Here is a 70873-nt window from a genome sequence, read left to right as displayed (position 1 = left end):
ATTTGTCATTATGAGATAGATGTTCTAGCAAATTAAAAAGTGGCCCACATCAGCAACTTGTGCTGATGGTGCTGAATCCAACTTGTAGCAAAACATATATAACGTAATATTAACTGGTGCTTTTTAGGCTATAAATGGAGACACTGATGTTCTCCTACTAATCTTTGTCTTTCTCGTCAGAGGTTAACACAAGAGGGAAAAAGTCTGTCGTGTTTACACAGCATCCAGATTGATTTTACCTGATAAAACCTTGTACAACCAGTTTGTCTGCTAGTTAGTTTTCAGTTTCCATCTGGTCATTGATCATCAGTGGTACCCCACCTGATTTTAGGTACTGTGTACAGTTCCACACGTCTGGACGCACCTTCTCATTCAATGTTTTTTTCTTTATTTCTATTTATTTTCTACATTGTAGATTAATGTTGAAGGCATCAACACTATGAAGAACACACATGGAATTATTTAAGACAAAAAAGTGTCCGACAAACCAAAATATATTTTAGATTGAGAGAATGCCAAGAGTGTACAAAGCTGCCATGAAAGCAAAAGTGAGCTACTTTGAACAATCAGCTTCATGAGGTAGTCACCTTGAATGGTTTTCTAACAGTCTTGCAGGAATTTCCAGACATGCTGAGTATTTATTGGCTACTTTTCCTTCACTCTGTGGTCCAGCTCATCCCAAACCATCTCACTTTGGTTTAGGTTGGGTAATTGTGGAGGCCAGGTCATCTTACGCAGCACTCCATCACTTTCCTTCTTGGTCAAATAGCCCTTACATAGCCTTGGGGGGTCATTGTTCTGTTAGTACACATATGATGGTCCCACTAAGCACAAGCCGGATGGGATGGCCTGTCACTGCAGAATGTTGTATTACCCGACACATCACACCTCCACCATCAACTCCATGCTTGATGGTGGGAACCACAGATGTAGAAACCATCTGCTCATCCTTTTCTGCATCTCATAAAGACACTGAACCAAAAATCTCAAATTTGGACTCATCAGATCAAAATACAGATTTCCACTAGTCTAATGTCCATTTCTTGTGTTTCTTGGCCCAAGCTATTTTCTTCTTCTTCTTGTTCTTCCCTAGTTCTTTGTAGCAATTCGACCATTCACGCAGTGAAGGCCTCTGAACAGTTGATGTTGATTTGTGGTTTTTGAGGCTGGTATCCTGGTCTTCCCTTCCTGGGGCCGTCCTCATGATAGCCAGTTTCATGATGGCGTTTGATGGTTTTCACGACTGGACTTGAGGATCTATTCAAAGTTCTTGAAATTTTAAGGACTAACTGACTTTCATGTCTTAAAGTAATGATGAACTGTTGTTTCTGTACTTACTTGAGTGGTTCTCGCCATACTATTGATTCGAACAGTAGTCGAATAGGGCTATTTACTATATAGAATTGTGTACCAACTCTACCTTTGCATAATGCAACTGATGGTCTCAAACACACTAAGAAGGCAAGAAATTCCACAATTAACTCTGGACAAGGCACGCATGTTAATTGAAAAATATTCCAGGTGAAGCTGACTGACAATGACAATGCCAATATAATGGGCTCTCATTATATTTCACTCTGGAGTGGTTGAGTTACTTTCAATACCTAGTGGGATATTTGGTATTACCAGTCTGGTCCAGTCTGGTCCGGTCTTGGGCTTAAAACTTTTACATTGGGCCCTACCGTGTTTAAAAATATTGAATATTGTTCAAGAAAGTGAAGAGCATATCAGTTTCATATAGTAATAGTGGAGTGTTTGTTTTTATTGTGCTATGTTTTTTACATTACATTTTCACCAATGTCTTGTTGTGGATAAGCAAAACACTAATCTACATCTGTGGACTACATCACATCTTTACCACTTTCCATCTATTATAAATACTTAAGTTGTTTTAGCCCCTTACATGTAATGAAAGAGGAAGAATGTTTGGAATGACTGACTTAGTTAAGGCAGTCAATAAAAGTGTTTGGACTAAATAATGCAAACAACATTTTATTCCCATTTTTGTTTTCTCTTTTTTCACCATCGTCGTTTGCCATTAATGCACAGGCATTTTTTGGTGCTTTGCGTGTTCCAACCTGTCAGAAATTTTGTGGACTGTACAGTTTGTTTTGTGTACCATCCAGCAGTTTCAGTTCACCTCAGTACAGTGTGAAAAACGATTTGCAGAGTACTGGCTTTAGTCATGGAGCTGCAGTCAGTGACTGCTTGTTCAAGTGTTTGTGGGAAGCTCATCTGAGCCCTTAGAGTCAGCTGATGAACCTTTTTAATAGAAGAAATGACCATAACCTTCATTTCACAACCTTCCTGTTTGCTCATAGTTTTTTTCCTTTGTGCTGGACAGGAAAACATGCCTAACCCTAAACTGATGCTTCTATGAGAAGAATTTCCAAAAAAGTTCCAGGCAATGACTTCTTTACCATATATTTAAAAAAACGACACAAATTATTGATTACTTTTATCTTTAAGTAAAAGTGAAAATATACAGCTGAACAGGAGGAGTCACTATTCACTTTTTTAACGTGGTTATTTTGCACTAGAATGACGTACAGGAATCAGAAACTTTGGATTTCAGCTTGCTTTATTTTTCCACCCAATGCATGTGATTTAACAGGAGTCCATAATGCGCCTGATGGAGGTGAACCTTGTCATGTGGCTCATCCCCATTTCTCTGAGGTTCCTGTACTCTCCTGGCCTGAGGTACATCATCCTGCCTCTGTAGTTTGGCTGCTCAAACATCAGCCAGTGGCCGTCCATCACATTGCAGGACTGGCAGTCGGAAATGCGGAAACGATCCATCATGTTGTCACAGTCGTCCATCAGCTCATGCATCTGGCCTCCGAAGTTCTCCCTCTCATAGATCTTCATTCTGAAGGGTCCCCTGTGCTGTGGATGAAGAAACATGAAGGAGATGACGCTGGGCTTCTGAACTGAAAATGAACCTACACATTACAACTGTCCTTTTACACTTGTGTAATGAGACTAGCGTACAGAGACAGAGATGGGCAGTTGTTCTGAGATCAGAAATTAATGATCTCATCATCTCAAGAAAACAATATACATATTTTTTTTTTTTTTTTCAAAAACAACCTGTTAACACAAGAAAACAACTGCAGTGTTAATTAACTTGCATTCTGGAGATAGCAGTTGTTAAAATAATATTGCCAACAATTTACATTCTTACGATTTTGTGAAACTGGACCATGTTTAAAACTATCCTAGTCATAAAAACCACATATTGATGTTCCTATCTTATCTTAATCAAAAAGTGGGCTTGCAAATACCATTTAAGACTAATGAACTACTGAGATTTGTGAGAAAATATTCTAAAAACTCAAAGAGCCACTTACTAAATTTCCAGGGGCTTCAGCTGTGTCTAACACCCTTCCTCAGCAAATGTAAGCTGCTGCTCAGGATTTATCAGATAGAGTTTTGCACTAAGGTTATGTAATTCCACCTGAGCAGGTTCCATTTGTTCAAGAAGGCTGAAGGTGTGGTCGAATGCTAGTAAGTGGACCTTGAGTTTAGAATATATAGAATTCTAGAGATTTGTTTTAAAGGTTAGAAAAGAACCTATATGCTAATTTTTCAATTCATGTAAGCCTTTTGCATTAACTCAACTTATATGAGTTTAACATGGAGGAGGGTGTTATTTTAATAATGTCAATACACAATCCCTCTTAGCAGATTAAAGATTTTCTAAGTATTTTTTTGGTGCACCAGTCTTCTAGCATGCCATTGCTGGTGTGACTGCTGCAGCTAAGCGCAAAAAACTCGACCACCTACCATTGGGATCATGCGACTGGACCTGATGCAGTCACTCATACTCATTCCCATCAGGAGCTGGTTGTCTGGATACTCGCCCCTCCTCACCAGCATCTGATGGCCCAAGAAGTTGGGCTTCTCATAGACCATGAAAAGGCCACTCTCCACCCTGCAGGAGTTACACCTGCTCAGGTGGGAGGTGAGCTCCGGGCAGTCATTGCTGGTCTCATAGGAACGACCCTGGAAGTTCCTGTCCTCGTAGAATATGATCTGCAAAGAATAAGGTTAGTATCTTACAAGACTGTCAACTTCAGGCTCTTTTGACTTTTAAAAAAATCTTTTTTATGTTATTGTGCCTGAGATGTTATGAAAGTTTCACTCACCCTCCCCATGGTATATGGCATATGGTGATATTTGTGAGTTAATTTCAGATGTACTCCATCAACATTGGCCCTATCCCTTTTTATACATTACACAGCCGTAGTATTTCCACATGGCTTGTGCTGAAACCTTTGAGTCATCACTCTATATTGTGGCACACTGCAACACTATAGGGTGGCAGATTTTACTGTATGTCAGAATCTGCAATAGTTATTGTGAACTGAATATCGGGCTTTAATGCTTGCTTCCAGCAAATTCAATTAGTTAATTCATGTCTATTCTGTAAAAAACTATGTGTTGCGAATATCATATCTGAAGATGAGACTGAACTTTATGGCAACACTACAGACAGGATGCATTGATGATCCCACAAAACAATGAAGCGTTGGTTTTGTGGCGTATATAAGGTAAAAACTGAAATAATAATGTAATGCTTTTGTTATGACTTGACATAACCTCTCTAAACTACATCCAATATGCAATAATAACTATTGAGGTGTGTTGTAAAAAATGAATGCAAACCCACGTGAACCTTGTGATGAGTCATGATGTTTTACACAAAGGTGTGCAAGGTGGTCTGTGGTCTGATTCTCTATAAATGTGGCGAGGATGCCATCATGTGCAAAAACTAAAACCGTCACCATGGGCAGAGTACGATTTATTATATGTTTGTATAATGTCCAGAAATATGGAGTTTTATGAGTAGTAATAAACTGGTTAATTGTTTATGCACAAATTATTGTGCAAGGGTTCTTAATAGGGTTGGAAATGCATTTTTCCACACTAACAGAAAGTCTTCTCAATCCAAATAATAAACCTAACAGGAATCCTTTTCTTCAGTGTTTGAGTATTTTCATCAATGTTTCCATATGTTTTTTTTTTTGCTGCAGATTATTTTCTATGAGGAGAAGAACTTCCAGGGTCGGACCTATGAGTGCAGCAGCGACTGCTCCGACATCCACATGCACCTGAACCGCTGCAACTCATGCAGGGTGGACAACGGCTGCTTCATGGTATACGATCACCCTAACTTCATGGGGAATCAGGTCTTCTTGAGGAGAGGGGAGTACTCAGATCTTCAGTGCATGGGCAGCATGTTGGGCATGGCAATGATGGATAACATTAGCTCTTGTCGGATGATCCCCATGGTAAGATTTCAGTGGTTGCTCATGCTTTTCAAACTAAGTTGCTCGTGCATGCTCAGATGAACTTATATCATATCTTGTCTTTATCCACAGCATAGGGGACAGTTCAGGATGAGGATCTATGAAGGGGAGAATTACGGAGGCCAGATGCATGAGCTGATGGACGACTGTGACAACATGATGGATCGTTTCCGCATTTCCGACTGCCAGTCCTGCAATGTGATGGACGGCCATTGGCTGATGTTTGAGCAGCCAAACTACAGAGGCAAGATGCTGTACCTCATGCCAGGAGAGTACAAGAACCTCAAAGAGGTGGGGATTAGCAACATAGCAAGGTTCACCTCCATCAGGCGCATCATGGACTCCTGCTAACTCGCATGTTCTGGATGGAAAAATAAAGCAAGCTGAAATCCAAAATTTCTGATTCCTGTATGTCGATCTAGTGCAAAATAACCATTTTAAAAAAAGCAAATAGTGACTCCTCCTGTGCAGCTGTATATTTTCACTTTTACTTAAAGATAAAAGCAATCTATACTTTGTTTAGTCATTTTTTCACTGGCTGTTTGAGCAGTCCAACTACACAGGCAGGATGCTGTACCTCGGGCCAGGAGAGGAGCGAAACCTCAGAGATAGGGATGAGCCACATGACAAGGTTCATCTCCTTGACAATGTATGAAAAGACCCAACACTGTAACAGACTACTTGTAATTTAAGTGAATAAGCAGTTGATCACTGTGAACATGTTCACTTTAGGAATCTTCCACTCTGATAGTGATAGAATATTACATTTGGATGGCATTCAGTGATTATCATAGACATGTTTGGGTTTTGTTTCAATCCCCTGTACCGATACTTAATGCCAGCAAAGATGGATAGCTACAGGAGCCACTACTGATTTCAACACCCACTTAGTGATGAATTTTCAAATTTTGGAGTCTGTCCTGAGGCACTAAAGGAAAGGTCATGCATGAATGTGTTAATTTTATGGCAGCCTGCATGCTATATTATCTGAATGGTGTACTACAAGATTAGTGGATTAACGAGGCATGTTGAGCCTAAAGTTAACATTATTCTGCAAACTTAACCTGGTCCAGAGCAAGTTATACTGCAGGTTTCGGCTCTAACCAGCCATAAAAAGCTCTGCCCACTTTTCCCTGGAATCATTCTCTATGAGCACTACAGATTCTCAAATGAGGTAATATATATATATATATATATATATGAAACTGTATATACAAGTCATGATTTTTTGACCCGTTAATCATGCTACCAAACAAGCTGTGCAGTTGTGCAAACTGCATGCATCATGTTGCTATAGAAACTGCTGGTAAATTAGAAATAAGGGGAGGCATTGAGAGTGCACTGGTAAAATAAACACACTAACTTATTCTGCCAGCATTCCTCATGCCTTATTTGCAAAAACAGTTTTTATATTCTTCATAGCAGTGCACTGTACTGACCTGTTTCTCTTGACTGGAGTAACCTGCAGCAATACGTCCTTTTTTCAGGGTTTATTGACAAAACATTCAGCAATTTGGAAGAATACTTATTGTGTCAATTGCACAATTTTAATGGGAATGCACACCTGAAGCAGAGAGTCTTCGTCATCTCTGATTGTGAAATTAGGGTTAGTCTAGCCAGCTCACGCACAGAGAGCCTGGCTACATTGAACTTGCTTTGTAGTGCACCCCTGTGATCTTGCGTACAAAGCTGACATTTTGCCCTGAGGTGGCTGCTAGAGGGAAACTCATGTAGAGCCCAAAATAGAGAGGTTTCATCCTCTAAGGAGCATGAATGTGCTCAGAAAATTTCACAGTGACCTTTTGAAAAATACATTTTAGCTTCATGATAAAACATGAGGAAGGATAAGCAAATATTGGGATTCTTCTGGAAAATAACGCACTGTAAAGTTTGAGTAGCTTAAAGCACACATTGAGCAAACCATCAATACTGATGTGAAGATGATAATTACAGGATAATGGCACAAACATGTCCCTAGTGAGGAAAGTATGAAACTAGTGATGAAAATATGACAGTGAAATTAACTAATTAAACATACCAGATGCTGTGATGGGGGAAATACTGAATATATTTTACAGTTAATGTAGAATGAAGAAGTATATTTACATGCAAATATTTTACAGTATAGCAAATGCTTTACTACATACTAGTTTGATTTCAAACTTTTTAACTTTTTGAATTAGAAGGCAATCATTTCACATATTGCCTATAGCAGAAAGACACTGATAGGCATTGTAAAATGAAGCATGGGGCATTAGCCTGGCCATACCAGACTGAACTGTAGTTCTTATGAACTCTTAGGAGTACTTCTATTGTTCTGTTCTGTTCTTATTCTTATTGTTGTTATTTCTAATTTTCTTACTGTACATAGAGAGAGAAGTTTCACCTGAGTCAAATTCCTTGTTTGCTTGTACAAACTTGGCCAGTAAAGTTGATTCTGATTCTGATTCTGAACTCAACTTTTCATTTGTACGAGGAGCATTGTATTACTTTTCCTCTTTCAAAGGATACATAATGTAGCTTTAAATGAAAGCATTGGCCCCTATCTTGCATCTGTTAAGCAATGTCTCCTATAATGAAAATGATGGCACAAAAATAAAATAGTAATGCAATAACTAGAGATGCTTGTTATTGTGAAGCCGCATCACTACTGTACAATCTAAGTGATTGCAGTGTTCACAGCTTTGATGTGTAACACAGTAGGGACCTCCATGCTGATAAGCTGACTCATTTATTTTGTACAATTGAGCAGCACATTCTTTTGATGTCACATGACGCATAAAAGGTATTTCTGTTGAGCAGAGCAACAGAAATGAATAGAATGACCATGAGCGGAAAGGGAATGAAGGGTACAGATCACTGCACCAGCCAGTGCAGGAGACAGACACAACCTGCCTCATAATATTATACTGTATATCTACCAAAATGCTCACATATCACAGACAACACTTGAACATTTAGCTCTCAATGTTTTCTACTGGACTCAAACACAATCTGTGTGTCTCTCTCTCTCTAGATTGTCTTCCTTGAGGGGAGAAACTTCCAGGGCCGCTCATATAAGTGCAGCAGCGACTGCTCTGAAATCTCCTCTCCTGTGAGTCGATGCAGCTCGAACTACATGGACCAGCAGTACCTCCTGACCAGGGGAGATTACCCCGAGTATCAGAATGCAATCGGATTCAGTGACTGCATTCAGTCCTGCAGCATTGTCCCTGTGGTAAATATGTGCATGATTTTATCTACCAAGGAGAGACAAGGGCAGCCAGTAATGTAAAGGGACAGTCTGTCTGATGAGAATACAGTGTGCTTGGTTATGCTTTTGTTTTGAATTGCATTGCAGGCTTTATATCTGTATGACAAATGTGCACACTGATTAAGAAAATTAGATGTGGTTTAAAGCTCTGAAAGAAGCCAGCAATTGGTTAAGTTTGTCAAGCTACTGTTTCCAAGAATTTAAAGGATAAACTTGTGCTTTTTTTAAACTATCTTAGTTTAGTTAACACTCAAAGGCTGCGTTTGCATTCACATTCTAAAGAGGATGTCTCTTGAGATGTTGTGGAAAATTATATTTAGCTTTTCATTTGACACAGCAAGCAAACAAACATTAGAGTTAGCTTCTTGTCGCTTCTTATTTCCTAGCAGGAAACTAGCACATACAACTATTACTATAACTACAATTATTATTTTACTTTTTATGTAATTTGACACCTTGTACTAACAGCACAAGTGACCCTGTAAGATGAGAATCTATGAAAGAGTGAACTTTGAGGGGCAAATGCACAAACTGATTATGACTGCGACTCTGTCCTGCAGTGTGGTTGAAGGCTACTGGTTCATGTTTGAACAGCCAAACTCATGAGGGCAAGATGTTTTATCTGATACCAGGAAAATACAGGACCCTCAGAAAAATGAGCTGTATGAGGTTCAGTTCAATCAGACACATAGAAAGTGTCTAATTACTGAGTTTGCAAATGCTTTGTTTTAACAATATTAACAAGTTGTCAAAGCCAGAAGCAAAAAGGAGCCTTGTTTTCCACCCATGATAAACTTACCTCTTTTACTGTGTGATGCGCACAATAAAATGATTTGAAGCATATTTGTGTGAATTAATTTTAAACACCATTTATTGATACACTGGGAATTCAAAATGCCGCCCCTTGCCTCACCATGAGGCAGTAGAACTACGAGATTTCTCCAAGCCAATCAGACAATCAGGCTACATGACAGACCGGCAAGAAACCATAGATGGTGACTTCACTGACCCTGATTTTCACCATGAAATTAGATTTCTTTTTGAAAAACTCTCAAAAGTAAAAAAGTCTTCAATGACCACCACTAATAACTTTGATTTTATTACCTGAGTAAACATTTTCGTAATGAGTTTATGGTCTCAGTTGCTAGCTCAATACAGCATGATGTTCATTTAGTAAATTATGATCCCATTTAGAGTAAAACACACAATAACGCAGGGTATGCCTTAGGATCAATCAGAGATGGGTCATGCTGAACTCTAACCAATCAGACGCAGATTAATCTTTGGACTACCATTGTGAAGACTTGAGTTGACATTTTGGGGCTCGCTACCTCAGTCTCAGAAGACGTGGAATTAACTTCTGAATGGTAGTCCAAAAATTAATGGTCGACTACTCAGTGGCCACGTTTACGTCTTTTATACAGTCTATGCAGTTGCTAAAATAACTATTCTATCGCCGGGATGCCAGCACCCTCTGCTGCACTCTTCAAGCAACCTCAACAGCATGCGCTAGTCGGGGGACTTGGCACGGCGCTGGTCTCCCAGCTTCACCAGCTTCACCAGTCCTGGCAGCTCGTGTCAGTGAGGGCAATTAACATCACAGTCCCAGCAGCTAGCTTTCCTTTGCAGCCTTTGCAAAGACTTGCAATCATCCAGTGCATATGGCAACACTTTGCCCTAACCATGGGTCCTGGTACCACCACAAAAACATACAAAACTGACACACAAACACCTCAAATGCAGACATGTGCACACACACTTACTTACATACAATATGCATACACACTTACACAATCATACGCACAGACACACACACACATACACAAACACAAAGACTCGCAAACTAACAGTGGGCTTCCTTCTGTTCAGAACTGATGCTGATCGGCTGTAACCCTACTCCAAGCACCCATGTGTCTTTTGATAAAAAGGCTTTTTATAGCCTATGATTATAAAATGTGAAGTTGCTCATCTAATTTTATAGTTAACATATAACAACAACAATAATTCACAGGAAGCGCTGACAGTGAGGAAAAGTGGAGCGTCTTCGAACTGAACAAAAAAAAAAGATAGATTTTCAGGATGGAAGGAGAGATCAATTAGTGTCTCGCAACTTGTTGCTGTTGTCATTATTGTCATTATAAATGATAACCATAACATCATATTTCACCCAGCCACAGCAGAATAAGCTTCTTCTCTAAACTCCTTACCAGCAGCCAGGGTGTGGCCTCCAGTCATCCTCCGTTAACTACACTTCTCAAGCATCTTCTATACAAAGAGCCCACACACACGTTCCTCTTACATTTAACGTGTTCGCTCTTCATACAGCAACCCTCACATCGCAAAAACTTCAGAGGCGATTTCTTTTTTAGTTTCCTCGGATGCCTCAAGTTCACTGCCTCAACTCTCCATCATCGCCTCTCTTCGACCCATGCCATTATGTCTGCATTTCAGACACGTCTCATTTCTCAGAGGACACCATGGTAATCTGAACTAAAACCAATCCATCAAGCTATCTTTTACTTCAAAGTACAACAACTTCCAATTCTGGAAATCTCAGAGGTTAACACTGACAGATCCTGTCTTCATCTGAGTCTAGACAAGCGGCTACTCGATTCTTGTTTCAGCAGCACTTCTTTCTTCAACCTCATCTTCTACCCTCAGAATTAGAGCTACTACCTTTGCCTCCCACAGTGGCATCCCAGAACACCTCATTCTAATCATGGGTCTGTTCTTCTCCCAAGTACATCACCACTGTATCTGTTCTAATGGCTACTTGATTTTTGTTCCACTGGCATTTCTACTATGTTTTCTCTTTGTCTGGTACCCATTAATCCTTCAGGATTTGAGCTGCTACCTCCCACAGTGGCAGAACTGAAGCTATCTAGCAGGGTTTCAGGAATAGGACCACACCTCAACCATGTCACGTCCTGCACATCCTATCATTACACGCCTAGCCCCCTCCTCCTGTTCCACACTTTGAACTGAGCAATATTAACCCTTTCATGCATGAATTATGATAATTATTTTTACCAAGTGTTTTTATTCATCTTTAGGCACAAAAAACAAGATTTGAACTGTTTCAACCCATATTCTATAAAGATATATTCACATGTCCAGTAGTTTAAATATAGCTAGTCATGCATGATGTACAATTCAGTGGACATGTGATTAATCACAATTTTCTCCTAATATAAAATCAATACTTGGAAAATTTAGCAATTGCAGGACTCCTTACATGTTACTTGATGTCACCATTTCTTACCTGCAAGGTTTTTTTTTTTATATAAGGTTTTTTTTTCACTTGCAATGGCTTCCCACTGGGTAGCAGTGTATGAGATGATGCAGTAGCATCCACTATGCCATCAAAACTCATGCATATACAAGAAAACAGCTTTTGAATAGCTGTACACTGTAGCGACCTCTATGCATGAAAGGGTTAATGGCTGTTTCTGGTTTAACAAAAGGATCTTACAGGTCCTTCTCTTCTCTTCTTCAGTTCTGTTCCTCTTGGATGGGAGGCCAAATGTCTTCAAATACCTTCAACAAGTCCAGTTGACTTTTGCTCACCTCCTAAGGAATAACTATGACTTGGATGAATGAGAATCTTCACAGACAAGTCAACAACTGTTACTTGATACTTTCACTGTCTTCTTACTGTCTTGGTTTGGCAGCTGGGCAGTAACTTAGCCAACAGAGAATATCACAACATGGTGTACTGAAGGAAAACTGAGCATAACTGAAACCAGTGACCAAGTAAAACAAGTTGTTTTGCTGACCTGAGGGAAATAATCCTGCCTGAATTGCAAATCATATAAAGCCTGCAGTGGTGTGCAGACCCATGTCAGTGGTTGTGTTCACTACACAGAGTTTTGGAAAGTACCAACATGTTGAACATTTACTTCTGCATTTACAATGTTGAACTGAAAATGTTCAGTCATGTCAGGTCAAGCCAAGTTAATTTTATTTATACAAAATCACATGTTGCCTCAGGTCAAGGTGCCTGCAGTCAAATGAAATGTTGATCTTTAAAATGGAATATAAAGAACATCATCTGTGGCAAGGTGGTATGGTATCACTACTTTGTGGCAGAATCTACACAATACCACAGCCTTGGTTGTACAGTATGTATACATTTGCACAGAACTCAAGATACACTGGACTTCACATAATATACACACATAATATTATGTGTTCCATTGTACAAAGATAAGATGTGTGTAAACTGGAGATAGAAAAATCAAATGAAACAAATGAGCTTTCACATGCAGTTTATTCATATGGCAGATTATTGATTTATATTTTATATTTATTTGTGGATTCTATAGTATTTTACCACCAACCACAGCAAATTTAAAAGGGGGAGCCTCTGCTCAAATGAAAACAGCTGATTTGCTTCATTGACCACACAAAACAAAAAAATATTGTTCTGTGAGAAAGAGCTGACGAGCCTCGTCATTGTTCTGAATTACAATGACACAGGTCATCCGTGGGTTATAAAGGCAGTGTGGAGCTCATGACGGCTGCTACAGTGTGACGAAGGTTAGCTGGCACAATGGGTAAGGTAAGGCTGCTTGTATTTCTGCATCTTTTGTGCTTCTGCATATCTGCTTGGATTATTCAGCCGAAACTTGGAAACCTTTCTTCACCTGGTATAGTATGCATCTTTGCTTAATTTGAGCAAATATTCATGCATCTTTTAAAGTGCCTCATTTGATCTTTCCAGATCATCTTCTACGAGGACAGGAACTTCCAGGGACGCTCCTATGAATGCAGCAGTGAATGCTCTGACCTTCATTCCCACTTTAGCCGCTGCAATTCCATTAGAGTGGACAGTGGTGACTGGATGGTCTATGAGAGACCCAGCTACATGGGCTACCAGTACTTCCTGAGGAGGGGCGACTATCCAGACTACCAACGCTGGATGGGTTTCAATGACTGCGTGCGATCTTGCCGTGTTATCCCCCCGGTAAGCCTCAGGGTGGTTGCAAAGAGCACCGCCTTTCAAAAGGTGTTTCTTTTGATAATCTTTCACTGCTGTAAAGGCCATTAAGTTAACTTGTCTTGTCTGCAGCACCAAGGGTCTCACAAAATGATGATCTACGAGCGTCCAGAGTTCCGAGGCCAGATGATGGAGTTAACTGATGACTGCCCCTCCTTGTTTGAGCACTTCCATTACAATGACATCTACTCCTGCAACGTAACGGATGGTTATTGGCTCTTCTACGAACATCCCCATTACAGGGGGCGCCAGTACCTGATGCGCCCTGGCGAATACCGGAGATTTAATGATTGGGGTAGCATGAGTGCAAGGGTGGGATCCATCCGACGTATCACTATGTGAGAAAAGTTGATGTCCAGACACTGTTTATGTTAAGTACTGTCAATAAATATATCCAATTACTACTGTTCTCTCAATCACTTCTTCTGTTTTCTTGAGGCTCTTTGAGTTGAGGTATTTGGTCATTTGTTTAGGTGGCAAATTGTGTCTCATTGCTTTTGTTTTGAAGCAGAGAACGCAGAATGCAAATATTCAGACCAATGGTGAAAAACTAAATATTCCAGACACATTGTTATAAGCCACATAATTATTTTGTCATATCTTTCAGATACAGATACACACAGGCACACATTTTAAGCCCAGCATGTTTATTGACAACAGAGAGAGGAAGAAGGTTTGTAAGACTTCTAGTTGGGGTCTGTGATTCGCCTGAGTGAGCCGATTCTTGGACTGGCACCACCCCAGTCGCTGTATCTGCGATACTCGCCGGGTCTCAGGTAGTAAGGCCTTCCTTTGTAGTTGGGCTGGTCGTACAGCAGCCAGTGGCCATCAACCACATTGCATGAGTTAATGTCAGACATACGGAGGCGGTCCTGGACATTGGGGCAATCGTCGCTCACCTCCTGCATTTGGCCAGCCATGTCTGGACGCTCATACAATCTTATTTTGTACGAGCCACGGTGCTGCGGGAGGAATAACATTTATGAATCAGTTCAGTTTTTTTTTTTGCAATACAGTAGTTTTCCTTTTTGGTTATTGTGAACATAAAAATCAGTTAATAAATGGTTAAGTGTTAATCCCGACCTTTCTAATACTACATGAAGAATGGTTTGCAAAATCAGCCAAACGTTTTGCATGCATTATAAATTCCATACTTTTCATCATCTTCCTCTTTCATCCATTTGTTTAGCTGTTTTCACCTATATTTGTGGTATTTCAGATTTGAGATTCTGACACTAAAGAAACTATACTATAAGTTACTTTTCTGTAAAGACCTCTATAGGCATGTTTAACCTACTCATATATCTATTTATGTATGTATTTATCTGTACATTGTGTTTGCACATTCCAACACCCTCTTTCTCTCTCATTAAAATACAGGCAGTAATGTTTCAGATTCTTGACTTTTGCACTGTGATAAATCAGTGTGCCCTCATAGATCAATTATTTTTTTATCATAGATAATTCCCTTGTCACCTCTTTAAGACCATCTTAGCTTACCATGGGAATCATGCGGCAGGAGCGGATGCAGTCACTGATGCCAATCATGCGCTGGTTATCAGAGTATTCCCCCCTGCGGAGGAAGTACTGGTGGCCCAGGTAGTGGGGTCTCTCATACACCATGAAGCAGCCACTCTCCACCCGGATTGAGTTACAGCGGTTGAAGTAGGGGTGCAGGTCAGCACAGTCACTCATGCACTCATGGTGCCGACCCTGAAAATTTCTGTCCTCGTAGAATATGATCTGCAAATGTTTGTCAAAGCACTGATCATCAACTCTTGCGATGTTAAAACATCTCAAGGTGTACATATTTTCACTATATATTTTCACTAATAACACATGATACGCTTACCTTTCCCATTGTCATCTTAGTGGGAGCCAGACTGATGCTCAATAGGTGTTCTCTGTGCCGCTCTTCTTTTATATCAAGTAGCTGCGTGATGGCACAGCATAAAGTATTGTCATCCAAGTAGGTTTTATAAAACAAATCTGGTTATGTATAGCAACGCACCACGGTGTAGATGAGTTATTGTTGTTGTTATTGTTGTCCAGTTTTCACATGTTCATCACTATTGATCAAAACACCACAGTGTACTACTGACCCGGGGTCACTGCACACAGTATCAGCAAAATAACAAGCGGTATTTGTGTCCTTTGCATTTAAAAAAAAAAAATCCTAATGTGATATGCTAGGTACAGAACTGGCGTATTGTCAATATTGTGTACTAATGAAAATAATGTATGAATGTATGAATCTATGTGTGTATGTGTTTGTAAATGTAATCATAATGTGTAGGCTTGGTTATAATAAGTTTGGATTAAGCCATACAAACAGCATGATAGAGCCAGTCAACCACATTCATACACACTGATACGTCTCAACAACTATTACATGGATTTACATGGACATCAGTGTTTTCCTCACCATCACCCAAAGAAACACAGGAAATTGCCACTGAAATAAATAACAAAAATCTGTACTTCATTAACATTTAATGTGTATTTTCATGAAGACATGTACACAGCATTAACAACGGCCTTGTTTCACAGTATTTAGAGCCTAAGCCATGTCTATTTTGCAACACATGCCTGCAGACACAATACACATATTACCAGTGTGGCACGAGAGCTACTAAAAAGAAATTATTGTTGGTGTGAATGCTGCAAGCATTCTCATTCATAACATTCATAGTTTCCATAGCACTCAAATTGTGGAAACTGAAATCATGCATTAGAATTGCAAAAGGCAGCGGCTCAGCAGCGTGTCTGTCTTGTGTATCCCAGTTAGGATGAGTAACACATTATGTGCCTTGCCAATGTTTGTTGTACGTGAGCTCTCTCTGGTCTAGCATCAGTGCAAAGCAAAGATGCAGCAATAACAATAGCAATATCAATTAGAGAGTAAAGAGAGTACTGCCTCCATTTTCTGTTCTGTCTTACAAGAAAGTGGGGATTCAGAGCCACAAGCATCTGTAGATCAATGTTACATATATGATTGTCAACCTGTTATTTATGTGGTCCAGATCCACTTTGATGAAGATTACTGCAATTAATATGTTACATATACATATACAATGATTTATTGGCTTACGTCAGCTCACATTTGGATTAAAAATCAAAGTATCAAAGTGATACTAGGTTATAGGTTGCTTCTCCTGCACTAAATTTCTTGTACTTGCTGTTTCTGGGCCCCAAGTGAGGAGTTTTAGGGGCCGTAGAATATATTGATGATGTGACAAGAAACAAAGGGGTTTTGTACAACACCTATGACATCTGCCAAAAAATGGGAACAATAAATGTTTGGAAAGTTGCTGCTGAAGGTCATATGATGGCCCAAAAACACGTTTGCTAAATTAAATCAGACAAAAAATGTGTTTTGTATGTTTATATATCAATTGGCAACTTTTTGAGAAACAGATTTTTGATGTCGGTGAGGTTTGTGGATGAATGTTTTGTATCACAGCTGAATATTATACACATCCGATGGTTACCCCTGATTGTTTTTCGAGTCACCCCTGCAATAAATTTGAACTCTTATTAAAATATGAAGTGTCACAATATAAATCTCATCATGCACAGACAGCTGACACAGGGACACACAGTTGTTTAATAAACCTCAATCCAAGGTCATGAGAGTCGATCTTTTGTTATTCTAATGAGCAGGCATTTGGTGCTTTTGCCATCCTGCCAAGGTCTTGATCCCATTTGCGCAGATAAAAAACCCTGATTCATCAATGCCCATGGTCTAGACTGGCACATTATTTACCCCTCACTCGTGTTATACCAAAGGATACCCACAAAAATACATTTTATGTGGTAGTGTTTTAAATGATTCAGGTCAATGCTGAATGAAATAAAGGTTATACTTTAGCCTACAGACAAATATATTTGCATCACAAGATGATAAATCATGGTGACATTAATAATACTGCATTCAATATCATCAATATTGTTGGGGATAGAACCACCAATCGGAGGATTGGCGGCTCTTTCCCCAACTTCTGCAGTCCACATGCCAAAGTGTCCTTGGGCAAGAGTGAAGCCCAAATTGCTCCTGAAGCAAAGCTCTGGTGTGTCAGTGTGTGTGACTGGTTCGTTTCCTCCTGATCGCAGGATTGGCAACCTCCCATGAGGTGTGGGAATGGGTGAATGTAGTGTTGAAGTGCTTTGAATGGCTGATTGGACTAGAAAGGCCCTGTACAAATACAATCCATTTACCATTTACACAGGATAAATAACCCTGACCATGCCATAGTGATGTCATCAGTTATTTGTTTGTCAAGTCATGTTTTTAATGGAAAGCCTACAAGTCCTACACACTGTGACATGGGTATTTAGTGTAGGAGGCATTCGTTTTTGCTCAAGAGATGCTGCCAAATTAGATTGTGGGAAATGTAGCGTTTAAAGCATGCTTAGTCAGAGTGCATGGCAGTTCAGAGTATCAATTCACAATTTAAGCTGCAAGCAGCGTTGGAGGGCCCTCGCACCTTTGTGCATGTCGGGCTGTGCGGTGGCTTCGTCCTGTTGCCGGACGCCGACCCTTCCATGCAGCTCAGAGTTTTCATGTATTTTGGACAGTGCATCAAGGAGTTACATGTCACTTCCTGTGTCCCCTATGTGGCGCTAGAGAACAGCCACTAATTGCATCCTATATTTCAGCATATGAAGTGTTGACTACACTGTGAAAATTTCATGCAAATCAAAGGATGATTGGCACAAATGTCCTACTTCCTGTTGCCACCAGGTGGCGCAATGACTGTGGTCACTAATTGTCATGTAGTCTTCAGACCGGAAGTCTTACTAATCATGACAAGTTTGTATAATGTACACTGAAGATACAACAATTTCCTGTTTCATGGCGAACACAGTGTTGCCATGGTGACAGCGTTTGGCAGAACCTCAGAAGCTTCATAACTTTGTATCATCCAAGTCTTGGGAACGTTTGGACTGAATTTGCCACTTCGTCAAAATTGGCATGTGCATGTCTTCAGAGCCGGACAGTCATCAAACAGTATAAATGTGGTGAAGATAGGACCTTGTTGAGTGGAGTTTTCACTACGGACCAACATGGTTCAACTCAGGGACAGAAACACATTTACATCCTGCTCTGTGAGCCAGGGCGGGATCAGCGGCGGCTCTGCGCGTGCGCGATTCATGAGCAGCGTGCACGCGGAGTGGCTCTCCTCGGTCCTCTCTGCGGCTGCGCGAGACCTTTGGGAGGGGGAGGGGGAGGGGCTAACGGTCACACCTGCTGCTAGTTAAGGAAATTAGGAAAGTCGCCTGATTGGCAGCACAGGAAATGATGTCAGCACACTTCCGCAGCAGCAGATGACTTAAGAGCCTGAGCGGATCGTTGGTACGTTTTTTGCTGCTCGTTTTTCTGCTTCAAAAACATGTTTGGAGGAGGAGAAGAAAACTACCAGAGGAAAACATCACGAAGACGCTGAGTTGGGTTTGGTTAATGCGGTCAGTCTGAGGCTGAATGGCCGAATACAAACACGAAGAGAACAAACACATGGTGGTAACAAGCTAGCTAATTAGCCACTTAGCTAACGCTAGCTAACCATGCTAACAGCCGCTACATTCGGACCTGAGAACGTATTTTCATACCTCCTCGTGTGTAAACGTGTGTTGGTATGACAACGTTCCTTGAATCCTTGAAAGCTAATTGTATTGAAATGTCAGTAATCACCGTTAATGTCAAAATATTTTATTTGCCGTCTCAAATAGTTACTGAAGTTTAACAGCAAGTTTCAAAATGTATTTCAACAAAGTAAATGTAAAGAGAATGAGAGAAAAGTCATCAGTGCAAATATCCACTTTTTTATTTCCTACATCAGATGTGTGCAGCCTTGTTCAACATGAAGGTGATACAGCTGTAACTTCTGATCACTTATTGATTGATTCTTTTTCCTTTCATGCTTCAGGTGGGCTGGTGTTCACTGCTGAGGAGCAGAGGAAGAGTCTTCCTGCCAGTATGTGTTGGGAAAGAAGCACAATGGTTAGTAACTTTAATTAAAACTGAAATCATTGATTTCTACTATTTGATATATTATAAATTATTGTTGGAGCTAGCTTGTGATTCTATGACCTGATTGACATCTTTCACTTTTAAAGTGTCTGGAGGTTCATTTGTGTTTCTTTTATTTCAGATGGTTTTCCCAAACGAAGATAAAAACCCCTGAAGATCTTCTAAATACGACAGCGCAAGATGGTCTATCTCCACCAGTGTTTCCAAAAGTTGGAGTAAGATTTTATGCAGCCATTTTGCTCATTATGCACTTTTAAAAAATTAAAGTGTTTCAAACTCAAACAATGTTTCTTTTGTATTTGTATTTTCTACTTGCTTCTAAAGTGGTCTTATGTTTACACATACAATTTCACATTACACTCAATCCAGCACCAGTAAAACACAGGATTCTGCTCCAAAATAAAATGGCCAGCTGTGGCTCATCCTTCCATCAGGAGTTCGAGGTTCCAGCTCCATGGGTCAGTGTGTGAATGAGGTCATGGAAAGGTGCTATACAAATGCTGACCATAGGTGGATCCACAGCTTTGCCTTTTCAGTGTAGTTAAACCAAGGCAAAAAAAAAAAAAAAAAAAAAAAAAAATCACAAAATAGGAAACAAGATTTAAAGTTTTTTTTTTTTTTATTTAAAATACAAGACACAGTGAAGGTGCTGCTTGGCTCACTGGACATCCAGCAGGAAAATGGAGGCAGATCCTGTCAGAGGAAGACTGAAGAGGAGCTGCTGGTCTACTTTTACCTCAAAGTAGTTTCTGACAACTAGTAACTTGCAGCAGCAAAAAAGTAAACACAACAACTTGCACTTAATTTTACATGTCTTTATTTAGAAATCAGTGCTGTTTGGATCCACAGTTGATTCAGGTTCTCCTGGTGCATCCTGGGAACACACAAAAAAAAAAATATAAGTTCTCTTTTGCTGATACATGAAGATGCTGCAGAGGAGTCATGTTGAATGCATTAATACTTACTACAGTCTGCTACTTTTCCACAGGACCTTCTGTTTGGATCCACGGCTGATTCAGGTTCTCCTGCATCCTGGAAGACACAAAAACAGCATTACTTTGATCAAAGAGTGACCAGACAGAAGGTTAAACTTGTTCTCTTCATTTTAAATAAAATTTAACGTGACAACATCCTGTGTTCAGATTTACTGATTCCTCATCTCTTCCCACCAGACACCTGGATACTTTTAGATTCTACCTTTACAAACTAGCACCAATAGAGAGAATTATCTACTGCAAGAATTTACAAATCTTCAATGTTTGTGCTCCAATTCCAAGTAGTTCAGGAAGAAATCAGTTTGATGTGAGAGAAAATAAAAGCTCACATTTCCTGTCTAAACACATTTATGTGATGTTCTAGGTAAAGTTGAGCGTTTTTACCACAAGCTGTTCCTGTCACAGGTTCTTCAGCCCAGACTCAGGACACGCCACCTGCAACGGAAGAGATTTTCACAATAAAACTACAGCTCTTTACCAAAGTAAAAAGGAAATAAGACATTATAGATGAAGTTCACCTGCAAACACAGACGAAATGTGATGAAGCTGCACCTGATCTCAGCCACAATAAACCACCAATTTGATGCTTAGCTTTTGGTCTTTAAACTAATTTAATCCTTTCCAAACAGGCCACATGCTAATGCTACATGCTAACACTAGCCAGCATGTTAGCCACTGATTAGCCACAAGGTGAAACTGATCAGTGATTATTGACCCTGCAGTCCAGTCATTAGCAGCAAACTCACTGCAGATGCTCACCAATTAAACAGGACTATAATGAACGTGACACTGAGCCTGAGCTTTAACTCTCCTGCAGCTGCTGAGTTACAGAAAACAGCTGAGAGGCCTGATGAGGAACTTCTAGATGTTCTAGTGCAAACACAGAACATTAGAACCATCAGTGTTTATTACAACAGTAATCTGGTACTTTGGTTCTCAAACAGGTTCATCGGCCACACTGAAACCACCAATATAGAAAAATGTATCAGCTGTGCACCTTAGCATGGTTAGCTAATTAGCTAGCTACTGAACACCCATTTGTTTGCATACCAAAACCAACTCCGTGATGTTTTCTTCCTCTGGAACTCCGAAGGACTACATGAAGCACAAAACGAGCCCAAGCAAAGCGTCCGGGTGTTTGCAGCAGAAGGAGAAGAGCCGACTGGCGCCGGGTGAGTCAAACCTTCAGACTTTTATAGTGATGGACACACCATGCGGCAAATCACGTGGGAGGACACATTAGGATCATACCATTATGTAGTAGGGGAGACGCTCTGAAGACAGGAAGTGAGGTGGTACAGTCCAGGTACAGAGGACATAGTGATGGCTGATCGAGGCTTTGTTGAAGTTCGACACTTAATTGAAAAATGGTTAATTACTCGAGGCTTCAATGACACCGCGCTCCAGTAGGACATCTAGTGGTCAATAAGATGAAGTGCACTGGAGACGTGTCATTTCTTGGTTCATGGACTGTTTGGGCTTTGATTCTCCATCCTCATTCCTGTTCACTACACTACATGGCTGTATGGTTTCAAGCTGACACAATGAAATAGAAAATAAGCATGAACTCATGTTGTTGTCTTGTTTGACACGTCTGGTTGCAGGAATGAATGAATGAATGTCTTGTCATTGCAACGGGTTTAATGAAATTGAAAAGTAGTGGGCTGTAGCTGTATACCTGACATCAAGTCTGAATAGCCCATAGCTGAAAAGATGTTGAATAGTGGGCGTTCAGTAGGCTAGCTGGCAAATGTGATCTCATTTCAAATGTTTAATTAGTTTCAGTAAAGTGGGGGTGCTTGTGTAACTGTTTCTGAGTTTTCATGAAGAGAGAGTCCTCGTCTGCTGCCCCCTTTGTGCCAGTAAACTCCAACACCACAAATCTGCTCCCCCCTGCAGGAGAACTGCAGCACCCAGCTGTGCAGGGACAAGTGGCTCCGACCGCCGGGGTCAAAGTCACTCTGTTTCACCGGCAAATACAGCAAGAGGTGAAGAGAGTCGGAGGAGTTTCCCCTGAGCTGCTGACCACGCAAGATGGAGATGGTGACACGTATGTACAGGTAGGTGCATCTCAAAACATTCAATTCAAAAAGTGAAACTCATATACTATACAAGAGCAAAGTCAACGCAGCCGTCTACCAGCACATTTTAGAGCACTTCATGCTTCCATCGGCTGACCAGCTCGACGGAGATGCCGAGTTTCTTTTGCAGCAGGACTTGGCACCTGCCCACACTGCCAAAACTACCAAAACCTGGTTTATTGAGCACGGCATTACTGTGATCGATTGGCCAGCAAACTCCCCCGACCTGAACCCCATAGAGAATCTATGGGGTGAGAGAATAGAGACCCCAGACCCAACAATGCAGACGAGCCGAAGGCCGCTCTCAAAGCAACCTGGGCTTTTTTTCAGTCGGTTTTATGTAATATTCTAATCCTGACTTTGGGGTTTTCATGAGCTGTAAGCCACAATCATCACAATTACAACAAATAATAATAAAAATAATATTTCATTTTGTGTGGAATGAATCTATATAGTATATGAGTTTCACTTTTTGAATTGAATTACAGAAATGAATGAACTTTTTCACGATATTCTAATTTTTTGAGATGCACCTGTATTAGAACAGAATAGATTAGAATAGAATGTCTTTATCGTCGTTTATAGAGGTACAATGAAATTGAAAGTGCAATCCACTTTAAGTGCCATAAAAAAGTATAAAGTATATAAAAGAAGTACCCTGAATGACAATAATATCTAAAAAAGCACAAAGTGCAGAGTATAAAACAAATAAAAAACATCTTCATATAAATAACATCCAGCAGCATCACACTTCTATTTAATGTCCGGCAGTGTTTAGTACAGTTATGGCTCTTGGCTAGAAGCTGTTTTTAATCTGTTCGTACTTCAGTGTCCGAAAACGTCTACCAGAGGGCAAAAGTTGGAACAGTGAAAAGCTGGGGTGGGTCGCATCCCAGCCGATCTTCCGCGCCTTCCTCGGACAGCGGGAGCTGTAGACTTCCTCCAGGGAAGGTAGAGGGCAGCCGGTGATCTTCTGGGCCATGGCGATGACCCGTTGGAGCGCCTTCCTGTTTGCTGCCGGCAGCTGGAAAACCACACGCAGATGCAGTACGACGGGATGCTTTCTATGGAGCATCGGTAAAAAGACACCAGCAGTTTGTGGGAGAGATGGTTGTTCCTGAGAATCCTCAGAAAATAGAGTCTCCGCTGTACCTTTTTAATGACGGCTCTGGTGTTGGCGCTCCAGGTCAAGTCATCCTCAATGTGCACGCCCAAGAACCGGTGGTTGGAGACCCTCGGCACACAATCCCCACCAATCAACAGGGGCTGAATGTCTGTTTTCCTCCTCCTGAAATCAAAGACGAGCAGTGGACAAAGTCGCCAGTTTAAACCAGTCATTCCTGGCAGGGTATTAAAGACTGAACACTAGTTAGCAAGCAAAGAGGTTGAAATGGGTAACTAAAAGTGGCTGACGTAGTCCAACACCGAAACAGCTCACAGTCATGGATAAACAGTCTGAAGTCATTTGCATGTGGATGTAATCTAACTGTGTCCTTTCTTCTCAAACTGCCAGATTTGTCCACAGAGCCGTGGCTCAGGACAGACGGGCTCTGGCTCGTGCGCTCGCTGCCCTCTGGGGCCGCTCTCCTTTGCAAGTGTGTGCTGAGAAAGGCCACTACCTCAGTCTGCAGGTGAGGGTCCACTGTGAGAGCTTCATCACAAGTCTGGAGGCGACACCGGAGTTAGTTTGAGCCTAGAGCTTAGAGAAAAGGAGGGTCAGTGGTCACTCCCAGTGCTGCTTGCCCCTGACTGTCCCATCATAGACTTGGTGTATGACAATGAACAATTTTTGTCCGTTTTTATAATTCAGGAGCACAAAGTGTTGTGGTAACAGCACCTGTGGCACAAGGAGCTCCATTAGACCTCCTATAATAAATCTGTAGGGAGTAAAATCCAAAGTGGAAAGTAAAGAGATAATATAAAGAGAGAACAGATGAAAAGACAAAACAGTGAAAAAGAGAACACGAGTGGAGGAACAGTGATAAATAGTGCAAGGCCAACTACAGGAGGAAAATGGAAGATCATCTTCAGCGGAGCAACACGAGGGAGGTCTGGAGAGGTCTCAAATCCATGTCAGGGCAGGAGATAAGCAGTAGGAGAGACCCTGAACCTGGAGACAGAGACTGGGCCAACAAGCTAAATCTGTTTTTCAACAGATTTGATAATGGGCCCACCCCCTCCCCCTCCCTCCCCCTCCCCACCCTGAGCACAGACCAGCCTACCCCCAGCTCCTCACCACCACCATCTCCGGGGCCCTCACCCTCCCCCTCACTTCCACAACCACCTCTGGTCCTCTCACCTCCACCCCCCCACCCCCCACCACCTCATTGGCAGCTGACGCTGTCATCTACCTGCTGCAGAGATCCCTGTCTCACCTGGAGGGCAGTGGAAGCACTGTGAGGATCACTTTCTTTGATTTCTCCAGTGCCTTCAACACAATCCTACCTCCACTGCTCAGGGTGAAGATGGAGAGAGCGGGAGTCAGTGACCAGCTGGCTGCATGGGTCACTGACTACCTCACGGACAGACCCCAGTATGTGAGACTGCAGGACAGTGTGTCTGATGTGGTGGTTTGCAGCACAGGGGCCCCCCAGGGAACGGTACTGTCACCTTTCCTCTTCACCCTGTACACATCAGACTTCAGGTACGCTACAGACAGTTGTCACCTCCAGAAGTTCTCTGATGACACTGCCATCGTGGGGTGTGTGTCAGAGGGGAACGACTGTGAATACAGGACGGTCATCACGGACTTTGTCGACTGGTGTGGACGAAACAACCTCCTAGTCAACGCCAGCAAGACGAAAGAGATGGTGGTCGACTTCCACAAGAAACCCTCCATCACTGCACCAGTGAGCATCCAGGGACTTGGCATCGAGAGAGTGAGGACATACAAGTACCTGGGTGTTCACCTTAACAATAAACTGGACTGGACAGACAACACTGACTCTCTCTACAAGAGGGGTCAGAGTCGACTATACCTGCTGAGGAGGCTAGGATCCTTTGGAGTGAGCAGACCACTCCTGAGGACCTTCTTCGAGACTGTGGTGGCATCTGTGGTCTCATATGCAGTGGTGTGTTGGGGAGGGGGGTGCTCTGAGCGGGACAAGAACAGGCTCAACAGACTAATTAAGAGAGCCGGCTCGGTGTGTGGCTGCCCCCTGGACCCCATAGAGGTGGTGGGAGAGAGGAGGACCTTGTCCAAACTGTCCTCCATCTTGGACAACACCTCCCACCCTCTGCATCAGACTGTGGGGGCCTTAAGCAGCTCCTTCAGTCACAGACTGATACACCCCAGGTGTAAGAAGGAGCGCTTCCGCAGGTCCTTCATCCCGACTGCAGTCAGACTGTACAATGCTGCATTATAGTCTGCTGCACCAACCACCACCACCACCTGTGCACTTTACTATAACATAAACTGTACAATAATTCTCACCCCACTTCACTTCACCCTGTTGTTGTTTGTCTCTGTAATTACATTTCTTTGTGTACATAGGTTTTTACCACTGTATATATTATATTATATTCTGTTATTTAATTTTTCTAATTCTATTATATTCTGCTATTTAATTTTTCTAATTCTATTATATTCTGCTATTTAATTTTTCTGTCCCTTTGAGCTGCTGTAACAGCAAAGTTTCCCCACTGAGGGATCAATAAATAAATATCTATCTATCTATCTATAGTTCCTCCTACAGGACACAAGGGGGCGCTGTGTCTTCAAAAATGCAAAACACGTGAAGCCAAACTTGTACCTGCTCCGTGGGATGAACTCGGCTGAGGGTCCGCGGTAGAGCGGGTCGTCCCCCCCCCCCTCATGTAAAAGCGCTTTGAGTAGTTGAAGTAACTAGAAAGGCGCGAGACAAATACAGACCATTTACCATTTAACTCCCTGAAATAAATGTGTTCCATTTTGCTGTGGATGATTAACACCCGTAGTTTCTACATCGACTGAGCTGCTGCTAAACTTTCCTGCTGCTAAACTTTCCTGCTGCGACGGTGCTCGTGTTGAGGAAATGACGTCAGGAGCAGGTGACGTTGAACCTGAGCGGATCGTTGGAGTGTTTTTCTGCTCGAAAAAGATGTTTGGAGGACGAAAGGAAAGGTGGAGAAGGACTCGAGGAAAACACCACGAAGACGCGGAGCTGGCTTTGGTTAATGAGGTCAGTCTGAGGCTGAGTGGCCGCACGGACAGACACATACACAACACACAGCTAGCTATTTAGCTAACGCTAGCTAACCATGCTAACAGCTGCCACATTTTACTGCTTTCTGAGGCGGATAAACAAATCAGCCAGCGGCCAAGTTCACCAGACTGATGACTAAATGTAGCTTATTATGAGAAGGAACGTGTTTTATTTTCACACCGTTACTATCAGAGGAAATCAGCACCGCCTATTGATTAGCTTCGCTACAGTGACAGACAATCAACATGAGGAAAGAAAAGCCAGCAACAGACACTAAACACTAAACTCACTATGATTTCAAGTTTGTAACTCGGTGGATGATGTTCATTTAAATAACCAAGCTGCTTGCGGTTAAATAGCAGCAGTGTTTCTAGTTTTGGCTACAACTGTCCAGTCTGGCTGTTATAAGATAAGATATTCCTTTATTTATCCCACAATGGGGAAATTTCAAGTCAGCAGCAGTTCTGATTCACACATACAAGATACAGTTCACACATACAAAGAAAGGGAATAAAAACTATAAAATATATATGTTTACATGTACAGTATATACAAACAATAATGTATGGTGAAAGAATGATAGAATGAGGTGAGATGGAAAGGCTATTGCACATGGGGAAAATATAAAATATATAAATATATATGAAATATTGCACTTGTTCCTTTTTCTTGGTCTTTGGTTTACTGGGAGCAGATTTGGTTGTAAAGTCTGATGGCAGCAGGGAGGAAGGACCTGCGATGCCTTTCTTTGGAGCATCGTGGGTGACGAAGCCTGTCACTGATGGAGCTTTCCAGGGCTCTTACAGTCTCATGTAGGGGGTGGGAGACATTGTCCATGATTGATGACAGCTTCGCTACCATCCTCCTGTCACCCACCACCTCCACAGGATCGAGGCTGCAGCCTGGTCAGGAAGGTCCACCAGCATCTCTACTTCCTCGGGAAGCTGCGGCGCACCGGACTGGGGAGCTCAGTCCTGAGGAGCTTCTACCAACGTGAGGTGGAGAGCATCCTCTGCACCAGCATCCCTGTGTGGCACGACAGGGAGGCTCTGCAGAGAGTGGTGAAGGCTGCACAGAGTTTGTCCAAATCCTCCTCACTTTTTATTCATCGGCATCCTGCAGTTCTCCACTGTCCAGCGCTTGTATAAAATGTAATTGCTGTACGATTTTCTCCCCCTTGCAGATGCACGGACTGAAGCGACAACACGTTTGAAGAAGAGGAGCGTTCTGCAGCCACTGAGGGAACATGTGCTCTGTGCTGAAGCTCTCAGGTAGGAGATTTGTTCTCAGTGTTACCAGCAGCTCTGTTAAATGCAGATGGAACATTGAAAACACGCAGGATATTTTCAACGTATTGATTTCTTGCTTAAGAAAAAGACTTAGTGGCTCAAATGGTTGTGTAGTTTATTTCCTGAGTGCGGTTGCTGCCTGGACCCTCTCCCCATCAGCTGTGTTGTGTGTTTTAAAGCTGAAAAGCCGTCAGTGGAGCAGCGCCATGGTTCACGCCTTGGAGAGCAGCAGCAGCAGCAGCAGCAGCCCCCGGTTGGATGTCCATAGTACCCCGACACCTCCAGCACATTCCCATGAGAGTGGATGAGGAGAGCACCGTGTCCTCCAGCTGGAGTTTCAATGTGAAACTGATGACGTGCAGAACAAGGTGGGGCCCACAGGGAGCTATTTTAGCATCTTGTTCATTGTTTATTTCTACTAATACTGACTTGATATATATATAGTTAGTTATTGTTGGAGCTCGTTTGTGATCCCATTACCTGATTAAGATCAATTACTTTGTTATTTAAGCGTTTAAGCGTTTCCAAACCATCCTCCTCATCAGCTGTTTTCTTGCTGAGCTGTTCCTCAGGCTGGAGCTTGTACTTGTTCTTTTAAACCTGTTTCTTGTTCTCACTGCTCAGTCCTGACAAGAAACAGTCAACAGTCAGGATTTAATCTCTTCACCTCAGACTTTTAGCCTGAACTACATGCCTGTCCCAGCTTAAGTCTTTTACCAGGGGAGGTGGTAACATGCATAGTCTGATCACTCTAACTCCTCAGGTAGTTTGCTCTGGTTACGTGACATTTTAAAAGTCAGCTGATGATTGAAAAGCTGCTCTTGTGAAAACTCCTGTTCTTCATCTGGTTGTGGGTTCAATATCTCATCTGTTGTGGATTGTTGAATGCTGTCGCCTGTGGGATGGATTCTGTCTCCATCATCAGTAAGAAGAGCAGATTTGCTTCTGGTAGCAGATGATAAGAGGCACATTAGAACATGCACAATACTAATGTACAATACTAATACAATACTCTAATACTTTGATCTACCTGCGGGTTTCAGGTCTTAAATGTTGCTTCTTATCATCCGCTATCAAAAGCAAATGATGATGGAGACAGAATCCATCCCACAGGCGACGGCTTTCAACAATTCACTAACAGATGAAATATTGAACCCACAACCAGATGAAGACCAGGAGTTTTCACAACTGATGGCTAGAAGTCTGAGGTGAAGAGATGAAATCCTGACTGTTTCTTTCCACACGTTTCTTGTCAGGACTGAGCGGTGAGAACAAGTACCAAGAAGTGAGGAACAGCTCAGGAGCACAGTCACATGACTTCACCTGTAGCTCAGTGAGATCAGGTGCTGACTCAGCACCCTAAGGAGAAAGGTCTGAACCCCGGCTGGGACATCGTCCCTCCTTTCCCGCCAGTACGTGTTGGGAAAGAAGCACAATTGTTATGGCGCTTTTCTATTACACAGTTTTAGCTCGACTAGGTTTGGTTGGTTTTCCATTACAGTAGCGTACCACCTCAAAGTGGGCGGGGTCGTCATAGCAAGGCGCCTCCGGCCACCAACTCCGGTGGTGTAATTTGTATGCAGCACAAACACAACTAAGGACATTGAGCGTTTGGTTTGCGTGTAGCCGTTTACCTCGTTCCCAGAAATAATAAAAACGCCCGGTCTGTTTCCAGCGTTTTAAAAATGGCGGGTTTGATTCTTGTGAACGAGTCGCTCTCATGACTCATCCAGTGGCGTCACTCACTGGCTGTTGACGTCACATTTTGGGCTCGACTCAGCTCGCTTGGAACCGAGTAGGTCCTAAAATAGTACCTGGTACCAGATACTGTCTAGTGGAAAAGTGCCATTCGTAATTAGTGTGAATGCTGCAACACAGCTAACTCTTGTTGTCCGATTTATTTATTCTTCTTCCTCGCAGGTGTCGCAGCACAAATCTCCATGAAAAGAGCTGCATGTGAGCAGAGTGACAGCAGATGAGCAGCAGCTCATTAGTGACGTTTGAGCCACCAGACCAGCAGCAGCAGCAGCATTTACACTGCAATTTCTTCAGGAATTGCAATTTCTCTAGTTAATTAGTAGAGTTTGACTGTAGTGATGTGCAGAACAAAGTGCTGCGTACAGGTGAGCTATTTTTCAGTCTTTGTACGAGTTGATATATTTATAATATATAAATTAAAAATATAAAGTATTGTTGGAGCTAACTTGTGATTCCATGACCTGATTAACATCTTTCACCTCTAAAGTGTTGTGCCCTCTTTTTTTTCAGCTGGTTTTCCCAAATGAAGATGTCAAATACAACCTGAGCACTTCTTCTAGTGCGACAGGGCTTGTGGTGCGGTGGGATAAGTCGCTGCCATACAAGGCACTGAAGAATCAGAGGTGCCAGGTTCGATCCCCGCTGTCGGCATGAGTGCCTGTCGCGTACGAGAAGGGACTTGCGAGGGCAAGACTGGGGGGGGCGGTCTATCTCCCCGGCGTTTCCAAAGGCTCAAGTAAAAGGTTATGCAGCTTTTTTATTTGAAAACCCCAAAAAAACACTTAGAAAAATTTTTAGGCGGGGATTTCCCTCATTTTTAGGGAGTTCATTTAAAGAGGGTAAAAATTTAAAAAAGTATTTTCTATTGTAAGAGAGAAGAAAAAAAATATACTAAGTGTTTTTTGCCTCTAAATCCAGAGTAAAATTGCTAAGTATTTTCTTCCAAAGTGGCAGCTATTGTGCACTTGATTTAGAGGGGGAAAAAAGAGGGTTAATTTGAAGAGGAGAAAATATTACTAAGTAAATACTTAGTAAAAATTTTACCAAGTATTTTCTATTGTAATAGCGAGAAGGAAAAAATATACACCAAGTGTTTTTTGACCCTAAAGTAGTACAAAAATGCAGGGAAAAAATATTTTGGCTAAATATTTCCTATTGTGGCAGAGGGGGAATAAAAAAATTATTACGAAGTGTTTTTTGCCTCTAAATCCAGTACAAAAATCACTGAAAAAAATTTCTACCTGCTTACAGTCCTAAAGTGAGGTTTTTTTTTTTTAGGGTTCACAAATGATCAATTTCACATTAAACTGAATCCATGACCAGTAAAACACAGGATTCTGCTCCAAAATTGGGTCAGTGTGAATGAGGAGGTCATGTAAAAGGCACTACACAAATACTGACCAGAGGTGGATTCACAGCAGTGCAGTTAAGCTGATGCAAAATCACTCACAATATCAAAGACATAGGAAACAATATGTAGACAAAACCTCTTTTTATTTAAGAAAAGTGAAGGTGCTGCTTGGCTCACTGGACATCCAGCAGGAACATGGAGGCAGATCCTGAGAGACAGAAGAAGACAATGATTAAGACCAATACAAACATGTCAGAGGAGCTGCTGCTCTACTTTTACCTCAAATCAGTTTGTCTATTAACTCTTTCCATAAAGAGCAGCAGCATAAAAGTAACAAAACACAACTTGCACTTCATTTTATGTCTTTATGTAGAAATCAGTGCTAAACTGAGGCTCTCATACAAACAGTTCTGTTTGGATCCACAGCTGATTCAGGTTCTCCTGCTGCATCCTGGGAAAACACAAAAACAGCACAAGTTTTATCAAAGAGTGACCAGACAGAAGGTTAAACTTGTGATCTGTTCATTTGGAAATTGTTCTTCATTTTAAATAAAGTTTGACGTGACAACATCCTGTGTTCATATTTACTGACTCCTCATCTCTTCCCAGCAGACACCTGGATACTTTTAGATTCTTCCTTTACAAACAAGCACCAAGAGAGAGAATTATCTACTGCAAGAATTCACAAATCTTCAATGTTTATTGGCTCCAATTCCAACATTTAGTGACATTAACATTATAGAACTGTTTTCTACCTGGAAATCATCATTAGAAAAGTGGAACAAGTAGTTCAGGAAGAAATCAGTTTGAAAGTTTGATTGGTTTGCTTTGTGATGAGAAAATAAAAGCTCACATTTCCTGTCTAAACACATTCATCTGATATTCTAGGTAAAGTTGAGTTTTTACCACAAGCTGTTCCTGTCGCAGGTTCTTCAGCCCAGACTCAGGACACACCACCTGCAACGGAAGAGAGTTACAATAAAACTACAGCTCTTTACCCAAGTAAAAAGGAACTAAATGACATTATAGATGAAGTTCACCTGCAAACAGACTAAATGTGACAATTAAGTTTGTGATTTCTCACTTCAAAGCTGCTGGTTGTGGTTCCCCTGATCTCAGCCACAATAAACCACTGATTTATTAATATAAACAGGCTACATGCTAATGCTACATGCTAACACTAGCCAGCATGTTAGCCACTGATTAGCCACAAGGTGAAACTGATCAGTGATTATTGACCCTGCAGTCCAGTCATTAGCAGCAAACTCACTGCAGACACTCTTACTAATTAAACAGGACTTTAAATTAACGTGACACTGAGTCTGAGCTTTAACTCTCCTGCTGCTGCAGAGTGTCTGTGTTCACTGGTCTTCTTTCTCCCTCTGAAGCAGCTGCAGGATCCATGAGGAACTTCTGGAGGTTCTAGTGCAAACACAGAGAACATCAGAACCATCAGCCACAATGAAACCACCAACATACCCAAAAATCACAGAGAAACTGTTGTGCCCTTATTAGCATATATATATATTAGCATATATCCTCCTCAAGCAGCAGTAAAATGTAGCAGTAACATGCTAGCTAGCATTAGCTAATTAGCTAACAACTGACCACTGATTTGTTTGTGATTGTTCGGTCATTCAGCCTCAGACTGACCTCATTAACCAAAGCCAACTCCTCATCTCCATGCTGTTTTCCTCCTCTGGTCCTCCAAAGACTTTATGAAGCAGAAGCAAAGTGTCTGATTCTTTGTAGCTGAAAGAGAAGAGCCGAATGGCGTCGGGAGAGCCACATCTTCAGACTTTTATTGTGATGGGCCACCATGCGGCCAATCACATGCGAGAACAGAGTAGGATCATACCATTATGTGAAAGTAGGAAGGGAGACAGGAAGTGAGGTGGTACAGTCCAGGTACAGAGCCACAGAGAGACGGATTTAAATACATAGCACTTGACTTTGAGTTCAAGAAATGAGCGAAAACCGTAAAAGAAGCAGCATCAGCATCAGAGAGGGAAGCTTGAAATAGTCTGTACCTCCACACAGCTCGTCCCATTTAACTCACCCGTCGCGGTGCTCTTTAGCCTGCTAACATCATCCCGTCGTACTGCATTCGCGTGTGGTGCTTGAATTACTGCATCAATGCGGCGTGGCATGGAGGCCATCAGTCTGTGGCACTGCTGAGGTGTTATGGAAGCCCAGGTTGCTTTGAGAGCGGTCTTCAGCTCGTCTGCATTGTTGGGTCTGGGGTCTCTATTCTCTCACCCCATAGATTCTCTCTTCACCTCTTGCTGTATTTGCCGGTGAAACAGAGTGACTTTGACCCCGGCGGTCGGAGCCACTTGTCCCTGCACAGCTGGGTGCTGCAGTTCTCCTGCAGGGGGGAGCAGATTTGTGGTGTTGGAGTTTACTGGCACAAAGGGGGCAGCAGACGAGGACTCTCTCTTCATGAAAACTCAGAAACAGTTACACAAGCACCCCCACTTTACTGAAACTAATTAAACATTTGAAATGAGATCACATTTGCCAGCTAGCCTACTGAACGCCCACTATTCTACATCTTTTCAGCTATGGGCTATTCAGACTTGATGTCAGGTATACAGCTACAGCCCACTACTTTTCTATTTCATTAAACCCGTTGCAGTGACAAGACATTCATTCATTCATTCCTGCAACCAGACGTGTCAAACAAGACAACAACATGAGTTCATGCTTATTTTCTATTTCATTGTGTCAGCTTGAAACCATACAGCCATGTAGTGTAGTGAACAGGAATGAGGATGGAGAATCAAAGCCCAAACAGTCCATGAACCAAGAAATGACACGTCTCCAGTGCACTTCATCTTATTGACCACTAGATGTCCTACTGGAGCGCGGTGTCATTGAAGCCTCGAGTAATTAACCATTTTTCAATTTAGTGTCGAACTTCAACAAAGCCTCGATCAGCCATCACTATGTCCTCTGTACCTGGACTGTACCACCTCACTTCCTGTCTTCAGAGCGTCTCCCCTACTACATAATGGTATGATCCTAATGTGTCCTCCCACGTGATTTGCCGCATGGTGTGTCCATCACTATAAAAGTCTGAAGGTTTGACTCACCCGGCGCCAGTCGGCTCTTCTCCTTCTGCTGCAAACACCCGGACGCTTTGCTTGGGCTCGTTTTGTGCTTCATGCAGTCCTTCGGAGTTCCAGAGGAAGAAAACATCACGGAGTTGGTTTTGGTATGCAAACAAATGGGTGTTCAGTAGCTAGCTAATTAGCTAACCATGCTAAGGTGCACAGCTGATACATTTTTCTATATTGGTGGTTTCATTGTGGCCGATGAACCTGTTTGAGAACCAAAGTACCAGATTACTGTTGTAATAAACACTGATGGTTCTAATGTTCTGTGTTTGCACTAGAACATCTAGAAGTTCCTCATCAGGCCTCTCAGCTGTTTTCTGTAACTCAGCAGCTGCAGGAGAGTTAAAGCTCAGGCTCAGTGTCCCGTTCATTATAGTCCTGTTTAATTGGTGAGCATCTGCAGTGAGTTTGCTGCTAATGACTGGACTGCAGGGTCAATAATCACTGATCAGTTTCACCTTGTGGCTAATCAGTGGCTAACATGCTGGCTAGTGTTAGCATGTAGCATTAGCATGTGGCCTGTTTGGAAAGGATTAAATTAGTTTAAAGACCAAAAGCTAAGCATCAAATTGGTGGTTTATTGTGGCTGAGATCAGGTGCAGCTTCATCACATTTCGTCTGTGTTTGCAGGTGAACTTCATCTATAATGTCTTATTTCCTTTTTACTTTGGTAAAGAGCTGTAGTTTTATTGTGAAAATCTCTTCCGTTGCAGGTGGTGTGTCCTGAGTCTGGGCTGAAGAACCTGTGACAGGAACAGCTTGTGGTAAAAACGCTCAACTTTACCTAGAACGTCACATAAATGTGTTTAGACAGGAAATGTGAGCTTTGCTAGTTTGTAAAGGGAGAATCTAAAAGTTTCCAGGTGTCTGGTGGGAAGAGATGAGGAATCAGTAAATATGAACACAGGATGTTGTAACGTTAAACTTTATTTGATCAAAGAGTGACCATTTTAAAGTAATGCTGTTTGTGTCTTCCAGGATGCAGCAGGAGAACCTGAATCAGCCGTGGATCCAAACAGAAGGTCCTGTGGAAAAGTAGCAGACTGTAGTAAGTATTAATGCATTCAACATGACTCCTCTGCAGCATCTTCATGTATCAGCAAAAGAGAACTTATATTTTTTTTTTTGTGTGTTCCCAGGATGCACCAGGAGAACCTGAATCAACCGTGGATCCAAACAGCACTGATTTCTAAATAAAGACATGTAAAATGAAGTGCAAGTTGTTGTGTTTACTTTTATGCTGCTGCAAGTTACTAGTTGTCAGAAACTACTTTGAGGTAAAAGTAGACCAGCAGCTCCTCTTCAGTCTTCCTCTGACAGGATCTGCCTCCATGTTCCTGCTGGATGTCCAGTGAGCCAAGCAGCACCTTCACTGTGTCTTGTATTTTAAATAAAAGGTTTTGACTAAATCTTGTTTCCTATGTCTTTTCTATTGGGAGTGGTTTTTTTTTTTTTTTTTTTTTTGCCTTGGTTTAACTACACTGAAAAGGCAAAGCTGTGGATCCACCTATGGTCAGCATTTGTATAGCACCTTTCCATGACCTCCTGCCTGAGGAATGACCCACAGCTGGCCCCATTTTATTTTGGAGCAGAATCCTGAATCAATCCAGAATATTTTACTGGTCCTGGATTGCATGTAATTTGAAAGTGCTAATTTTTGAACCCAGCAATGGTGAGTCTAAGGGTAAATAAAATGCCAATTTGGAAGCAGGTAGAAAAATACCTGGTTGGAGCCTGAAAGTATTTTTTTTTCTTATAAATGTAAAAAGTGCATAATGAGCAAAATGGCTGCTTTTTTTTTTTTAATGTGCTTTTTCAATAAAATGAGCTGCATACCTGACTTCACCTTGGGGAAATAAATCAGCCCTCGCAAAACACCTTCTTTTGCACTCTTGCCACACACCGGGATTGAACCCAGCACCTCTGATCTTCAGTGCCTCTTCTGACTGCGACTTAACCCACTGCGCCACAGACACCTGTCGCACTAGAAGATCACGGGGCGATTTTGTCATCTTCGTTTGGGAAAACCATCTCAAAAAAAGCACAACATTTTAAAAGTGAAAGATGCTAATCGCATCATGGAATCACAAACTAGCTCCAACAAGAATTTATATTTCTAATTTCTAGATTATAAACCTACCTGAGAGCTTCAGCACAGAGCACACGTTCCCTCAGTGGCTGCAGAACGCTCCTCTTCTTCAAACGTGCTGTCGCTTCAGTCCGCACATCTGCAAGAGGGAGAAAATGGTACAACAATTACACTTCATACAAGTGGTGTTTACAGTCAGCAGCAGCGCTGGAAAGTGGAGAACTGCAGGATGCCGATGAATAAAAAGTGAGGAGGATTTGGACGAACCTGAAGACTCTTCCTCTGCTCCTCAGCAGTGAACACCAGCTCACCTGAAGCATGAAAGGAAAAAGAATCAATCAATAAGTGATCAGAAGTTACAGCTGTATCACCTTCATGTTGAACAAGGCTGCACACATCTGATGTATGAAATAAAACAGTGGATATTTGCACTGATGACTTTTCTCTCATTCTCTTTACATTTACATTGCTGAGATACATTTTGAAACTTGCTGTTAAACTTCAGTAACTAAATATTTGGACATTAATGGTGATCACTGACATTTGAATGCAATGTGCTTAAGGAAGCACTGAGTGATCTATTTCTGATCCTAAAGGTGATCATCATCAGAAATCTGCCTACAATTACAGAAATAATAATAATTCTCTGACGACTCAGCCATCGTCGGTCTCATCAACAACAGAGACGAGGGGGAGTACAGAGAGCTGAACAAAAACTTTGTGGACTGGTGCCAGCAGAACTGCCTCCGGATTAATGCCGGAAAAACCAAAGAGCTGGTAGTGGACTTTCGTCGGCACAAAGACCCTCCCTCTCCGGTGAACATCCAGGGAACGGACATAGAGATTGTGGACTCTTACAAGTACCTGGGTGTTCACCTCAACAAGAAGCTGGACTGGACTGTTAATACTCAGGCACTCTTCAAGAAAGGCCAAAGCAGACTCCACCTGCTGCGTAGACTGAGGTCTTTCGGAGTGGCGGAGGGCCTCCTGAGGACTTTCTATGACTCTGTGGTGGCATCAGCCATCTTCTACGGTGTGGTCTGCTGGAGCAGCAGCATCACGGCAGCAGAAAAGAAGAGACTGAACAAACTGGTGGACAAAGCCAGCTCTGTCCTGGGCTGCAGCCTCGATCCTGTGGAGGTGGTGGGTGACAGGAGGATGGTAGCAAAGCTGTCATCAATCATGGACAATGTCTCCCACCCCCTACATGAGACTGTAAGAGCCCTGGAAAGCTCCATCAGTGACAGGCTTCGTCACCCACGATGCTCCAAAGAAAGGCATCGCAGGTCCTTCCTCCCTGCTGCCATCCGACTTTACAACCAAATCTGCTCCCAGTAAACCAAAGACCAAGAAAAAGGAACAAGTGCAATATTTCATATATATTTATATATTTTATATTTTCCCCATGTGCAATAGCCTTTCCATCTCACCTCATTCTATCATTCTTTCACCATACATTATTGTTTGTATATACTGTACATGTAAACATATATATATTTTATATTTTTTATTCCCTTTCTTTGTATGTGTGAACTGTATCTTGTATGTGTGAATCAGAACTGCTGCTGACTTGAAATTTCCCCATTGTGGGATAAATAAAGGAATATCTTATCTTATAACAGCCAGACTGGACAGTTGTAGCCAAAACTAGAAACACTGCTGCTATTTAACCGCAAGCAGCTTGGTTATTTAAATGAACATCATCCACCGAGTTACAAACTTGAAATCATAGTGAGTTTAGTGTTTAGTGTCTGTTGCCTGCTTTTCTTTCCTCATGTTGATTGTCTGTCACTGTAGCGAAGCTAATCAATAGGCGGTGCTGATTTCCTCTGATAGTAACGGTGTGAAAATAAAACACGTTCCTTCTCATAATAAGCTACATTTAGTCATCAGTCTGGTGAACTTGGCCGCTGGCTGATTTGTTTATCCGCCTCAGAAAGCAGTAAAATGTGGCAGCTGTTAGCATGGTTAGCTAGCGTTAGCTAAATAGCTAGCTGTGTGTTGTGTATGTGTCTGTCCGTGCGGCCACTCAGCCTCAGACTGACCTCATTAACCAAAGCCAGCTCCGCGTCTTCGTGGTGTTTTCCTCGAGTCCTTCTCCACCTTTCCTTTCGTCCTCCAAACATCTTTTTCGAGCAGAAAAACACTCCAACGATCCGCTCAGGTTCAACGTCACCTGCTCCTGACGTCATTTCCTCAACACGAGCACCGTCGCAGCAGGAAAGTTTAGCAGCAGGAAAGTTTAGCAGCAGCTCAGTCGATGTAGAAACTACGGGTGTTAATCATCCACAGCAAAATGGAACACATTTATTTCAGGGAGTTAAATGGTAAATGGTCTGTATTTGTCTCGCGCCTTTCTAGTTACTTCAACTACTCAAAGCGCTTTTACATGAGGGGGGGGGACGACCCGCTCTACCGCGGACCCTCAGCCGAGTTCATCCCACGGAGCAGGTACAAGTTTGGCTTCACGTGTTTTGCATTTTTGAAGACACAGCGCCCCCTTGTGTCCTGTAGGAGGAACTATAGATAGATAGATAGATATTTATTTATTGATCCCTCAGTGGGGAAACTTTGCTGTTACAGCAGCTCAAAGGGACAGAAAAATTAAATAGCAGAATATAATAGAATTAGAAAAATTAAATAGCAGAATAAAATATAATATATACAGTGGTAAAAACCTATGTACACAAAGAAATGTAATTACAGAGACAAACAACAACAGGGTGAAGTGAAGTGGGGTGAGAATTATTGTACAGTTTATGTTATAGTCCCTGGATGCTCACTGGTGCAGTGATGGAGGGTTTCTTGTGGAAGTCGACCACCATCTCTTTCGTCTTGCTGGCGTTGACTAGGAGGTTGTTTCGTCCACACCAGCCGACAAAGTCCGTGATGACCGTCCTGTATTCACAGTCGTTCCCCTCTGACACACACCCCACGATGGCAGTGTCATCAGAGAACTTCTGGAGGTGACAACTGTCTGTAGCGTACCTGAAGTCTGATGTGTACAGGGTGAAGAGGAAAGGTGACAGTACCGTTCCCTGGGGGGCCCCTGTGCTGCAAACCACCACATCAGACACACTGTCCTGCAGTCTCACATACTGGGGTCTGTCCGTGAGGTAGTCAGTGACCCATGCAGCCAGCTGGTCACTGACTCCCGCTCTCTCCATCTTCACCCTGAGCAGTGGAGGTAGGATTGTGTTGAAGGCACTGGAGAAATCAAAGAAAGTGATCCTCACAGTGCTTCCACTGCCCTCCAGGTGAGACAGGGATCTCTGCAGCAGGTAGATGACAGCGTCATCCACCCCAATTCCAGGCTGATATGCAAACTGCAGGGGATCCATGTGTGGGCTCACCAGGGGGCGGAGATGGGTTAGGACGATCCTCTCAAGTGCCTTCATCAGGTGAGAGGTTAAGGCCACGGGTCTGAAGTGGTTGGGCTCCTTGGGGCGCGAGGTCTTAGGAACTGGAACCACACAAGAAGTCTTCCACATGGCAGGAACTTTTTCCAGACTCAGGCTCAGGTTGAAGATGTAGCAGACCACCTGACAGAGCTGGTCTGCACAGTCCCTGAGGAGTCTGGAGCTGATGCCATCAGGGCCCGTGGCTTTCCTGGCTTTGATCTTCTTCAGTTGACTTCTCACCTGATCAACAGTTGGTGTGAAGAGAGGAGGGGGAGAAGGGGGAGGGGGAGGGGAGGGGGAGAGCTGCCAATGAGGTGGTGGGGGGTGGGGGGGTGGAGGTGAGAGGACCAGAGGTGGTTGTGGAAGTGAGGGGGAGGGTGAGGGCCCCGGAGATGGTGGTGGTGAGGAGCTGGGGGTAGGCTGGTCTGTGCTCAGGCTGGGGAGGGGGAGGGAGGGGGAGGGAGGGGGAGGGGGTGGGCCCATTATCAAATCTGTTGAAAAACAGATTTAGCTTGTTGGCCCAGTCTCTGTCTCCAGGTTCAGGGTCTCTCCTACTGCTTATCTCCTGCCCTGACATGGATTTGAGACCTCTCCAGACCTCCCTCGTGTTGCTCCGCTGAAGATGATCTTCCATTTTCCTCCTGTAGTTGGCCTTGCACTATTTATCACTGTTCCTCCACTCGTGTTCTCTTTTTCACTGTTTTGTCTTTTCATCTGTTCTCTCTTTATATTATCTCTTTACTTTCCACTTTGGATTTTACTCCCTACAGATTTATTATAGGAGGTCTAATGGAGCTCCTTGTGCCACAGGTGCTGTTACCACAACACTTTGTGCTCCTGAATTATAAAAACGGACAAAAATTGGTCATTGTCATACACCAAGTCTATGATGGGACAGTCAGGGGCAAGCAGCACTGGGAGTGACCACTGACCCTCCTTTTCTCTAAGCTCTAGGCTCAAACTAACTCCGGTGTCGCCTCCAGACTTGTGATGAAGCTCTCACAGTGGACCCTCACCTGCAGACTGAGGTAGTGGCCTTTCTCAGCACACACTTGCAAAGGAGAGCGGCCCCAGAGGGCAGCGAGCGCACGAGCCAGAGCCCGTCTGCCCTGAGCCACGGCTCTGTGGACAAATCTGGCAGTTTGAGAAGAAACGACACAGTTAGATTACATCCACATGCAAATGACTTCAGACTGTTTATCCATGACTGTGAGCTGTTTCAGTGTTGGACTACGTCAGCCACTTTTAGTTGCCCATTTCAACCTCTTTGCTTGCTAACTAGTGTTCAGTCTTTAATACCCTGCCAGGAATGACTGGTTTAAACTGGCGACTTTGTCCACTGCTCGTCTTAGATTTCAGGAGGAGGAAAACAGACATTCAGCCCCTGTTGATTGGTGGGGATTGTGTGCCGAGGGTCTCCAACCACCGGTTCTTGGGCGTGCACATTGAGGATGACTTGACCTGGAGCGCCAACACCAGAGCCGTCATTAAAAAGGTACAGCGGAGACTCTATTTTCTGAGGATTCTCAGGAACAACCATCTCTCCCACAAACTGCTGGTGTCTTTTTACCGATGCTCCATAGAAAGCATCCCGTCGTACTGCATCTGCGTGTGGTTTTCCAGCTGCCGGCAGCAAACAGGAAGGCGCTCCAACGGGTCATCGCCATGGCCCAGAAGATCACCGGCTGCCCTCTACCTTCCCTGGAGGAAGTCTACAGCTCCCGCTGTCCGAGGAAGGCGCGGAAGATCGGCTGGGATGCGACCCACCCCGGCTTTTCACTGTTCCAACTTTTGCCCTCTGGTAGACGTTTTCGGACACTGAAGTACGAACAGATTAAAAACAGCTTCTAGCCAAGAGCCATAATTGTACTAAACACTGCCGGACATTAAATAGAAGTGTGATGCTGCTGGATGTTATTTATATGAAGATGTTTTTTATTTGTTTTATACTCTGCACTTTGTGCTTTTTTAGATATTATTGTCATTCAGGGTACTTCTTTTATATACTTTATACTTTTTTATGGCACTTAAAGTGGATTGCACTTTCAATTTCATTGTACCTCTATAAACGACGATAAAGACATTCTATTCTATTCTGTTCTGTTCTAATACAGGTGCATCTAAAAAAATTAGAATATCGTGAAAAAGTTCATTCATTTCTGTAATTCAATTCAAAAAGTGAAACTCATATACTATATAGATTCATTCCACACAAAATGAAATATTATTTTTATTATTATTTGTTGTTATTGTGATGATTGTGGCTTACAGCTCATGAAAACCCCAAAGTCAGGATTAGAATATTACATAAAACCGACTGAAAAAAAGCCCAGGTTGCTTTGAGAGCGGCCTTCAGCTCGTCTGCATTGTTGGGTCTGGGGTCTCTATTCTCTCACCCCATAGATTCTCTATGGGGTTCAGGTCGGGGGAGTTTGCTGGCCAATCGATCACAGTAATGCCGTGCTCAATAAACCAGGTTTTGGTAGTTTTGGCAGTGTGGGCAGGTGCCAAGTCCTGCTGCCAAAGAAACTCGGCATCTCCGTCGAGCTGGTCAGCCGATGGAAGCATGAAGTGCTCTAAAATGTGCTGGTAGACGGCTGCGTTGACTTTGCTCTTGTATAGTATCTGAGTTTCACTTTTTGAATTGAATGTTTTGAGATGCACCTACCTGTACATACGTGTCACCATCTCCATCTTGCGTGGTCAGCAGCTCAGGGGAAACTCCTCCGACTCTCTTCACCTCTTGCTGTATTTGCCGGTGAAACAGAGTGACTTTGACCCCGGCGGTCGGAGCCACTTGTCCCTGCACAGCTGGGTGCTGCAGTTCTCCTGCAGGGGGGAGCAGATTTGTGGTGTTGGAGTTTACTGGCACAAAGGGGGCAGCAGACGAGGACTCTCTCTTCAGGAAAACTCAGAAACAGTTACACAAGCACCCCCACTTTACTGAAACTAATTAAACATTTGAAATGAGATCACATTTGCCAGCTAGCCTACTGAACGCCCACTATTCTACATCTTTTCAGCTATGGGCTATTCAGACTTGATGTCAGGTATACAGCTACAGCCCACTACTTTTCAATTTCATTAAACCCGTTGCAGTGACAAGACATTCATTCATTCATTCCTGCAACCAGACGTGTCAAACAAGACAACAACATGAGTTCATGCTTATTTTCTATTTCATTGTGTCAGCTTGAAACCATACAGCCATGTAGTGTAGTGAACAGGAATGAGGATGGAGAATCAAAGCCCAAACAGTCCATGAACCAAGAAATGACACGTCTCCAGTGCACTTCATCTTATTGACCACTAGATGTCCTACTGGAGCGCGGTGTCATTGAAGCCTCGAGTAATTAACCATTTTTCAATTAAGTGTCGAACTTCAACAAAGCCTCGATCAGCCATCACTATGTCCTCTGTACCTGGACTGTACCACCTCACTTCCTGTCTTCAGAGCGTCTCCCCTACTACATAATGGTATGATCCTAATGTGTCCTCCCACGTGATTTGCCGCATGGTGTGTCCATCACTATAAAAGTCTGAAGGTTTGACTCACCCGGCGCCAGTCGGCTCTTCTCCTTCTGCTGCAAACACCGGGACGCTTTGCTTGGGCTCGTTTTGTGCTTCATGCAGTCCTTCGGAGGTCCAGAGGAAGAAAACATCGCGGAGTTGGTTTTGGTATGCAAACAAATGGGTGTTCAGTAGCTAGCTAATTAGCTAACCATGCTAAGGTGCACAGCTGATACATTTTTCTATATTGGTGGTTTCATTGTGGCCGATGAACCTGTTTGAGAACCAAAGTACCAGATTACTGTTGTAATAAACACTGATGGTTCTAATGTTCTGTGTTTGCACTAGAACATCTAGAAGTTCCTCGTCAGGCCTCTCAGCTGTTTTCTGTAACTCAGCAGCTGCAGCAGCAGGAGAGTTAAAGCTCAGGCTCAGTGTCACGTTCATTATAGTCCTGTTTAATTGGTGAGCATCTGCAGTGAGTTTGCTGCTAATGACCGGACTGCAGGGTCAATAATCACTGATCAGTTTCACCTTGTGGCTAATCAGTGGCTAACATGCTGGCTAGTGTTAGCATGTAGCATTAGCATGTGGCCTGTTTGGAACGGATTAAATTCATTTAGAGACCAAAAGCTAAGCATCAAATTGGTGGTTTATTGTGGCTGAGATCAGGTGCAGCTTTATCACATTTTGCCTGTGTTTGCAGGTGAACTTCATCTATAATGTAATTTATTTCCTTTTTACTTTGGTAAAGAGCTGTAGTTTTATTGTGAAAATCTCTTCCGTTGCAGGTGGCGTGTCCTGAGTCTGGGCTGAAGAACCTGTGACAGGAACAGCTTGTGGTAAAAACGCTCAACTTTACCTAGAACATCACATAAATGTGTTTAGACAGGAAATGTGAGCTTTTATTTTCTCCCACATCAAACTGATTTCTTCCTGAACTACTTGTTTCCAGGTAGAAAACACACTAACAGTTAATGTTAATGGCACTAAATGTTGGAATTGGAGCACAAACATTGAAGATTTGTAAATTCTTGCAGTAGATAATTCTCTCTATTGGTGCTAGTTTGTAAAGGGAGAATCTAAAAGTTTCCAGGTGTCTGGTGGGAAGAGATGAGGAATCAGTAAATCTGAACACAGGATGTTGTCACGTTAAACTTTATTTAAAATGAAGAGAACAAGTTTAACCTTCTGTCTGGTCACTCTTTGATCAAAGTAATGCTGTTTGTGTCTTCCAGGATGCAGCAGGAGAACCTGAATCAGCCGTGGATCCAAACAGAAGGTCCTGTGGAAAAGTAGCAGACTGTAGTAAGTATTAATGCATTCAACATGACTCCTCTGCAGCATCTTCATGTATCAGCAAAAGAAAAAACTTGTTTTTTTTTGTGTGTTCCCAGGATGCACCAGGAGAACCTGAATCAACCGTGGATCCAAACAGCACTGATTTCTAAATAAAGACATGTAAAATTAAGTGCAAGTTGTTGTGTTTACTTTTTTGCTGCTGCAAGTTACTAGTTGTCAGAAACTACTTTGAGGTAAAAGTAGACCAGCAGCTCCTCTTCAGTCTTCCTCTGACAGGATCTGCCTCCATTTTCCTGCTGGATGTCCAGTGAGCCAAGCAGCACCTTCACTGTGTCTTGTATTTTAAATAAAAAAAAAAAAAACTTTAAATCTTGTTTCCTGTTTTCTATTTTGTGATTTTTTTTTTTTTTTTTTTTTTTTTTGCCTTGGTTTAACTACACTGAAAAGGCAAAGCTGTGGATCCACCTATGGTCAGCATTTGTATAGCACCTTTCCATGACCTCATTCACACACTGACCCATGGAGCTGGAACCTCGAACTCCTGATGGAAGGCTGAGCCACAGCTGGGCCCATTTTATTTTGGAGCAGAATCCTGTGTTTTACTGGTGCTGGATTGAGTGTAATGTGAAATTGTATGTGTAAACATAAGACCACTTTAAAAGCAAGTAGAAAATACAAAGCCAAAAGAAACATTGTTTGAGTTTGAAACACTTTAATTTTTCATAATGAGCAAAATGGCTGCATAAAATCTTACTCCAACTTTGGGAAACACTGGTGGAGATAGACCATCTTGCATTTAGAAGATCTTCAGGGGGTTTTTATCTTCATTTGGGAAGACAATCTGGAAAAAACAAACACAAATGAACCTCCAGACACTTTAAAAGTGAAAGATGTTAATCAGGTCATAGAATCACAAGCTAGCTCCAACAATAATTTATAATATATCAAATAGTAGAAATCAATGATTTAAGTTTTTTAATTAAAGTTACTAACCATTGTGCTTCTTTCCCAACACATACTGGCAGGAAGACTCTTCCTCGGCTCCTCAGCAGTGAACACCAGCCCATCTAAAGCATGAAAGGAAAAAGAATCAATCAATAAGTGATCAGAAGTTACAGCTGTATCACCTTCATGTTGAACAAGGCTGCACACATCTGATGTAGGAAATAAAAAAGTGGATATTTGCACTGATTACTTTTCTCTCATTCTCTTTACATTTACTTTGTTGAAATACATTTTGAAACTTGCTGTTAAACTTCAGTAACTATTTGAGACGACAAATAAAATATTTTGACATTAATGGTGATTACTGACATTTCAATACAATTAGCTTTCAAGGATTCAAGGAACGTTGTCATACCAACACACGTTTACACACGAGGAGGTATGAAAATACGTTCTCAGGTCCGAATGTAGCGGCTGTTAGCATGGTTAGCTAGCGTTAGCTAAGTGGCTAATTAGCTAGCTTGTTACCACCATGTGTTTGTTCTCTTTGTGTTTGTATTCGGCCATTCAGCCTCAGACTGACCGCATTAACCAAACCCAACTCAGCGTCTTCGTGATGTTTTCCTCTGGTAGTTTTCTTCTCCTCCTCCAAACATGTTTTTGAAGCAGAAAAACGAGCTGCAGAAACACGAGCAGCAAAAAACGTGCCAACGATCCGCTCAGGCTCTTAAGTCATCTGCTGCTGCGGAAGTGTGCTGACATCATTTCCTGTGCTGCCAATCAGGCGACTTTCCTAATTTCCTTAACTAGCAGCAGGTGTGACCGTTAGCCCCTCCCCCTCCCCCTCCCAAAGGTCTCGCAGCAGCCTCGCGCAGCCGCAGAGAGGACCGAGGAGAGCCACTCCACTCCTGCTCATGAATCGCGCACGCGCAGAACCGCCGCTGATGTAACACTAAAATAAATCATTGCATTTGAGCTAGAGATGGGATTTATGGCTCTTTGAAGGGAGCCGGATCTTGAGGAGCCGTTCCTTTCAAAGAGCCGTTCAAACGACTGACTCGTTGTTATATTTACTTATTTATTTATTAGAAGTCAACCAGGGGTAACTTGTTTTCATCAAGGAAACAATCACTGGTAGCAGTTGTAAAATAAGATTTGGTTCAGAATAATTCAAATTTATACATATCTATTCTGAAATATTGATTATAATTTCATTTGGCTTGTGTTTTCAGTGTAATCATTCCATAAGATGGTGCCATACCAACATGCTTTGACAGTGAGATCACTATTTAGAATTTTCCCCTCAACTAAAAAACTTTGTGGCACAATAAAAACTATGCAGGCTGCAGATAACTTCCATGCAAAATAACTTTAGTGTGAAATTTTCCACACATGAACATTTTAACAATACAGAAATAAAAATAATATAAATAAAACTAGAATAGAAATTAGGACATGATACAAATGTGAATGCATAATTGTACTAAACTACCTGGTGTGTGTTCACCTGAACTACTTTACAAACAGGAACTCAGCTCCTTGACTCGAATCCACATCAAAACAATGGAAACAATAACAAATAACATTTCTTCAATCGTTAATATCTCCTGCTCCCTGAATGTAAATCTCTTCAGTCCAGTCGGGCAGCACTCACTAATATCTCCTCCCCTAATGCTGCGCATCTGTAGCTGCGTTTACGTCAATGGAGCGTGCTGTGGACGACTCAAACTCATGTCATTAGTCGTTCAGGTGAAGGCAGCGTGGACAACTCAGACTCGTGGGGCACACAGGTGACACATGAAGGCAGAGCAGGCAATTTGCATATAAGAACGGTTCGCAAACGAACGGCTCGCAACTGCGAATCGGTTCTCATCATTCACTTAAAAGAGCCGTTCAAAGACTCGACTCGTTCGCGAACGTCACATCTCTAATTTGAGCCACACAGCCTCAGTCACTAACTCACCTCGTCCACTGTGTGTGTGCCTCTCTGTGACATAAGCTAATCTAGCTAACTAGCTCATCATGTCTCAGTCTAATGTGTATGCTCAAAAACAGAGAAAGGAGTGGGAATCAAACTGAATTCAAAGGCTGTTTGAAGCCGGTTATTGGAGACCATACACGGGCATGTTGCCTGGATTGTAAGGCTGATTTCTACGCCAAACTTTGTGATAAATGTTGGTCGCAGATGTGGGTGACCAGCGTTTCAGCTTTACCTTTATAAATACAGCATGTTTAGAAAACAACATTCATTATCATTATTTCCAAAATTGCATTTTTGGGCCTTAACTACAGCACCACCATGTGGCTGACTGGGCTCATGTTTTTGCACATCATTTTCAGTCATTTCAGCCTATTTCATCTTTCTAGATCATTTAAGCACTTTGGAAGACAACAAATAAATCTTATAAACCAGGAGAAACTCGATGGAGTTCTACCCCTTCTGGGTTTGATCTCCAATTAAAGGTTGGTTGACAAGATGGCGGCGACTTATGCATAATATCTTTCTCACAACAGATTTCCCCCTCTGATATTTGTGTGTTTGGTTATAAAAAACAGGCCTTTTACTTTTCCAGGATCATGTTGCAGAACAAAGGGCGTCATTCCTTCAGCTCTCTGAGGATACCGTGGGTAAACCTGGTGCACCGTGGGCTCTACCAACTGTAAAAGTATAGGAAGAGACCAACATGCGCTCCAGTTAAGAACAAGTGTGGATGTTTAGACATAAAAAAAGCAGAAAAGGAAGTGTTTGCATTTGCAAGCTCTTAAATCAGACAGATGTTACAACATAACATTTAGTTGTAAACTCAATATTTGTCTCTCCACCAACAAACTTCTACATTCAACAAACATTCTGTATTCCAAACAAGTTAAACGAGTTGCACTTACACGTGTTTTGAATTTCCGTGGTGAATCTGTACCTCTGGTGTGACGCCCTCCAGGACCGACAGGGGAGGCTGGACAGAGCCTCCATCGGCAGAGTGGTAAAGATGTTCTGACTGCTGGGAGTACACGGCTGGACTGGAGGGCATGGGTGACTGGACAACAAAACACTGATGAAAGATGAATTGGCCAAAATCACCTGGACTAAAAAGAATGAATGGCTTTATTTTACCTACCTCGAAGATATTCCACTGATACTGGTTTGGGAAACACTGGAGAGAGGGTGATGTAGGAAGAAAGCAGACAGTTAAATAAAAGTCAAACCCCTGCTGTGTTTCTTAAATAGTGACATGATGAGAAAGCAACATATCGCTGAAGGGCTGAGCTGATAGTGGTGATAAACAGGCCGATTGCACTGAGGAAGCACTACTGGAGGAGCAGACTGCTAAAGAATAAACGTACATAAATCACACATAACGGAATATTCATATCATTCATATTCATATCATCAAACTAGTCTTATATCTGTTTCTATTTCTTTTACTTGTTTCAAAGAAAAGGCAGCAAGAAAACTCAAGCTCTTGCTAGGCCTGCTGTCATAGCTTCAGAAATTGGTATGTGAAAAGCATATGAAATGATAAGCAGATTTTTTAAATCAACAATGGTTAATTATTGTTATTTATGTGTAGTGTTATATGGGTATGAGTAAGAACTGACAGGCCAGTGGTGGGCAGGAGGGCTCATGTTGGGGCAGTGGGAATAGGACACCCCATCTCAGTAGGTATTGGGATAGCCTGTGGATGTGGTCAGGCACAGCGCCCCACAGGACGTCAGCAGAGGTATGGCAGAGTCAAGGCCGGCTACGGGGGTGCTCTTAACTAGACAAACAAAGAAACCACAATACAGTAAACCTGTGCCTTTTAATGGGCTTTTTTAAAGCTTGTTTTATTTTAAAAATCACGGCAAACTTACTTTGTCCTGAGGCTTGCATCGTGCGGACAGCCTGACCAATGCTGAGCTTCTTGTCTTTGAAACAAATTCCATTACCCTTTAATATAGCAGCCACATTAGACTAGAACGTGTGGGATATACTCCGCATTATCATACTGAACATGTCCAGGACATTTAGTTGCAAGATACTTTAATGGCCTGCTTCTACTCACTTCATGAAGGACTTTCAATGCATCATCTTCACTTTCAAATGCAACAAACCCATACCTGTCCAATGAGACAGAATCAAAGTAAACCGTTTTAACTTTAACAGTAAATCTGTGAATAATGTTGGAAATCAAAGGACAGAGAATTATCTCACCCTTTTGAAGTTCCTGAGCGATTGTTCACAATCTTCACCTCTTTCACTGCACCATGTTGAGAGAAGACATGTCGGAGGTCACCCTCATTAACCTTCATAAAAATGCACAAACACACACATATATATTTTTGAATGTTATCACCCCACAAGATGGTTGCTGTTTGACTTCATTCATTTGTTCCACAATGAACAATTTCAGATTATTGTGCAGCGTTAAAAGATGAGGCAACAGGAGAAAGTGATAAGTAACTTCAGTTTGACAAAGCCAAGAAACAAGTGGTTCCCAATCGACACTTTTGGTGCTTTTCCATAACACAGTTTTAGCACTACTCTACTCGAGTCGAGTCGAGTAGAGGCGAGTAGGTGCTAGTGGAAAAGCGCCATTTGTTACCTGTAAAGCAGAATTTAGAAGAACACTAAAAACTGAGTTTTGATTCCATTAAGTAGGTAATGTCTGGTCTTGACAATACATTTTTTTTACGATTTTGGCATTTTCTAGGTTTATTAGCCAGAGGAGAAATGACAGGAATCTCATCCTGACATTAGATTTTTGACATGCTTTGCTGCCCTCTAGTGTCTACTCTACAGTAAGACACTCAGTCTGGGCCAAGTTGCAGCTCTCACCTTGCAGTCAATTCCTCAGACGAAAATCTGATTAGGGATAGCAGTGCCAAGACGGGGGCTGTGGCGAGTTAGGCTGTCATCGTGGTGTTCTCGAGGTAACACACCAAGGCTGGAGGAGCTGCTGCCATTCTAAGAGAGAAGAGAAGAACATGACGAGGCATCACTGTCATACTTGGGTCACTAGGAAACAACACAAGCATCATCTTGTATGACAGCAAGCAAACCACAGAGCAAGAACAAAGCAAATGAAATACATGCTGGTTTTTTTTTATAAATACTGTGGGGGGAAAAGGCAATAACAGCTTCTTCTTGATCTGTCATTGAAGTCCAGCAAACTAAACAGTAAGCAGTAGCTCTTTAAGTCGTTTAAGTCAGACAAAGTTGATGCACCTGCAGCTAGTAGATAGAATCTAGGCTATATGATCAACTAAGACATTTGTATATGTCTTTGCACGAGAGTGTGTTCAGGTTATCGGAGAAGGAAGGCTTTCCTATTGTGGGGAATTTTATTATTACTTTTGATCACTACTTTTAAAAGGCCAATTATACAATACTGAGCCTCAAATTTGTACTAACTGCGCTAAATATATATGTAACAGAGTAAGTACTAACAACATCATATATAACCAATTACAGAACACTGGATTTGAATTAACACTATTAATGTATTGATTAACGTTACCACAAACTGTATGACCTTTATTTGAACTAACTACATGACCTGTGAGTGAACTAATAACACTATATAACCAATCATTAGAATCATTTGTGTTGCTAACATTGGAAGCTCAGTTCTTACTGACAATGCATGTACTGTGTTAATCAGCAGGGAGAGACTTATTAATGCAATGCACCGCCACAGGGAAGAGCCATACCCCACAATTGCTAAAGAGGGGAACAAGCACTGGCCCCAGGTTCTGAAGGGCCAGACACATGATGATTAAGTGGGATGTATATGGCAAGAAAGTACACGCTTACATGCACCACTACACATCTCATAAACTACTTCACACCCAGTACTGGGAGCTCCAAGGACGAGGCTGGTGGGAGGCCGTTACTGGAACAGCAGGATGAGATAACTACACGGGAGGGATGTTCTCAGAAAGACTCCATTGTAAGATGCACACACACGATAGGGAAAGGTCACCAGGGAGGATACTTTGTTACAGGTACGGCTGCTGGATGAAGGTCGTGATGCCAAGAGGCTGGGACCAGCCTGTGCACCAACGAAGGGAGGGCCAAGCATAAATCCACGGCTACTCCCCACCTAGTCAACCAATCAAAAATAATTGTATTCTTGGTGAAATGTATATACTGTTACTGCATATGTGCTTCGGGGCTCACTCTGGGACCTGTTGGCTACAGACTAACAGCTTGCTGACTGTGGTTTTCAGAGCTCAGACTGAGTCCTTGATCAAGCTCAATACTTATTCACACAGAAAATAAAACACCTCAAATGAGAGAAGTTGCCTGTCCTTCATCGAAAAAACGAACACGCTGACAAATTGGTGACCCCGACGTGATTTCGAGGAAAAGGACGACGGGCAGAGTCCCCAGACCCGCCATCCAGGGCCTGGACATCTCCTTGCGACCCTCTGGACACTCACACGGGCCCACATCTCAAAGGTAAGCAGAAACCTGTTGTGATAAACCAAATTCTGCATAGTTTAATGTTGCAAATACCTTAGAGTGTGAGTGTTTGGAGGTAAGCAAAGAGAACTAAATTGCTGAATTTAAAAGCTGGACTGTGATGTTTCCTACTGTGGGAATAATGTTGTGATATAACTGGCATCAAGCCAAAGTAGTGAAAAAAAAACCTCGAGAGTAAAGAGAAAAAGAGATAAAGAAGAGGCCTGAAAAGAGAATAAAGAGTAAAATCCCCCGGCGAGGGGCTCCACCTAAGAGTGGGGATCTGAACTAAATAACTATACCAGTGCAGCGGGGGCAGCGCCTGCGGGATTGTGACGACCCCAATGCAGCTGAAGAATTAGAGTAAGGAAATTACCCTAAAGAGGGGCTCCTCCGGCGTGTGGAGTTTGTGTGGTAGTAAAATAAAGGTATACCAGAGGAAAGAGCCAGCGCCTGCGGGAGATGCGACTCTTATCCTGCTGAAGAATTAAAATTACAATTAAGGATTGACGAGGCCAGTGCAAAAGACCTGGTAGAGAGCCTGCGGGACAGTTGCCAGGCCCGTTTGGAACGGCATGTTGGTGAGTGAGTTACGCATGGTAGCTGACGAGTGCCTTGTTGTCTCACCTCCAGTGTGGTGCACTGGGTCGTCCTAAAAAGGTCAAATTGAAAGCCACGCCATATTGTAGTTTAGTAGTATTTACAAGTTTTTGTGTGTGTTCTTGATGCATTTTGGATACTGTTTTGTATTTTCTGTGGATGTTAGAGCTCCATTGAAGTAGAACTAAGGAGCAGTTCCGCAAAAGCGGGTTTTGTGACGTCAAAACAAGACCGGCTGACAGTGGAGGAGAAGGAGGGGGGAGAGTCTGCTCACCGCTGAGCAGTGACTCTCTGGTAAAAAAAAAAAAAAAAGGACAAGGAGAGAGGATAGAAAAAGGAGTGGGAGATCGGTTACTGGAAGGAAGGATTGAGTGTGTTGTGCTCCTGCTGAACTGCTCTGACTGCAAAATATAGCTATAAAGTTGGGTTAAAAGACGCGGAGAAAGACGCAGCACTAATGTCCATGAGGAGTTCTCGGAGCAGCAGAACACACTTAAGTCCACATGAGCTGCTGACAGGTCGGCCTATGCCTGGTCCTCCCAGTGAGGCGGGGCATACGCCCCTGTTGGATGTGTGGCAATTTGACTGTGACGACTACATGAAATCTCTGACTGACCCTACTCGAGCTTTGTCTACACAGGTCCAATAGGTCGAGCAGAGACCAGAAGCAGCCGTTGTCCCGCCTCCTGCACAGGTACAAGTGGGTGACTGGGTACGGGTGAAGGTCCACAAGAGAATGTGGTCGGAACCCAGGTGGTCTGGACCGTGGGAGGTAACTGAGCGCACCTCACATGCTGTCCAGGTAAAAGGTAAAGCAGGAGCAAATTGGCACCACCTCACACATTGTGTACCAGCAGACCCGCCCTCTCAGACATTACGAGAGGTTAGAAGTGATTTGGCTGATTTTTCCAAAACATAGGCACATTTGATAACCAAGCATGTACTCCAGCCCGCTTAGGGCAATGAGAGCCTCCATACAAGACAACCCACCACTATGGGGCGCGCTCGCAATCATTGTCATTATGGTGGGATTTCCCTTGATGTGGTGGGAAATACTAACGCCAAAGCACCACGTGGTTCTGAATGTGGCCACTTCAGTCCCATGTCCCACCACACCAACGCAATCCACAGCTGTTGTAAGACCCCTCCCACTGTCTCCACAGGTGATCCCTAAACGCAGAGTCACCAGGAGAGCCAGAGGATGGTCTCCCAGGGAGACCATCACCTGGTACCCCCCGGCAGTGAACATAACCTTCACTGAAGGAGTGACTGAAACGGTAATGGTAGATTTCTGTTCTGTGGTCCCTTGTAGAACTGTTACAGCCGCGAGAGCCCTCCTACGGTCAGTTAAGTATGTGTGCATGGTGTACAGCAACAGCAGAGCAAGCCGACTGTGTTCTGTCTGGTCCCAGGCAGTCTGGACAACCAGTAGAACAGACTGGGGATACAAAATTCCTAACAGGGACGATTGCTATGACCTAAAGGGAAGGATGACAGTGGTAAGAGGACAGGTGCCTAGCGACTGTGGTCTAACCTCATGTAACCCACTCCTCTTCACACTGCGCAACCCACAAAAATGTGATTCTCGTTTATATACTCTGGCTGCCTATGTTTCAGGCAAAGATCCAAAAGGATGGGTTTACTTCAACATAAGACCCAGATCGGCGTCGGCAAGGGACGACAGAACAGGTATTGCCAATCACACTCCCGGGCCCCAAACTCCCCTGCCAACCAACCTCGTTACCTATCTCAATGCCACCACTCTTAGGAAATTGGTTGCCGTGGAGACAGGCTTCACAGAGGCTAATGCATGGTTGGACTGGGTGATGTATTCGGCAGCAGAGTTGAAAGTCAAAAATTGTATTGCATGTGCTCCCGCCAGGCCTGTGTTGGGCACTGTACCGTTCAGACTCACTGTGTATAATGACCCTGTTGGTTTTGGTTGCATGCTTCAGCTGTTCACCTCTCCCAGCCTGCCGAATGACATCAGGTGTCGCACCCTGCATTACCTGCTGCCTGCCTCTCCAACAACAGTTATCCCGCCTCCCTTCACACCGTTCGCAGCCAACTACACGTGTTTCCGGCGGCAGGCAGACTCTGGCGTGGAGGTAGGAACCCTGACTTGGTGTAATGTTACGATTGATGTTAACACCGCCTCCACGTCCATCCCATTAGGCATGAATGACATGACCACAGCTAGAGCTGACACTTGGTGGTTTTGTGGCGAGCGGACCTTGCTTCCTGTGTTGCCTAAAAACTGGGTGGGGACCTGTGCTCTGGTCCAGCTGGTTATGCCTTTCTATGCTCTGCCTCTAACTGAATCTGCCTTTCAGAGCCTGCAGAAGGAGGGGGGCTCTTCCAGCCCCCGTTCCGCACGCTCCATTGTGCCAGGGAGTTTCAATCCATCCATCTATATTGACGCCATTGGGGTCCCTCGGGGAGTCCCAGATGAGTATAAGGCACGCAATCAGATAGCTGCAGGTTTTGAGTCAATGTTTTTCTGGTGGTCTACCGTCAATAAGAATGTTGATTGGATTAACTACATTTACTATAACCAGCAGAGGTTTGTGAACTACACCAGGGATGCAGTTGCAGGTCTACACGAGCAATTGGACAAGACCAGCCTGATGGCCTGGCAAAACAGGATGGCGTTGGACATGTTGCTAGCCGAACAAGGTGGAGTCTGTAAGATGTTTGGTTCTGCCTGTTGCACGTTCATCCCCAATAACACTGCTCCTGACGGTTCTATCACTCGAGCCCTGCAGGGACTCACTTCTCTGTCTGAGGAGCTGGCTGACAATGCAGGGATTAATGACCCCTTCAGCTCCATGCTAGACACTTGGTTTGGTAAATGGAAGGATCTGTTCATGTCCATTCTTGTCTCCGTAGCTGTGTTCGGTGCTATTCTCGTGTTGTGTGGCTGCTGCTGCATCCCCTGTGTTCGCACACTGGTAAATCGCCTGATAGTTACTGCACTCGCCAAGGAGACTCCTCAGCCCCCACCTTACCAAATGACTATGCTGACAGAGGAGGAGGAGTGCCTCGATGATTATGTCATCGTGTCCCAGCCCTCACACACCTCTACTCTGGGGCAAAAGGAGGGACCAGGGTTTTTTGACTACTAGTCTGGTGGATTCACACCCAAAGGGTGTGAAAGGAGGGATTTGTGGGGAATTTTATTATTACTTTTGATCACTACTTTTAAAAGGCCAATTATACAATACTGAGCCTCAAATTTGTACTAACTGCGCTAAATATATATGTAACAGAGTAAGTACTAACAACATCATATATAACCAATTACAGAACACTGGATTTGAATTAACACTATTAATGTATTGATTAACGTTACCACAAACTGTATGACCTTTATTTGAACTAACTACATGACCTGTGAGTGAACTAATAACACTATATAACCAATCATTAGAATCATTTGTGTTGCTAACATTGGAAGCTCAGTTCTTACTGACAATGCATGTACTGTGTTAATCAGCAGGGAGAGACTTATTAATGCAATGCACCGCCACAGGGAAGAGCCATACCCCACAATTGCTAAAGAGGGGAACAAGCACTGGCCCCAGGTTCTGAAGGGCCAGACACATGATGATTAAGTGGGATGTATATGGCAAGAAAGTACACGCTTACATGCACCACTACACATCTCATAAACTACTTCACACCCAGTACTGGGAGCTCCAAGGACGAGGCTGGTGGGAGGCCGTTACTGGAACAGCAGGATGAGATAACTACACGGGAGGGATGTTCTCAGAAAGACTCCATTGTAAGATGCACACACACGATAGGGAAAGGTCACCAGGGAGGATACTTTGTTACAGGTACGGCTGCTGGATGAAGGTCGTGATGCCAAGAGGCTGGGACCAGCCTGTGCACCAACGAAGGGAGGGCCAAGCATAAATCCACGGCTACTCCCCACCTAGTCAACCAATCAAAAATAATTGTATTCTTGGTGAAATGTATATACTGTTACTGCATATGTGCTTCGGGGCTCACTCTTTGACCTGTTGGCTACAGACTAACAGCTTGCTGACTGTGGTTTTCAGAGCTCAGACTGAGTCCTTGATCAAGCTCAATACTTATTCACACAGAAAATAAAACACCTCAAATGAGAGAAGTTGCCTGTCCTTCATCGAAAAAACGAACACGCTGACACTATTAATTGTGTTTCTTGTCAACTTTTGTTTATGCAGACAGAACAAAGATCATAGCCTGTGCTGTTCACCAGTCATCATACCATACTGCACTGGAAAAATACATGTCAGCCTCGCCCATCTAATTCAAGCATTCAAAGTTATGTTTTGTTTGTATCTGAACAGTCTGTTGCTATGGTAACCACTACTGGCACCATCTATGCTGTCTATGAAAAAAACCTAACAACAATCCCCAATAGTAACTCTTACTGTATAGTCAAAGTTAGCATATTTGATGACATTAAACATGTCCACGATATAACCAACAATTAAAACATGGATAAACTATCAATCAAAAATTATTAGCATGGGAATACCAACCACCAGCAAATACAACGCATGAAACATGCCTTAGATCACCTCATGTTCAGGCCAAACATCACACTGAATTTGAGCTCATCTGACGTTATATAGCTACCAAATACCGTTAAATGCTACACTGACTTGGCTAGTCAAGGTTGTATGAGGCTAACATCGGTTTGCTAGCGCGAATTCCCATAAATCAGAATCAGAATCAGAATTCCTTTAATAATCCCCAGGGGGAAATTGCTTTTTGTTACACAGCTCCAAAAGAATAAGACTAACCTTCAAACACAAAAGTAAATCAGGTGAGTCCAGAGTCCAGGGTCCTCTCCTCTCTGGTGAAACAGTTCACGTACCCGAGCGATGGCGGAGTGGATGACGTCACACGCCGACGTCGGGTTGGCAGAAGGAGGAACGTAAACAGTCACCATGACAACATGTGAAAACTCCCGTGGCAGGCAACGTGGACGAAGACCAGCAGCAAACATTCAATGTCCGGGCTCCTTGATAGTAACATGAGCAGCATCAGTTTGGAAGCCACCAATGGAAACGTCGTCGGGAATGTCCTGATGCAGCCATGTCTCCAAAAAGCACACCAGACTACACTCCCGGTGCTCCACCTGACTCCTGGCTAACGCTGTTAGCTCCTCCATCTTGTTTACCAGCGATCTCACGTTGCCCATAGTAACGATGGACTACGATGGACATAGTAACGATAAACAGCTAACATCAACTAAAAGACTTCTAGTTGACGGCTTTGACGGTTCACCCACCGTGTTCTGACTCTTCTTTTCCACATCCACATGCTCCTGCTTCACTTACTGGCTTTTAAAAGACGTATGTTGGTTGTCAGGGCAGGTGAATCATGGCCAATTAAGCTAGCGGCTAAGCTAACGTTAACTACATAGACACCTCCGCTAACGGCCTTGCTAACTACCCTTCTTTCTGGATGTTACTCCTCAGGGTTTTTAATAAAAAATCTGGTATCTAGCAGCAGGTTGTACCTTCAGAGGTATTTATTAATTACATATTCACCCCGCAGATGTCTTCTTCTTTCTGTCCCCTTTATTTTCTTTTGGAAATGTGCGTCGTTGTAGTGACCACATCATCACTTCAATGGAGATCAGCAGGAATTAAACACGGCTTTATCAAGTTGGGAACCTTCAGTGAAGTGAAAAACGTGTTAACTTACATTTAAATTGTAGTGAACGCTTACACAAATTTACAATAATTATAACAAGGGACGGAAAGTACAATAAATCTGAAGCAGAGTTAAGTTTTCAGATTTATTTGTGCGGTACTACATACTTTCCACAGAGCGGCGCCATTTCTCTGTGAATACAAATGTCCAAGTATTTCACATTCTGACTGATCCTGAAAATAGGTTTCTGCTTTTTCCTACTTGACACATAAGTGATGCTTGACATATTTGAGGACAAATCTTATGCTCAGTCTCTACTGTGTGTTTTAAGAGTTCTCAAAAGAATACTTGACCTACGGACAACCACAAATGTCTTTCAAGAGTTCTTGCTTTTCACCTAAACTGTAGATTTTCTAATTTATTCCCTTTAATATTATGAGCTTTATATCTATAAACTTTTAGATTAAGATAGACGGAGCTCACAGGTGGGAAAGACCATGATCCATGTCACATTGGTAGTTTTCCACTCTCCAGCCTCATGGAGTAACCATGGATGCTACATTCAAACCTCATACAGCTATAACTTCTCTATGACTGGCAACAAAATGCTCCAAAACACTTTAATTTGCATCTTACGCCCCCCCACCTCATCCTCCTCTTCCCTCAAACCACAACAAAGCAACTGAACAAAGAGAAAAGCACCCAATTCATAGCTGACAATACCAATAATGAATGAACAACATGTAATAGGGGCAGCAGTATCTCAAATGTTCTCAGGTTCCTCTAGAACACATCCATATTATTGTGGATACAGTTGTAAACCTTCTTTTCAGAGAGTCATTTTCCCTCAGCCTTTTGCACATTTCCCATCATTACAACCTCCTTTCTCCGGATTGCTTCTCCTCATCTGAGTAATGTGGGCCACACCATTACTTGTCATTCATTTCCAGCTCTTGTTAATTGTTTGGTGAATTTGCCAATGAGGTCTGACTGTGTAAAATGAGAAAGATCCTCAAGATCGTTTAAGACACAAATGCTGTCGGGGAAATTTGCCTTTCTGTTTGAGTTCCCACTGCAAACAAAAGAGCGAAGTGTGAAGCTTTTACTTTTTTTTTGTCTTAGCTCTTTGTATTGACTAGTTTCTACCTTGATTTCCTGCAATATTACATTCTTCTTCTTTGTCTTATTATTAATGTCTTTCATGATCATTTCAGAATCTGATTGATTGCAAATCAGTTTTTCTCCCAAAGGACACACTTTCAGGTTGCCACAAGTGAAGTGAAGTGTTAAATGGCCCTAAACCGTCTTTAAAATGTAAGTGTATCTGTTCTGTGACACAGTAAGGGTTATCATTTCTGAATAGCTAGTGCTACTGGCTCCTGTTGTTGAAGTTCTGATCGGATATAACATAACAGTGTATTTCCCGAAATGCCTTTAAATCTTGAGGCTCACAGGGTAAATAAAAACATAGAGAATAGGTGAAATATCAGGTCAAATGTGCATGTTCCATCAAGAAAAAAACAGTTGGTCAGTTAGTCAGACAGTCGTGGAGACAGAGGTTGATGAAAAATGAGCCGAAACACAAGGGTTTGACTCTGGCTCTGTAATTACTCTACAAATCTCTGATTTCCCCTCCTTCATCTCCAGACTATTTATAGCTGCTGCATTCCTTTCAGAGAATAAAATGATCTCCTTGAGACAGTACAATGCCAGAAATAACAGGTTTGGACAAACATTTACTGAGGCGTGGTGGGCCTGGCTGACCATTACTGAGTTCCACTGTGGTTTCAGTCTACTGTTTTTTCCCCTCGTCCATTTAATCATCTGTTATTCTAAATGGATGTGGGTTTGCTGGGAAAGGTGACGAGTAAGATGTGACGGTTCAACAAAAGCGCTAGTACGAACAGAGATTAAATCATTTTATGGTCTAGCAGAGCACAGCAAATTTTTCTTACTTGTGCAGGAGTGGGCAAAAAGTACATGTTAGCACGCACCTTCAATGTCTGTGAACACTCAGGTGACTACTGGGCTCAGACCTCCCTCTGTGCTCCATATTGTTTATGTAACAGTCATAGGATTTCACTTACAAATATGATCAACTAAGACATGTGGCTTTGAGCGTTCGTATATGTCTTTGCACGAGAGTGTGTTCAGGTTATCGGAGAAGGAAGGCTTTCCTATTAATTGTGTTTCTTGTCAACTTTTGTTTATGCAGACAGAACAAAGATCATAGCCTGTGCTGTTCACCAGTCATCATACCATACTGCACTGGAAAAATAAATTTTAGCCTTGCCCATCTAATTCAAGCATTCAAAGTTATGTTTTGTTTGTATTTGAAGTTGCTATGGTAACCACTACTGGCACCATAGCAGTTCAACACACATTGTTACATCTCACATTTTGTCTCATCTGTGACCTGTGTCGTCTTTTATGTCCTTGTTGGAGCATGTTGGAGTAGGTGCTCCTTATTACAGCTGTTTGGTGATTTGTTAAGCTGAACAATAAACTGGACTGGTCAGACAATACAGACGCTTTAATTAAAAAGTCTGAGGTCCTTTGGAGTGCGGGGGGCCTCTCCTCAGGACCTTCTATGACTGTGGTGGCATCTGCCATCTTTTATGGAATAGTCTGCTGGGCCAGCAGTGTCAGAAAGAGACTGGGTAGACTGGTGAGGAGGGCCAGCTCGGTCCTATGATGCCCGCTGGATTCAGTGGAGGTGAACATCCCACCCCCACCAGGACACTCTGTTAGCACTAGGCAGCTCCTTCAGCGACCGGCTGCTCCACCCACGGTGTGTGAAGGAAAGGTACACTGGACTCATGTACAATATCTTATCCTCATTCAGGTCTACTACTACAGTGCAATCTCTTGTTATATTTGGATATACTGCACAGCTTTTTATTCTATTAATATCATATTCTACTTCTATAGGCACCTGTTGTTTAACTTATCTTTGCACTGTTGTCCTTGTTCTTTGCTGCTGCAAATTTGCAAAGTTCCCCAATGTGGGACGAATAAAGGTTTATCTTATCTTACCTCAATGGTCTGATAGATCAGATCCGCACATTCTGGAACTTTGGCTTGCGACACATCACCACCCTTTTCTAGGGGAAAGCAAACAACGCTCACTGTAGACTTTAATGTAAAATAGCGGTACAAGATACAATAGAAAACCACCTGAATGAAATTATCTTATTAATGACCGTAAGACTCTGTGTCAGGCAAATATACATCCTCTCTGCTCGAGAGCAAAATACATGTAAAAGATGAATTTGATCAATCTTAAATCATGTCCCTTCATTCTCTCGGATCAAGCTGGTATAATAAGGTGCACCAATAACCCCATTCAGTGGCCAGAGGTTCAGTCAGTGTAGCCTGAGCTCCAACCAGTAACCAGTTAGTAACCTACAGAGAACCCAGCCCCACTTCGATCTGTTCTTTATTAAGCTGTATGAGCACTCAGAGACTCACTGCCTCCTGTCCCGCTGCTGAATATGCTATGACTGACAAGCATCTGTGCTGGTAGCACCAGTCTACAGCCATTAATATTAAATTCATGAAAGTAAAAATTCATTTGGCTTTGCACCCTTGAAATAAGCTGACAAAGAAAAACCTTCTATCAGGATCTTTTTCAGGACATGGTAAAGTAGCAAAACGGAGATGAACGATGTGGACGGCCTTATTTAGACCAACACCAGATAGAAGATATTAAAACTGTACATGACAGATATTACAGGCACTCATATGAGACAGCTAGAATATTATGGATAAATGACATAAAAGATCTGTGTTGATCACATCGTATCATACCAACATAACAACAGTATAGCCTACTGTCCTTTCTCTGGCTTTCTCCAGTGGTTGTTTGCTCTTTTGTGAAAATTCTTCACCACAATGGTGTTGCATTCCACAGCAACACCCGATGATTTCTCTAAATGGAGACATATTATTTAGGGTTTTATATGCCGGGGCCCTGGCTATAGTTAGTGGGTGTGTACACACTGACCTACAATAAAGTAAACACACTTAACTGGGCTCCGGCCAGCGAACTGAAAATGAAGCCAGGTCTCCTTGCTGTTTGTTTAGCAGCTCACTTAATTCCTTCATTGGATGTAGTGTGTTCTAAATCGTGATTATCGTTTGTACTTGATTCTTGGAGAAAAACACGCATCACAACGTACATATACATGCAATTGTTTATTTACTTTGTGATGTGAATGTAAGTCTCCTGTCAAGATGGAGGATGCAATGATTGTGAAAGGCTTTAAGTGCTTCTATGCCCTCCCTGTTTGAAACTTTCTGATGTGTGGCACCTCTAATTGGTGTTTTATCCATCACTCACACTCAGTAGTGGTGTCACAGCGTACTAACACACCCTGGAGTACACCTCCACATCACTAAAGTACTGCCGATTAATGGCAGTCTCCAACAGACAGAGCAACAGAACCTGTGGATGTGTAATTGATTGCATTACATGAAGCATCTTGTACTGTAAAACTGCAGGAAAGGTTCTATATATAAATGCCTTTATACACTGTGTTTGGCTCGAGTCAGGTCTAAAAGTCATTTTGGATCATACCAGAGAATTCCGAAATTGTAGCTGTATTTATTTACTAGTTTCTGTAAATTGAATAAAACATGATTCATGGGGGAGAGTGACAAAGACTGAGGGGATGACAAGTCAAGTCATTCTGCTATCATTTCGGTTGCGGGATCATGAATTATTTGGCAGGACGATAACACTAATTTTGCATTAGATTCACGGTCCAGTGCACCTGCAGATTTTCACCCCCAGCACACACACATTTGTTACCCTACCCCTCCTGACACCCTGTTGTTTGTGTATCATGAATGTAGGTCAGAAATGTGTGTATGCGTGTTTGTCTGTCTCTGTTTGTGTGCGTGTTTACTGTATGTGGCAGCAATGGACACCCAGTGTGCTATGGAGGTCTCCCGACGCAAGTACAAATATGAATCTACACACACACACACACACACACACACACACACACACACACACACACACACACACACACTCACACACATACACCATCCAGCGGTAGGTCAGTTTAATATTTCATTTGGCTGATGGACGGCGTCTGCTGCTCTGTGAGCCAAACATCATTACAACACACTAAGTGACTTAGCTCTAATTAGAGCTGAAAATCACATTAAAGTTGCTCCTGTGACAGAAGAAGTAGCTCACCTTTTCCCATAACTGCTGTGGGTTGGTTTTTGAAATGCACGAGGCCCCGGCAGCTACGCTATTAGACACATAGGTAGAATTAGGTAAAAATAATTACAAACCAAGTGTGATAATTCTTTCTATTACACAGTTCACATGATAACCAAATAGCACAACGATAGTTCTAGACTTGGATATTATCATATTTGATCGTGATACAATTAATACTATTTTGTCCTTTTATTAAATTCTGATGCAACGTAGAAATAAAACAAAACCATTACACTTTTACTAGTGATCCTGTGCATCTGGAGTGTTGTGAATGTGTGTGTTTATGTGTATAATTTATGAATGATGAGGGAGTAAACAGCTTCCACTTTGGTAACATGGTTTTGCACTTTGAATGCATGTGTGTGTGTGTGTGTGTGTGTGTAAATGTATGCAGTTCTGGTGTGGATGAATTAACAGCCTGTTGTATTCTGTATTCTGTTTTTTTGTTTCCATCTTTCTTTCTTCGTCTTTTGTTTGTCTGCTGGTGGTGTGCCAGAAAAGGTAAAGATTCAAAGTATTACTATTTTGAGTTTAGGCAATATATTGTAGCATTGCTGTATTGCAATATTAAATAAGTAAGACATAAATACATACTTGCATGCTGTGGGAAACAAATTCTGTGAAATATATGAACCTACAAGTCGTTAAAGAAATTATTAAGCTCAATTTATTATTAGGAAATGTTACTGTGCTGATTTCATTTTACTTGATTATAGATAAGATGTAATTCCAAGTAGTTCTAGGTATGTTCTGGCAGTCCAAGTAGTGCTGTTGATATAGATTGCTGAAGCAAATGTGCCTCCACATCACCACAAGGACTATTACATCAAATACAAAACAACAACTAACCACTTTATTTCTCATCTGCAGCGTCAGTGACTCTTATTTTAACAAGCTAAACCAATGGAAATCGGCTGTGGCATCCAACAACACACAGAAAGCCCTGATAAGCATTGAGAGGGAAGATTTCATTCAGAAGCAGGTAGAATGAGAATTGGAGATGACACCACAAGCTGAAAGAAAAGTGGGACAAGAAACAAGAAATTCAATTATTGGGACGGAGCAAAACATAAATTAGCAAACTGGTACTGACTAGTTTTTCTGAATATAATTAAGATCCAAAGGAAAACTCCACAAGTTCTGAATAGTTTAGTTTATGGAAAGTCTCAGGTCAGGTCTTGTTAAATTCCAGAAATCTATCTGGCGAGTTCCTTTCCCATTAAAGGTCCTCCCTCTTGTGATCAAGGGCTTCTTCTTCATTAACTTCCTCTCATATTCTCTTTATCTGGATGAAACTGTTTTGCATTGCATTCCTTGTTGGAAACATGAACTTTTAAAACACCATCAACCACCTCCTCCAACCCCCGTCTGTTCCACTGCACAGCAACATGCTTCACCCAAGGTGGGAGTCAGCGATGTCCTTGTTTTCTCCTCCCTCCATCCCTTCATCCCTTGCTGTGTTTGTGCTGAACAGATGCCAGCACTGGGTAAAGTCCTCTCCAGAGGGGCTGCCAGCAGCATATTGGTTTATAATTAATGAAATTAGGGCCGTTGTCTGCCGAGGAGGCTTCAGTCCCAGCGTAGGATAGACTGCTGCATGCCAGGAAGACAGATGACAGGAGAGCTTTAAGAGGACAGACATAGAGAGACAGATGTAGTTGGATCATTGTCGATCCACTATAAGACCACTGAACTCATTCAGGATCTTCATCTTCTTTATCAGTTTGTCTTGTTTTAAAAATGGGATCTGGTCCAGTCAATGACACTTGTAGCGTTCTATAATCTTTAAGATCCATCCATCCATTGTCTATACCGCTTATCCTTAAGGGTCGCAGAGGGGCTGGAGGCAATCTAAACTTTAAGATGCACTCCCTCATTTTTTGTTGCACCTAACAGTGGCAGCAAATCTCTACATCTATTGATTACAATCTATTGATTCCAGTGAATTCATCTGCTGGGAAGATTGTTTGGCAAGTTGTTTTTTGACAATGTTGATCTTTGAGGTAACAGAGAGCAAGAAGAACCCAACATGGAGGATATATATATATAATATAGTAGCATATTGGCTTGATTGCACTGTCCTCTTTTAACCGTCTCTGTCAGGGAATAACCTGCTGTGCTAAAGAATAATAGTTTGCAGACAGTTCCGAGTCAAGACAGGATGGTAAAATCTTGAATGAATATCATTGTGCTGCTCTCTGGTCTGACTGGAGATGGGACAGTCAGAAAAACACAGGGAGACCTCGCTTGAGGGCATGCAAACCAGAAAATGTTCAATCCATGCCTGAAAGAATGTTGTTTTCCTGTCAAAAACGTGTGCTCCTCTACAATATGATGATGCTATGACCATCCATTTTAATCCATGTTTTCTTCTCAATATTTAATAGCAGAAGCAGCTTGAATGTTTCTATGGAGTTGTAGACGCTCCACTTTTCCTCAGGGTCACCGCTTTCCTGCTAAATATTTCTCAACATAAAAACACAAAAGTGTCCTCGACAGCTCCACAATACGACAGACTACTGTTTTGAGGTGGGGTACACCGTGGACTGGTTGCCAGTCAATCACAGGGCTGACACATAGAAACAGTCATGCACAAACCAACACCAATATCTTCTTAACGTGGATCATCATGCAGTGTAATTACTGGTTTGGGCATACTAGATGTGTGATATATTAATTTGATATATCTTTTTATGACCCTATTTGCGACCCTATAAACTAAAAACTACAACCGACGTGCCAATTTGTATTTAATTGTATGGTGCAGCTCTAGGGAATTGTAGTTTTTGAAGAATTAGAGCTCTCTATAACAGTTGGTCCATGTGTGTAGCCCCTTATGATGTAGCCCTCAAACATGCTCTGAGGTAAAGGTTCAGAGGTCAGTAGCTCAGAGCAGGAGACATCTTCACACTGAGATATGTTATTTGCCAGGTTGACACCTTTCTAACAATCTATTTGGTTTACCTCTATGATACCGAAACATTAAATGAGCAACATTTTTACAATGGTCACTGATTTTGCATGTATTGCTATATTATATTCACATATGTTATTGCACTGCCTGCAGCTACACTAGATTTTTTTTTTTTTTTTTTTGATCTAATTACCAATTACCAATGTAATGGAAGTTTATGGAGCCTCAAAGCTCATACCTTTCCCTTGTAGTTTGGATTTATTGAAAAGTCACTGTTACTTATTAATATAGTAATTATATAAAACATTTGATTATTTGTTTTTCTGCATCAATAATCGTTTTAATAACTAATAATAGTGTGTTTCAATGTTTGTAATATATTACAGTATATAAAGTCATATATTTGTATTCAGATTTGTAATATGCAGCTGGCGTTAGTTTTCATACAAATATATTTTTTGAACTATCTTGTGACAATGTGTGCATGACGGGCAGACAGAACAGCTTCATGCTGCATGCTACTATTGAAAGCAGCCTGCAGTATAGAGTACATACCTCATGCTGGTGGTGTCAGTAGTATCTAGTAGGTGCTTTTGAATACAGCTATTGACTTGTCACATTTTGAAACGCAGGTGTTATTAATCACGTTGCTGTTACATTAATGTGTTGCACATGACAGTGTGACAGTGAGTCAGCATGAATACCAGGATCCTGAAAATGAAGCAGCTAAATGAAACTCAAGCATCATTACTTTAAGCCTTCTTAAAGACAGTGGTCATGACACACACACACACACACACACACACACACACACACTTTAGTTCATGCCCACTAACCTTATTTCAGTCACTTGCGAGTTTAGTTTGCATTTAATCCAGTTAGAGCTGCTAAATCCAGCTGTAGCCGTTAAGGCTTTGTGTCATGACACACTCATTTGACCTCTTCTTTCTTGATTTTGTCTTTAGCCTCCTGTTAACATGCAGAGGATTCAGCAAATGTGCTGAAACGTCTGTAAATCCACCCCCATTGTGCTCTTTTCCATAGTTTAGCACAGACCTGACTTTCAGGCATCATGTTAATAATGCATCTTGTTTGTCTCAAAACTTCTCTGTTATGACATTTGTGTTCAATCACATTATAAACAGGCAGTGTGGTTGGCTGGCAATGCCGAACCGCTAATTGTTGTAATTGTTAGCAGTTGTCTGGGCTGCAAGTATGGCTGCCTGGTCTGATTGTGTGTGTTTGTATTTGTCTATATGAACATGCTCATGAACACAAATCATGGGTGGGGGGGAGGTATAAATACTACTCTGAAGGCCTCCCTCTATCTGTTTACATCCCAGTTAACCTTAACACACTCATGAAAAGGGGGAGGGAAGGAAGGAGGAGGAGGAAGGAGAAAACGACAAAGGAAGGAGGGGGGAGGAAAAAAGGTTGTTTCATACATCTAGTACATTCCTAATACTGTACCAAGTATTTCTATTGGACACAAATCTACCAAAATATAATGTCTGGGTTAATGGTTGCTGGCATCTGTTCTGATAAAAGTACAAAAAGGGTTGGTTCACCCAAACAACATAAACAACATCTTTTCTCATTTACTGCTGGTGGCTAACTGACCACTCGAACACGTAGAGGCTGAATAGAACACCATGCAGGTTACACTTACATGAACAGACGGGCATTTTGGGAAATAGTATTTCCTTTCTTACTGAAAGTTACATGAGAAGATTGGTACAACTCTAAAGTCAGGAGACAGTAAAGGTCTATACATACTCCGCAAGAACAGAGACATTTGTTAGTTTTCTCGAGGTGGCAAGAACAAGAACAAAGTTCGTTCTGGCCAGGACATTTCATACTTAAGAAATGTCCACTTATCTGCATTAACCACGCCCACTTCAAATTTCTGACCAATCACACAATAGTTCTGGGACACCACATGAGAAAAAAGTTCTATCCAGATGATGTGTCAAGAACAAGCCGCAAGAACTCCCAAACCAGGGCTGCAAGAAAAGAATGACGTCATTTTTTTCTTGCAGCCCTGGGAGAGAGAACAAATTTCTCTGTTCTTGCGGAGTATGTACAGGTCTTTAGCTTTGCTTGGACTGAAATCAGTACCTCTAAAGCTAGCTGATGAACACAAGTCTCGTCATCGCTGAGGTTGCCAGGAAACCATAAATCATCGCTCGTAGACATTGTTCGGCTCATGACCCCGCCATGTGATCTTGGTTGTAGCTTTGGACCAACATGAGAATGGACTTGACCTTCTCATCTAATTTTCAGGAAGATAGCAAATGTGTGTATGTCCCAAAATGTCAAAACCATTCCTCTTTAAAAAATCAACAGCAACATCTCTTTCCAAAAAATTAGATATCAGTTATTCTGACTAAACCACGCAACATGCTGCTGAGTAAAAACTATTGACAGCCTGTTCTGTGGGTTGTCTAAAATTACTGGTAAATTGTATCTGACACTTCTCTTTAAAAAGTTTCCATTCACCTTGTTTGCATTGGGGTGAAGGCACAAATGTTAGACACTGATACCTCAAAACTTGAAACAAGTAAAGAACAAACCAATCGTGAAAAATGAGGAGGAAATTATGCCGAGACAGAGGAAATAACTGTGATCAACAGCTCTGCAAACAGCTCACACCCTTCACCAAAGAAAGGTTGCAAAAAGTGTCTCAAAGTAAACCTGAAAATGAATCCAAACATACTTTGTTCTGTCTTGTACGAGGGAGATGGCACCAGTCGATAAGCAATAAGGAGTGCTGAGCTGTGGGCCCACGGCAGCACCAAGGAAGAACAGCCGGTGTTAATCCAACCCAGTAATGGTTCAGCAGGCTGCAGTGGGAACCAGTGGAGGAGGGAAGGAGCGTGAAATTCCTGACACCTGGTGGCTCTTTCTGCACAAGAGTCTGCAGCTGGTGTCAAGAGCCCACAGCCACTTGGACAGCTGTGCTTCCTCAATGGCTCGTTTGGCTTAACACCGAGGTTACATGAACTACTAAAGAGTCAAAAGAATTCACCTGTGGTCCAGTAACTTATCCATCCTCTGTGTTATGGATATGGTACAGTGGTGCAGAATTATTAGTAAATGGTAAAGTTTACACAAAATTAGTTTTGCCAGTTGGCAGCAAAAACAAGGTTAGAGTCGTTTTCTCCACAAGTAAGAATGAACTCTTTTTTTTAAAATATAAAAATAGTTTGATGATTTTTGGGGAACGCTTTTGCTTCACCAATTTTGCCGCTCTGAAAATTAGAACTGTGTTTGGATTTTGTAAGTTAGATAATGTCCCTGTACAATGCAAGAAGTTTTAGTTATTGGTGAAACACCTTTATACCTTTATGCTCAGTGAGCTTAAACACTGCACCTTTTTCAGAAACGGTTTCATCGCTGCCTCTGAATCGATTCTGTGTTTTGGTTTCTTTTGAAAGAAGTGCTGGACATGGTGTGAAATCCAGAGTGGTGAAGCGAGCTCACTGTGCAATGACACAATTATTTACAGAGCGTGAATGAAGCCACTGCCGCCTTATGTAATCACAGAATGCCTTAATAGCTCATTGACTCTCACCTTTGCTTGTTGGTAGGCTGGTGCTGAGGTTCATACTCGCCAAAGCCAAGTAATCAGTGTCGGATTTGGCCCTGCCGCCAACCTCCCAGTTCAAACTACATCACATGAGATGCTATGTTTTGCCCAAATCAATATGTGCACAGTACATATTGACTTTTTTTTTGGAGGGGGGGGGGGGGGGGCTAGATGAAACCTAATAATACAAATAATGACTAGTTTTTCACCACAAGCAGATTGCAAGTCACTCACATTAGATAAAGATCAAATACTCTATGTAGGTCAATTGGAATCATTTCATCATCAGTCATTGTAGTAGATTAAGTACATATTTAAGTACACTGGACTAAAGTGTGTTGGATATGATTTCCAGAAAGTTTTTATCAGTTGTAGAGAAACAACAATGGTAAACCACATGCATCAATAATTTCTCCAAGTTGTTCAAAAACAAACTCGAAACTTTTATATATTTACACCAAATATAGCTGTTTACCACTTGAAATAGATAGAACATTAAATTATCAGATTCCAGACTTCTAGAAGCTATTAGTCTTTAATTGTTTTTTTCTTGTCCTCTTAAAGGGATTGGCTTTAAATGTCTTTTTACGGGCATAAAAAATGTTACTGGCTCAGTGTAATGTGATTTAGAGGTGCACATCAAAACACCAGTCTTGCCACTAATGCAGCAGGGGCAGGGCCGCCATAATTATGTGTTTGTTTTTGAAAAGAGATGTGATGTGGTTGTTTTCTAACTCTTTTCATCTTTGGGTGTTTGTTTGGGGGGTGTTTTCACCATCTCTCTCTCTCTCTCTCTCTCTCTGTGTGCCTATCAT

The 70873-nt window shown here is 42.3% G+C and overlaps 5 protein-coding genes, 6 long non-coding RNA genes and 1 pseudogene across 12 annotated transcripts in view; 5 read left to right on the top strand and 7 right to left on the bottom strand.

Moving 5' to 3' along the window:
* Nucleotides 1-729, bottom strand: part of LOC139223946 (gamma-crystallin S-like) — a 3717-nt gene extending 2988 nt beyond the window's left edge. Inside the window, exon 1 of the mRNA XM_070855949.1 lies at nt 650-729. Coding sequence (XP_070712050.1) covers nt 650-729 — 80 coding nt within the window. The remainder of the gene's footprint in view (nt 1-649) is intronic.
* Nucleotides 730-2607: 1878 nt separating this feature from the next.
* LOC139223444 (gamma-crystallin M3-like) lies at nt 2608-4157 on the bottom strand. Its single transcript, XM_070855353.1, has 3 exons — nt 4149-4157; nt 3787-4035; nt 2608-2886 (listed from the first exon to the last, which is right to left on the bottom strand). Exons 1-3 carry the CDS (start codon nt 4155-4157, stop codon nt 2608-2610), a joined length of 537 nt encoding a protein of 178 aa, XP_070711454.1.
* Nucleotides 4158-4785: 628 nt separating this feature from the next.
* LOC139223448 (gamma-crystallin M3-like) lies at nt 4786-5663 on the top strand. Its single transcript, XM_070855357.1, has 3 exons — nt 4786-4797; nt 5037-5294; nt 5385-5663. Exons 1-3 carry the CDS (start codon nt 4789-4791, stop codon nt 5661-5663), a joined length of 546 nt encoding a protein of 181 aa, XP_070711458.1. The 5' UTR covers nt 4786-4788.
* A 7454-nt stretch (nt 5664-13117) lies between these two features.
* LOC139223447 (gamma-crystallin M2-like) lies at nt 13118-13962 on the top strand. Its single transcript, XM_070855356.1, has 3 exons — nt 13118-13126; nt 13289-13531; nt 13637-13962. The coding sequence occupies exons 1-3, from the start codon at nt 13118-13120 to the stop codon at nt 13904-13906; spliced, it is 522 nt and encodes a 173-aa protein (XP_070711457.1). The 3' UTR covers nt 13907-13962.
* Nucleotides 13963-14250: 288 nt separating this feature from the next.
* LOC139223445 (gamma-crystallin M2-like) lies at nt 14251-15431 on the bottom strand. Its single transcript, XM_070855354.1, has 3 exons — nt 15417-15431; nt 15065-15307; nt 14251-14526 (listed from the first exon to the last, which is right to left on the bottom strand). Exons 1-3 carry the CDS (start codon nt 15429-15431, stop codon nt 14251-14253), a joined length of 534 nt encoding a protein of 177 aa, XP_070711455.1.
* An 11266-nt stretch (nt 15432-26697) lies between these two features.
* On the top strand, nt 26698-28411 carry LOC139223901 (uncharacterized). The gene is made up of 3 exons (XR_011586053.1): nt 26698-26831; nt 28039-28126; nt 28324-28411. It is a non-coding gene; the product is annotated as an uncharacterized lncRNA (long non-coding RNA).
* A 2968-nt stretch (nt 28412-31379) lies between these two features.
* On the bottom strand, nt 31380-32214 carry LOC139223852 (uncharacterized). The gene is made up of 3 exons (XR_011586038.1): nt 32160-32214; nt 31656-31704; nt 31380-31461 (listed from the first exon to the last, which is right to left on the bottom strand). It is a non-coding gene; the product is annotated as an uncharacterized lncRNA (long non-coding RNA).
* A 2867-nt stretch (nt 32215-35081) lies between these two features.
* Nucleotides 35082-35576, top strand: LOC139223451 (uncharacterized). Its single transcript, XR_011585998.1, has 3 exons — nt 35082-35136; nt 35351-35420; nt 35512-35576. It is a non-coding gene; the product is annotated as an uncharacterized lncRNA (long non-coding RNA).
* LOC139223450 (uncharacterized) lies at nt 35333-38642 on the bottom strand. Of its 2 annotated transcripts, none has more exons than XR_011585996.1 (5): nt 38507-38642; nt 36729-36772; nt 36513-36600; nt 36209-36403; nt 35333-35397 (listed from the first exon to the last, which is right to left on the bottom strand). It is a non-coding gene; the product is annotated as an uncharacterized lncRNA (long non-coding RNA). The 2 variants fall into 2 exon arrangements; XR_011585997.1 differs by having other exon boundaries at nt 36209-36356.
* Nucleotides 38643-43383: 4741 nt separating this feature from the next.
* Nucleotides 43384-44907, top strand: LOC139223886 (uncharacterized). Its single transcript, XR_011586044.1, has 4 exons — nt 43384-43540; nt 44164-44214; nt 44611-44680; nt 44770-44907. It is a non-coding gene; the product is annotated as an uncharacterized lncRNA (long non-coding RNA).
* On the bottom strand, nt 44515-45884 carry LOC139223887 (uncharacterized). Its single transcript, XR_011586045.1, has 3 exons — nt 45668-45884; nt 45429-45515; nt 44515-44657 (listed from the first exon to the last, which is right to left on the bottom strand). It is a non-coding gene; the product is annotated as an uncharacterized lncRNA (long non-coding RNA).
* A 2253-nt stretch (nt 45885-48137) lies between these two features.
* On the bottom strand, nt 48138-57886 carry LOC139223945 (protein boule-like; annotated as a pseudogene).
* Between the last annotated feature and the right edge of the window lie 12987 nt (nt 57887-70873).

This window comes from Pempheris klunzingeri, chromosome 24 (assembly GCF_042242105.1).
Source record: "Pempheris klunzingeri isolate RE-2024b chromosome 24, fPemKlu1.hap1, whole genome shotgun sequence".
Classification (NCBI taxonomy): domain Eukaryota; kingdom Metazoa; phylum Chordata; class Actinopteri; order Acropomatiformes; family Pempheridae; genus Pempheris; species Pempheris klunzingeri.
Note: the sequence above shows the minus strand (reverse complement) of the source record. Positions and strands in the feature narration are given on the sequence as shown.

What these genes read in the sequence shown, in the direction of transcription:
- LOC139223444 (XM_070855353.1), bottom strand. An exon ending in CCAGTCGCATGATCCCAATG is followed by an intron (nt 2,887 to 3,786) that starts GTAGGTGGTCGA and finishes CTTCATCCACAG; the next exon opens with CACAGGGGACCCTTCAGAAT.
- LOC139223448 (XM_070855357.1), top strand. An exon ending in CTTGTCGGATGATCCCCATG is followed by an intron (nt 5,295 to 5,384) that starts GTAAGATTTCAG and finishes CTTTATCCACAG; the next exon opens with CATAGGGGACAGTTCAGGAT.
- LOC139223447 (XM_070855356.1), top strand. An exon ending in CTTGCCGTGTTATCCCCCCG is followed by an intron (nt 13,532 to 13,636) that starts GTAAGCCTCAGG and finishes TCTTGTCTGCAG; the next exon opens with CACCAAGGGTCTCACAAAAT.
- LOC139223445 (XM_070855354.1), bottom strand. An exon ending in CCTGCCGCATGATTCCCATG is followed by an intron (nt 14,527 to 15,064) that starts GTAAGCTAAGAT and finishes TTCCTCCCGCAG; the next exon opens with CACCGTGGCTCGTACAAAAT.